Raw genomic sequence first — 72,089 nt, forward strand, 5'->3', positions numbered from 1 at the left:
CATGTACGGGGAGTTAAAACACTGTTTCCCATCTCGGGAAAACATGCTAGGTACCAACCAGGTCTTGGCCGAGGTCCCACACCTCTTGGCCGAGGTATGGTCTCGACGACCACATTCAGGGAGACGGAGTCTAGAAATTCTGGGTTTCTTTTTGAAGAACATAAATGCTAAAATCATAACTTCTTTATTCAAAATCTGAGATTTCATGAGATGAGTTTGAAAACATGGACTTGGGTACCCATACTTGAAGATCTTATGAAAACAAACATAAAAACATGGATCTTTATACAAACTTTCGGATCAAAACATGGTTTTATTTCAAGGACACAAGAACATCATTTTCTCTTTCTAAAACAAGTTTTAAATCAATGCATGGCTCATGAATCCTGCTAGATCATGCAATGCGATCATATGAACATAAAGAATAATAAGAGTAGATCAAGAATCTAACCTCACAACACGAATCTAACGGTTCAAGGTGTGAAGATCAAGCTTGAAAATCTATTCTCACTCTAAGAACTCTCTTCCTCTTCCTAGAGCTTCTCTCCCTTCTAAGACAAAGATATAACAAATGATATGTTTTCTCACTTTACCGGTTGACTTAACCCTCTGCTGGCGCACGTGGCAACGACTGGTTGGTTCTCCACAAAAAGGTGACTGACTGACAAGACAAGAGCATGACAGAGTGTATATAACAAGCAAGGTGACAAGGGTACCCTAACAAGGTAAGGACCTCGGGTCAAAACATAGGCTTCGGCAAGAAAGGTCTCAATGATCTCGGCTAGGAAGGATAACACTTGGCCTAGCTGTTCCACACCTCGGTCTAGGTCATTCTAGTCCCGGAACAAGATCACTAAGTGCAAGGTTCAAGGATGTCGGACGCCTAGATGACAATATCTCGGCCAAGACACCAGGGTGAAGATGGAGGTCAACCAAAGTGGTTCCAAGATGGTCCTAGGTGTAAGAAGTTCAAAGGTGACCTCGGCTTAAAACAAACTAAGCAAGGAACAGAGCATGCAAGCAACACTTAGATAAAACAAATCAAGGTTTGCAGATGCAAGTTTAAGCAAGACAAAGATCATGCAAATGCATGCAAGCATGACTAAGACAAGGTGAGGGTTGTTACAATGAATGCCATGTTGATTAGTTCAGGGTTATCTTAGAACTTGTGAGGGGAGGCAATTTTGTCTGCTAATTTTATCCTTAACAGGGTACCCCACAAGAAACTTAATCAAACACTTTATGAATTATGGAAAGGTCGACGACCTATCTACAATTACCTCAAAGTGTGGGGATGTTTGGTGAAGGTGGCAGTCCCTAGTCTCAAAATGACTAAGATAGGACCAAAAACTGTTGATTGTGTATTCATTGGTTATGCAAATAATAGCAGTGCATATAGATTTTTAGTTCATAGATCTGAAAATCCTGATATGCATGTAAACACTATTATTGAGTCAAGGAATGTATCACTTTTTGAACACATTTTTCTATGCAAGGAAACTGAAGAGAAAAGTTCAAATAAAAGAACTTTTGATACTACTATAGGTAGTAGTGAAGACCACAATGATAATGAAGCAGATAAGCCTAGGCGTAGTAAGAGGGCTAGGATCTCTAAATTATTTGGTCCAGATTTTCTGACATACCTATTAGAAAATGAGCCTCAAAACTTCAAGGATACAATGTCAAGTCCTGAAACTCCATTGTGAAGAGAGGCTGTGAATAATAAAATTAAATCAATTTTACAAAATCATACTTGGGAACTGTTCCACCAAGATGTAAACTTCTTGGATATAAGTGGATATTCAAGAGAAAAATGAAAACAAATGGTTCAATTGATAAATACAAGGTTAGGCTTGTTGTTAAGGGATACAAGCAGAAGGAAGGCCTTGATTATTTTGACACATATTCACTAGTGACAAGAATAACATCTATTCGCATGTTAATTGCGATTGTTGCTTTGTATAATCTAGAAATACATCAAATGGATGTTAAAGCATCTTTTTTGAATGGCGAGTTAGATGAGAAAATCTATATGGAACAACCGGAAGGGTTTCAAATTCCCGACCAAGAGAAAAAGGTTTGTAAACTTGTCAAATCTCTTTATGGATTAAAACAAGCTCTGAAACAATGGCATGAAAAATTTGATTATGCTATGCTTTCGGATGGTTTTAAGATAAACGAATGTGACAAATGCGTCTATGTTAAAAGCATAGACAAAGGCTATGTCATAATTTGTTTTTATGTGGATGACATGCTCATTATTGAAAGCAATAATGACATGATTAAATCCACAAAGAAAATGTTAAATAGAAAGTTTAACATGAATGATCTGGGAGTAGCAGATGTAATTCTAGGAATAAAAATTACTAGAACATCTGAAGGATATGCTTTATCTCAGTCTCACTATGTTGAGAAGATTCTGGAGAAATTTGTAAAGCAGGACAACCATCCTGTTAAAACACCTGTTGACATTAGTCTTCATTTATCAAAAAATACAGGTGCAAGCATATAACTGTAGACACCCCATTTTTGACCGACCTTAAGACTCAGACGTCATCGATTGAGTGCTCGGTGATTGCGCATGTTATGCTCGTTTCGAGATTTCGGAGTTTTCGGCTGAGTGCCTTGCCTCCGGGCCTCTGAACTTTTTGTGCTTTGGCTCGATTTGTGGACCAAGCCTTGTTTCTCTTCTCTGGAGAGAGGGGGTGGTTTGTAGACCACTCTTTTGTGGTTGTAGACCACTTTTTCCGTTTGGAGACTAGTTTTCGGTTTTCGGAGCGTTCGGTTGCGCGCCTTGTCTTGGGACCGCTTAACGTTCTCCGTTTGGCGTGGTTTTTGACCACACCTTGTTGCCTCTGTCTAGAGGGACACTGTGGTTTGGGAGACCACTTTTGTGGTCAGAGACCACTTTTGATGCCCGTAGACTAGTTTTCGAGTCTCCCGGCCGCGCGCCTTGACTCCCAAACTTTCGTCTCGCATCCTGTTTAGTTTGTTTTTGGTACAAACCTTGTTTTCCTTGTTTGGAAGGTGGTACAAGGGTGGGAGACCAGTTCTTCCCCTTAGAGACCACTTTTCTTCCTGCCAGCCAGTTTTTTGGTCGACCAACTGGTCTCTTTGGTCTTTGGGCCACCTTTTCTGGCCGACCACCACACCACCACCTTAATTTCAGTGTGTAGACTTCTCCTACCCTTGGCCGACCACTTTTTGTCTTGGAAGACCACTTGTGGTGGTCGGCCGACCACTTCAAGTAGCTAGGCGACCACTTCAAGTAGTCGACTGCTTTTCATCACCTTTTTGAAGATATTTTTTAGCCAGCTGTGCCAGCTAGAAGGCACAGACGCCATCCTCCATACACGTATGGAGGGATGGCTTTAAGCCTAAAGCTTGCTCAACAAGCTTGTTGTTTGTTCTCTATAAAGGAGAACCTCCTCCTCCCTCCTCTAGGTTCAGATTTTTGTGCCTAAGAGTTATACATACACCTTTGTATCTATCTTGCACCTTCTCTTCATATTTGTGTTCAAAAGTGCATTTTTATCACACTTTTTCATACAAACACACACTCAAAACACCTTACTCTTGTTGTTGAGGCTTCTTGAAGTTGTTTTTGAAGTTTTTGGACTGGTTTTGGTCAGAAAAAGTTACTGGAGTTGTCGTTTCAAAAGTGTTCTTCAAGGGTGAGAAACTAACCCTTAAAACCCTTATTTTTGCTTAAGCTTTTGGACGTATTTGCATGCTGATTTAAGCTTAACTTTCTACTGAAAAAAGTTCTGATTTTTTGTCATTAAAATGATTGTTTAAGGTCACTTTTGTGTTAGACGTAGTCTACCCCCTCTTAGGCCTTATTTGGCCTTGTTTTGAACCTTCCTTTTAAGCTATTGGGACCACCTTGTTTTGGCCTTCTCACCACTGAAACTCAGAGGAATTTCAGGGGTGGAAATGGTGTTTTGAGGTCCCAAACAGGAGAGGGTCATCCCCTCTCCTTGTGTCTTGCATGCTTGCTTCATTTGCCTCATGTTTGAGCATGTTTGTTAAGCTTGTGTTGGCCACATCTCAGCCTATTTTAGGCCTTATTTCAGCATGGCATACCACTATTTTGACTTGGTTTTGTCACCTCATGCATGCTTAGTACACTTGTAGTGTAATCCTCATAAACTAGCTTTGTATGCCTCATGTGTGAGCATGTCTTTCTAGTTTGTTTTGAGTCCATCTCAGCATGTTCTTGGTATTGTTTTGCCATGATATACCTCTGTTAAGGTTTGGTTTGATGGCCCCTTTCATGCTCTATACACTTGTAGTGTAATTTCACGAACTAGCCTAATGTGTATCATGATTTTGATTGTCATTCTAGCATACTTTTGGCTTAACTCTAAGAAGCTTTTGTCTATGTTTTAGCATGCTTAAGCTCTGATTTGTGTTGTTTTGGTCATGCATGCCATGCTTTGTATAGCTATAGTGCATTCTAGCTTGTTAGCTTTGTATATCAAGTCCACTAACATGCATTGCTTGGCCTATTTGAATGATTTGGCATCATTTGAAATGTGATTTCAGTCCATATAGTGTGGTCATACACTTGCATCTTTCACTCATTCAATGCATTGGAAAGTTTCTCATTTATGCCTTAAACATGAGTCATTGTGTATGCCTTCATGCCTAAGCTTGCGAGCTAACATTTCAATGTGTTTTTGGGGTTATTTTTCCATGATATAACTCTAATTTTTGTTGGTGAAGCCATCTCATGCTTGGTCTTGATAGATGTAGTGCAATTCACCTTATTTACCTTGTATGCATCATGCCTTATGCCCTTCATGCTAGCTTATTTTGGCTTCCTTCTATACATGTTTTAGTATCATTTTGACATGTTCTAAGACTTATTTAGGTTGCCTTGGCCATATGCTTCATGTTTGGTATAGCTATAGTGCAAATGCCTATGCTAGTTTCAAGCTTTGAGCACCATAGCATGCTTTATTTGTGTTGTGCACATGATTTGGCATCACTTAACATGACATTTCAAAGCATGTAGCATCACCATGTTCCCACTTCATTCACCCTTTGAGTGCCTCTAAGGGTTATGCATTATTACCTTGTTTGTGGCCTAGCATGTATGTCATCTTGCCTAGGTCCTTGAACCCTCATCTTAGCATGTTTTGGTCTTTGTTAAGACCTAATTAAGCTCTGTCCATGATTGGTTCATGCCTTTGTGCCATGTATTGCATGTCCCTTTGTATAGTCCCCTTTGCTAGCCTTATGCTTAAGGACCTTTGCATGTTATACTTGTATTGTTTGGGTGATTTGGCATCATTTCATACCTTATTTCAGTGCGCGTAGTGTTGTTATACTTCCACATTTGTCACTCTTTGAGCACTCTTGAGGGTTGTGCTCTTAGGCCTAGTTGATGGGCCATTGCATTGAGCATGCTTGTCTTGATCTCCATGCCTTAGTTTCGTCATTATGGCCACTGATTTGGGCATGACTAAGGTCTCTCCATTTTGGTTTAAGTCCGTCAAGCATGTTATGTGCATGTTGTTACATTGCATCATGTTGTTGCATGATTATGTTTCCTTGCATTGTGTATGCATGCATTAGCATTGTTTACATGTCATTACCTTTGTTAAGTTGATCATGTTGTTTACATTGTGTATGCCATGTTGTTCTTTGCATTGTGTATGCCACGTAGTTGCATTGTGTTTTGCATGCCTCGCATTGCAGGTTTGCATATCTTAGTTGCATTGCATGTTGTTGTTGCATTTGTTTGGATTAGGTGTTAGTCCAAACACGAGAAACGAGGGACGTTTCATACTTGAGGTGATGAAACGTGCCTTAATTCTCGGTCGCCGACGCTATTGATCATACATGATAGAGTTAAGGCATTTATGTGTTTATGTGTGCATTCATTTCATATTGAATTGTGCAATTTGGCTTCTCGACCATCATGCATCGAGATGCGTGATTGGTGGCCCGAGGGTCGAGAACCACACTCCCTTGAGCTTATGAAATGATAGGGAGGGTGGTTGTGCACACATATCTTGCAAATACATTGTCATGCATTTTCTTGCTCTCTGTTGCAGCAAACTAAAGAAGTGCAGCAACAAGTGGTCAACCGACCAAAAAAACTAGCTGGCCGACCACTTTTCTGGTCTGCGACAAAGAAAAGTGGTCACCAGAAAAAGTGGTCGGCAGGTGGTCTCCCCCATCAACAACTGGTTGGCCATGTTCCTACAAGTTCCCATGGTGGAGTTGAAGTTTTGTGGAGCTTAGTGCAATGTTCTGAGAACAGTTGCAAACAAAGGCAAATCGGGGCATCGCGATGAATTTCCAAATGAGGTGACCAAGCATGCGTGCATTCTTCTCCCTCTGAGGACATTGCTTTACTACTTTACTTAGCTCCTTTCCTTAGCTAGTTTATGCTTTGGTTCTGTACCTAATTAGTTAAATGCGTTTAGCTATTCAATTTAGGTTGTAATAACTAGTTAGTTAACTTGATAGTTAATTAGCATTGTTTTGTAATAATTAGTTTAATTAGCTTAGATTAGCTAGTTCGCTTCTTATTCGGACCCTCCGTCGAGAGGGCCAACTGTTGTAATAAGCGTTCATGTGTGTGATGCATGTCTTCCAACCCCCATTTCTTTCTCCCTTTTACTTAACCGCTTACGATGGTTAGTTTTAGGACATGTTTCGATTAGCATACCTTATGCTTGCATGCCTGCATCCATTCATCTGTCTTGCATGCACCGGGCTCGGCGCATCACACTAACTGCATTGTATTTCAATTCCAAGTTGAATACATGTATCAAATTGCATTTCATATGCCATTCTAAAATAGTCGAGCCTATTTTAACTGCATTTTTACATGTGTCACATTAGCCATCTTAACATGAACTAGGATCATGCATGATTTCTAACTAGTTCTCTATTTTGGCTCGGAGTACACTATGAGTGTTTACGCTTTAGCATACTGCATGTGTGCTATTGATTGCCATGAAAGCATGCTTGTCATAAGGCTAACTGCTTATTTGATATAACTGCCTGAATGCCTGTGGGTGAAGGTTGGATTGCTTGAATTGGAACAATTCATTAAAATCCGCATTTTTAGCCTACTTGCGAGTAGCAAACTTCAAACCATTTTCAAACAAACGAACATGCAATGTTTTGTTCCAACTTAGGCGATCTAGTCTATACTTGTATGTTGTGCGCATCACATAGTAATTCTAGGTTAATAACCGGAATAAGAACACATGTGTTTTCAAAAACAAAATATCATGCTTAGTACAAGCGAACTTTGATCGGGCGAGCGGGGGTGCTCATTACATGACCTTCCCCTCTCGTACCCAAGTTCCCGAGCCGAGGCAACTTTGGTGATGACGGACACGTGGCCTTAGGCACGAGTCAGGGTTTCCTAAATTCCTCCCAAAATAAAATATTTAGGTGGCGACTCTGTATCTAGCAAACAGTCCATGTTTGGCACTTCTTTATAAAAATCAGTTTTCCAAAACGATTTGTCGGATTTGGACTCTTTGGTGATTTATCGGTTTCACATTGCACTTTGTGAGATTAAATTCAGAACCGTGACACGAGTCTGAACTGTAGTAGCCTCAGAACAAAACGAATTCGCACCCTCGCGGCGCGAAGAGCGGGAGTTCTTGGGGCACGTCTACAATAACAATTTGGGTACTCTTCGATAATCAGAAACTTGATGTACTTAATGAATTGCACTAGGCCAGATATAGCCTATGCTATGAGCAAATTGAGTAGGTACACAAGTAATCTAGGGTCCAATCATTGGAAAGCAATAATTAGGGTACTTAGGTATCTAAGACATACCCATAATTATGGCTTACATTATACCAAATATCCAGTAGTAGTTGAAACGTATAGCGATGCTAATTGGATATCAGATACTAAAGACTCAAAATCCATTAGTGGATACGTCTTTATTTTGGGAGGTGCTGCAGTCTTTTGGAAATCCTCCAAGCAGACATGCATAGCAAGGTCGACAATAGAATATGAGTTTATCACATTAGATAAAAAAAAAAAAAAGAAGCATAATGGCTTCGTATCTTAGAAGATATTCCAATGTGGCCTAAACTTGTGCCAGCTATATGCATTCACTGTGATAGTGAAGCACCAATAGGACGAGGCACAAAATCATATGTATAACGGTAAGTCTCGACACATTCGTCGAAAACATAATACCGTTAGGCGTTTGCTCTTGCATGGAATAATTTCCATAGAATATGTAAAGTCAAAGGAGAATATTGCGGATCCATTGACTAAAGGGTTAGTCAGAGAGTAAGTGTACCGTTTATCAAGGGGAATGGGATTAAAGCCTATTACTTAAAAGTCGCCATAATGGCAACACAACCTAGTTGACTGGAGATCCCAATATCTAATTTCAAAGGGACAATCGAATTATGGATGACTTCACGTATCACTAAGAAGGTTTACTCTTACCCATTTCTATGTTAAGAAGAGTGATACCTATAGAATTAGTAAGATAAGCTTTGCTTTTAATGATTCTTATAGCTTGGACATCCAAGTGGGGTATAGTAGGATACTCTTAATAAGAAATCACCTATATGAGTGTAAACGGGGCCGGTTTTGTGAGAATTAAGAAGACTAAATTCTCTAGAGCACTCATGAATTACCAGGTGTTGTTTAGGGCCAAAATGAACACAACCGTAAGAACCAAACTGTGTCTGTGGATACACTATGTGTAGTCTATTGTCTTGGCTTACACAAACAGTTGAACAGTTCAAGGCATCGCGTCCACTGGTTAGCTAGTAAGTCCGATAGGCTTTCACTAGAGGAGGTTCAAAGCCAAAAACTACCTATCTCGATGTAGTGTATCTTCTTAATGTATTCTTTCTTTGTCTACATCTTGTTGTATGTCTGTTATCGTGAATCCCATTCATGTGAGGGATTGTTGAAAAATGGCTATGGAGGCTTTGGAAAAACCTCTTATTTTTTGCTAACTTTGAGCATTAATTAATGTGGGACCCAAGCATTGTTTTTAGCATTTTTCATTGGGTTCATGTTTAATGTCGCGTAGTGAATAAAATCGTGTATTTGGTTGCTCAAAACTATTTCCGGATGAATGTGAATTCAATGCGCATTTTCGGGTTCGTGGAATAGATTTAGGTGGGTTTCTTATACATTTGTGAAAGGTGATTGTCCCACATTGGAAAAGCTTAAGGTTTTGAATGGGTTTATATACCTTAGCTTGGGATACTTGGGATGGGCCCCAAGGGGTACCCAAGTTTGTGGAAGGGTGTAGACACCCCATTTTTTACTGCCCTGAAGACTTGTTTTGAACACCCGATGATGAAAGTTACACTATGCTATCTTTTGAATTCTCAGCAAAGAAATTTGGATTCAAGCTCTAATCCCAACGTTACACCTCATTTTGGCCAAACTATTTTAGACCTTAAAACTCTCTTTTTCAAAATATTTTTCCAAATGCTTCTACGATGTTCCGAGGCTTGCATTTCGTTTAAAACATTGCACCTTTCAGGTAAATCGAGTAAGGACCGTGTGGAAATACATGGAAGGGAGGTGAACTCTTTGAAAAATCTTTAAAACCTCTTATTTATAGGTTTGGAGTTGGAGAAAATAGGAGGGGAGGGAAGAAAACTAGTTCGGAGAAGTTAGGCATCAATCCGATTAAGATAAAAATGAGCAATCTTTACTAAAGTAGGCATATCTCTTTGCACACTTAGAATTTAGATGTGAGGTCACCACCATTGGAAATTAGACTTCTGGAGCTTCAATCTAGACTCAAGAATCACCTAAAATCGAGTCCGGATGAATGAGATATGCCCGTTTAAAGTCGGACCTGAAGTGCAGTCTTTTAGACCCGGCCGGGTCCATTTAGAACTGGCCGTGCTTCATTGAGGCCCGGCTGGGCCTCAATGAAAACTTTTCCTGGGTTACTTTTTAGACTCGGTCGTGTCTCGATGGTGCCAGACAGACAACTGGCGAGAATTGAACAAATATCTTTGTTTGAAGATATTTATGATCTTTTTGGCTCAAACTCTATAAATAGGACCTCTCACTTCAGATTTTAAAGTTAGAAAAACCTTCCAAGAGGCTTAGGCATTGATAGCACATCCATCTTCCTTCCACAGGCTTCCTTGACTTCACACTACCTTTAGCTATACATACACAATACATACACCATTACAGCTTGTTCTCGGAGCTTTTTGTTGAGATTTCAACCTAAGTTTCACAAACTTGAAGGTGATTAGGATCAAGTTTGTTTAACTACAAGCATCCTCTCTTTCAAGAGGTATAACTTTTACATTTTCTTCTTTACTTCTCTCTCACTCTTTTCCTCTCTTTTCCTTGATTTATACATTGTTTTGGAGGTGTTTTGGGGGCTGAAACTTGTGATTTAAAAGCTACCAAGGGTGGAGGGGTTAACCATTCTTCCTTGAACCTTATTTCAAGCTTATATCCTTGTGTTGCCCACTTATTTTTTTGATTTTAGTCACTATTTTTGGGCTGTTTTTGGACTATTTTCAGGTGCTAAAATATGCGATTTGAAGTTGTAAAAAGTGGAGGGGTTAGCCACCCTTTTTTAGGCTTGCTTACTAACTTTGTTCTCTTTAATCTTTGCTTAATTTTTCTAGCTTTTCAAACTATTTTTGACTTGTTTTGGGGGCTGTTTTGTCATTGCTTTTATTGGTTTTAGGGGTTGTTTGACTCATTTAATTAATTTATGCTTTGAATATCATGCTTGAAGCGCAAGCTTGCTTGTCTAACTAGTCCTTCCCTATTTGTGTTCACTTTCTTCCCCTTTTTGAAATAGTTTTGTCACTGTTTTTTGTATATTAGGGTTGTTTTAGTGTTGTTCTAATTTATTTAATTAGTTCATGCTTTGATTAGTTTGCTTGTTATATCATAAGTTCTCACATATAGCTTGTTGTATGTCGTTCTTGGCCTTTTGTTGTTTAAACTTCCATGTCAAGAGCCTCATTTTAATAATCAACTTACCATTCATTTCTTTAATTTGAGAGTTGTTTTAATCGATTGACGGTTATTCGAAACATAAGCTAAAGATTTATGCTTAATGGCTTAATCTCTACAGAGGTTCATCGCCAACGACATAGTCTCTCTTTCATGTTGAGAATTACTTCCTGTTTGACACTCTTCTCATTTAGTGGACGTAATCATCACCTTGGACTTAATGGACTAAAGAATAGAAAAGACTAAGAAAATTGGCTTAAAATGAATCAACCAACATAAAGAAAATGAGTCATATTGCTTGGGTTCAGCCGGACGTTATGCCGAGTCCATCGTGTCAAGGGTCATTATACGTCAATTCATGATGTTTTGATGAACCTTGAAACGTCTCTACCTCCCTCTTTGAGTTTGCTCTATGATAGAAAGAAGGGGTGGTTGTTCATTACATTCATTAATTCTTGTCCAAATTGTACCCGAAATCATCAAGCAATCAACTTGCTCATTAATGATTTTGGAAACAATTCTAACCTTCTTTCGAGGTTTTCCCATGACAAAGGAGTGTGGAGGGACAAACAGAGTCCAGATCACTCTGTTTGCATTGTTTTCATTTAAATACACAAAACAGAGTTTTGCACAAAATTGAGGCACAGGCGGCCTTCTCTTGGCCCAGCCAGGCTTCATTGAGGGTCAGTCGGCACTCAATGTTTGGTCAGCAATGTATTTTTGCAGAAAACAGAGGGCAGTGGTTGGGGTGAAACAAAGCAAGCCTGGGGCAGACAGAGTTGTTCTTGAACATTGTGCATGTGCATGCATGCAACCCTCGTGCATCCTCGCTTACATCATGATCATCATTGTAATTAATTTAGTCAGTATTGTTTATTGTAATTAGTCTCATTAATCATTAATGTTGTAATAATTATTATTGTCCCGTTGTAATTATTGTAGTTAATTAGTTTAAATAGCGAGTTTATTTATCGTGGTTATCCTTGTTGTAATAGCATAGTTAGCTAGTTAATTAGTCTCGCTTGTATATTTATTCAGTCTCTGTAATAATTAGTTAAATTCGGACTTTTGGACTTTGATTCGCACCCTCTTGCACGAGGGCAATGTTGTAATAAGTTGTATATCTTCCAACCTCACGTCTTTCTCCCTTTTACTTACTTGCCTATGATGGTTAGTATAGGACATCACGTTTCATTAGCATTTTTATGCTTTGCATCCATTGTCTTACATGCATCCAAGGTTCGGCTCATCATGCTAACCCAATATCAAATGTTCAAATTCATTTACTTGAATATGTGCTCTCTCGCATGTCTTGAATGAAATCATATCACATGCTCATAGCCAAGCCTATAAAATACATAATGTGTGCGTTGCATTAGTCATATTGCATTAGTTAGAAGCATGCACATTTCTTTAATTAATTTGCTTTGTTTTGGCTTGAAGTACTAGGTGAGCACTTATTGCTTTGGCATAACCACATACGTGTGATTGTTGCCATGATAAGAATGAATACCATGAGGCTAATTGTTTAAGTGATATAACTCTTTTAATGCCAGTGGATGAAGGCCTTTTTACATAAGTTGGGATAAATTGATTAATGTACATGCAAACTTGCATTTTCAAATGACGAGTATCAAAAACAATTTTCAAACAAACATGAAATTAAATGTTCCAACTTTTGCAAATTGATCTATACTTGCGTGTATCGCATAGTAATATTAGTCTAATAATCAGAACAAGAGCATATAATGTAAATAAAAATCACATCATGATTAGTAGAGGCCGATCTTTGATCGAGCGAGTGCTGTGCTCAATTCATGACCTTTCCTTCTCGTACCTAAGTTCCCGAGCTGAGACACTTTGGTGATGAAATGGCCTTTGGCATGAGTCTCGGGTTTCCTAAGTTTCTCAAAAATATTTAGGTAGCAACTCTGTAATCTGGAAAAGCAGTCTATTTTTAGCATTTGATTCAAACATTGATTTTTCAAAACGAATTGACGGATTTGGACTCTTTTTGTATTTTCATTATTCCACATTGCACTTGTGAAATCAGATTCAGAACCACAAGTAGAGTCCGAACTGTAGGGCTATTGGCTTTCCGAAAGGAGCTCGGAAAGTCTAGCTACAAAGGATGAGGTTATGGGTAAAGTAGGCTAGACCCATTGGACCCAAAACAAAAACCACACGCACGCACCGCCATCGCCGGCCGTCCGGGAGAGCTGGGCCTGGGCTTGGGGGCAGGTGCGTGGTATGAGGTTGGGTTGGGCTTGTCCGACCCAATTCTTATCTTTTTGGGCCAAAAACATTTGTAATTTATTTATTTATTTATTATTTTGGTTTCAAAATTCAAAATAAATTGGTTCAGATTTTTCCTTCACCCAAACAGATCCTAACCTACCCGAGCAGGTTCATACCTGTTGAATTCTTTCCCGGACAAATCTATATCTGTCCAAATTGGTCTTCGGTTATTGAATCTGTCCGAACAGGTGCATATCTATTGGCACCTGTTCGGAAAAGCTACCATTTCTCCTATAAAAGGCCAAGCCTTCCAGCAATTCAAAACATTGAAATTTCACTCAGATTTTCGTCTCTTTTCTTCCTTTTCTGTCTTCCTATTTTCTGCATTTATTCTGCATTTAATTTTAGAAAAAAGAAAGAGAGAGTTGCAGAGAAGTTTTGGTTCGCAAGACTTGATTTTGTAGTACTGCAAATACAAGTGTTAGTCGTTGCACGCCGGTTAAAACTCAAAGCACCGGAACGATGGCGAAATCTACTTTAAAAAGATTATGTTCAACACAAGTCTCGACTTTAATTTCTGTAAGCATTTCATTCGGAATTTAATTTATATAATTATTTTCTAAATTACTTTATTTTGTTGTTTATTTAATTTACACACACACAATTGTGGGTATAACAATGTAGGGTGGGTGGTGATACAATACAATGACATTTCTCTTGTTTTAAAGATTTTGAACACAAAATAATTCATTCTGTGACTGGGTGCATCTGTAACACAAACTTGTGCTGGAACAAGTATACACACATACACACAGAAGCACACAAACATGTAGAAAAATGCAAAACCAAAATCCAAAATAGGAACAATTGCCTAGCACAAGTAGTTTTATCAACAAACAAAAAAAACTAGTTTCATCAACAAAAAAAAAACTGTTGATAATCCAACTCACATCAAGAGAGCATCACACCAAATTACAAACCATCCATCTTTTCCTTTCCAGCCAAATCTTCCAGTGTTAAATTTAGAGTATCAGCAGAACCTTTTTTCACTTCCTCCCCACGAGCAGCCAGGAGGTCCTCAACGCTCCCTGGTTGTCCAAACCACCCTAGATGATCTGCAATCAAGTGCAGCTTATTGCACCCGCCACACCGTGCCACCACCACACCTTTCTCATATGATTGACGACACATTGTCTTGACGGATCTTGTTTCACAGACTTTGCAAGTAAAGATCATGGCAAGATCATGGTTGGGGGATATCTTCAAGTTGGAGGCGGCATTGAATTTCACAGCAGAATCGTCATTATCAGTCAGGTTGGAGAGAGAAGCTTCATGGCTTTCCACGTCTTTGACAGCCTGCTCACTTGGTTCAGTCTCTGTCTGAATTCTTCTTTTACTAAATTCGTATCTACTGAAGAAATGATTTGCAGAAGGACGAAATTGCCACAAGGGTTCTGTAAGTAGTAGATCCAAAACAAACTATGATAAGAAGAACAGCAGCAGCATAATATGCCTTCTTCATGCAGAAACGGGTTCATCATGCAGGAAACCATGATTCTCTAAGACACTACTCACTTAAAAAATGAACAACAAAAAAATGAGTGATATTGGAAAATCAAATTTGCCACAATTAGAACAAATAGCACACATTCTCACTTGGCATGTAAAATCACCTTGGTTAGGGAACAATCCACACTCCCATTCCCTCTCCCTTTTTTCAACCTAATTCACAAGTATAAAATTTCATAGCAATTAACTGTGTCAACTAACAGAAATAAATCCAACCCCAAGAAGAACAAGAAAAGGTCGAATCCAAATCTTTAGTTAGAGTACGTCGAAAATTTGAAAACTAGAATATTGTAATTTAAAGAAGATTCTAACTGGCATCACATTCATTGGTGCTATGCTTTTACAAAAAAAAAAAAAAAAAAAAAAAAAAAAAAAAAAAAAAAAAAAAAAATTCTATACATTTTGATGCTTTGTTGAGAACAAATTATGTCCTGCAAAATAACCTAAATTTTGTCCAGTAAATTCTTTCTTACGAAACTCAGCGTTTCAGCCTATATGTCCCTCATGTATCTCAGTCATTAATCTATCAAGACTAATCGTACACCATCATAGTCACCACAAATTGAAAACAACATAATATAGGTTCTTTAATTTAATTGGATTATGAAGTTTATGCAAATATTATGTCAACATGATCACATTGACCAGATTCCATTCAGAGGAATACCATCGACACAAGTTCAAACATATTTGTCAGCTGTCATATGATCAAAACCTATTACTACACTACACAAATTCACTAGAACCTCATATGAATTTTGTCTGGGCTTAGTGAGGATTACTGGGATTGTTACTCAATATTTGATAAATTTGTCAAGATGAGGCATCTCACCCATTGAAGTAAAATTTCTAATGGTTCCATGTTGCTCAATATTTTAAAATTTTGTGCACTTTGTTTGGGGATTTTGAGAATATGTTTTCTGCAAATAAATAAATAAAGAAGTAACATAGTGAAAAAATAATGCAAATTTCAAAAACACACATGCTCCATATTGTTTTCTTTTTTGTTTTGTGCAAAAATAGTACTTGAAAATTCAAAAACACTCACGATTTTCATGTTGTTTTCTTTTTTTGGGGCAAAAATTGCATTTAAAAATTCCAAAACATCTTTTTGGTGTTCATCTTCACCAAATTAGTTTTTAGTATTTTTCATAAAATAGATTCTGAAAACAAAGCCGTGATTTCTTCTATTTTCAAGAAGTTATGATCCGTAGAGTCTAGGCTTCATATCACAAAGTTCACACAAGGTAACTCTATGCCGGCCTCATTTGGAAATAGACTTTTTTTGGTAACTTTTTGATTTTTTGACTAAAATATAAGATAAAAAAACTAGTATATTTGAATCCACTTTTTAACTTTTTACAAAAAATAACGTATAAAAAATAGACAAAAAAGATTATACTTTTTTTTTTGTACAGCTTGTTGGCTTTTAACTTTTTAGTTTAAAAGCTAAAAAGTAGAGTTGCAAAACTAGGCCGCATCTCCAACCCTACCCAAATCTCGACTCAAAGTTAAATTTGAGTAAAAAGCCACTAAAATCCTATCCACTCCTTTACTCAAACCTCAGGCTATACCAAATTGAGTTTTACTCAAATCAAAATGAGACCCAATTCCTTTACTCAAATTTCTATCCAATAAAAACTTGACACATAAGTGCTTTCACTCAAATTTTCCAAATTCTCCTTTACTCCAACTCCTAGCATTCACTCAAAACTTCACACTTGCAATTTCACTCAAATTTGAGTTTGTCCTTTGGAGTGACTCATATCAAATGAAGCTTTTTACTCAAAATTTCTACTTTGAGCATAAGTATTAGGTATCTCAATCCCTTACAACAGTTTGCTAATTAGCTAATATCAGGAAAAATTATCAACAACAACAACAACAACAACAACAACAATAATAATAATAATAATAGCTTCGGTATCTCCATCACTCCATTAAAGAGTTCATCAGAATCAATAACTATGAACTGCTCTGTAAATGATTCATTCAGTTCACAAGCTAAAAAGCAAAGTTCAAAACCGAACCTTACTTCTATAGTTCCCAATTTATGCTGTACTTGCCATAAATTTAGTCCTGCGTATGCGTGTATTTAGAGAGAGAGAGAGAGAGAGAGAGAGAGAGTACCGTTGGGAAGAGAGGTATGAATGTTTGTAGAGGCAAAGAGAGAGAGTAATCGCTTCTGAATCTGCCGAATCGCCATTGAAGGTTTTGGCGGTGCCCAACTTCGCAAGTTAACGAGTCTTCGCTGACGGGAGCCAAATATATACATACATATTACGGTGTAATTTGGGTTTTGAGGGAGAAAAAGGAAAAAATAAGATGTTATTGTTTGTTTTATAAAATCATATAAATATTCCCATAATTTTCTTTTCCTTTCTTGTTCTTTTCATTTATTCTCTTTTTTGGTCAACAATTCTTGATCGTATTACACTAACAAATTCTATAGTTTAACATTTGTATCACTATGATTCGAAACTTTTTAATTATAATAGATTTGACCTTAAATTTTAAATTTTATTCTAAATAAAGACAATTGAAAACGTTTCCTTTGTAAATAAAAAATGTTTCATTTCAATGACAAAATTGTTAGTTTGCCCGCTTTCCTACCCAAACAGAGACGGATTTAGAATTATATCTTTGAGGGGCTACTCTATACTTTAAAAAATTGGAGGGGCTACTCTATATAATTTTGAAATTATCTACAAAAAATTTGGGAGTGCGAACTCCTATAATTTTAAGTTATTTTAAAAATTTTAATATAATATATGATATTTTTTAAATTTTTTTGGGATCCCCTCCTAGATCCATCATTGTACCCAAATAAGCCTGCCCCTCTTTATTCAAGAATTAGGGCACCATTAATTGAGATTGCGAGCAAAAAAAACAAAGAGGGTAGAAATAGTTTTTTTTTAGGGGTACTTACGTGTAGGTCCTAATAAGTGAATTTATTGTCTAATAAGTCCTATGAGAAAAATTTGTTATCAAAAAACGTCACTAATTATAAGTTTTAGCGACAATTTATAAAAATTATGACAAAAAAAGTCACTAATTGTTAATTTTTAGTGACATATATAAAAAATTGTCACAAAAAAATTATTTTTAGCGACAATTTTACTAAGACTTATTTTCAATAGGATTTGATAAGAATTAAGTCCAACTATTATGACCTATTGGTAGTTTACCCCCTTTTTTTTGGATATTTTTTTTATTAAATTAGTTTTTATTTTTCTAAAAAAAACTAAATATTGTCTCAGAAACTCAAGTCAAAACAAAGGTCGTATGTCACAAAAAAAATCAACCAAAATAATAAAAAAAATGAATACCACATTGAGACGGGAGTCCGGATTGTCTGCTGTGATTACCTGCGACGCCTCCTGCGGCGACGGTCCAAAACGACGTCGTTTTGGACCCTTTTTTCTTCTTCTTCTTTTTCCTCTTTTGCTTTCTCTCTCATTTGCTATGTTTGGATTGAGCGATTTGGAGAGAAGAAAAGAAATGAAGAGATATGTATTTCTTTTACTTGTTTGGATAACCTAAATGGAGAGAAATGGAAAGAAATGAAGAGAAAGGGAGAGAGACTCATTTCTCTTATAAGCCTCATTTTCAATCTTCTCAAAAGTAGAGAGATTGAGAGAGAAAAGAAACCACTATTTTCATAATACTAATTTTGTCCCTATAAAAATAAAAGAAATAAAATGATTAAAAATATAAAAAGGTTATTTTTGTAATATAACATAAAATAAATTTTTTTTTTCTTAATGAAACCTAACCAAACAAGAATGAGAGAAATCACAATCATTTCTTTTCTTTTATTTCTTCTTTATCCAAACAAAAAGGAGAGAAATCATAATCATTTCATTTTTTTTCTTTTCTTTTCTTTTCTTTTATAACTTAAGTAATCCTTTCTTTTCTTTTCTCTCCTAGATTCCCAAACATAGTGTTATCCTCAAAACAGAGAAGAGACTGACAAAGAGAGGCAGAGGCGAAGGCGAAGGCGAAGGAAGTTGAGGGCGACGAGGCAACGTCACGGCGAGAACCTAACTCATACACCACGGCGACGGCGATGAAGCGACAACTGGTGAAGGACGAACGACGACTTGAAGATATTCTGTTTCTTTCTATTTTATGTGTATATAAATATTACATGTATGTATATATTTCTGATTTTTTTGAGTTTTACATAATTTTTGATGATTTGTGTGATGGGTTTATGAAATTTTGGGTGTTTAAAGTGTTGAAATTGAAATTATACAACCAAGGAGAGAGTGGCAGGAAGAGAATAAAACCATAGCCATTGAAGCAATGATATGTACTCTGTAATTTTTTGCAAGGAATGCACTCCCAATGAAGTAAGCACCACAAAACAACGAAGTAGTAATGAAGACAGTGAAGAGACAAGATTTACTCTTTGGATCCGATAGTAGAGAAACCTGCAAAGATAATAAAAATTACCTTTGTGTTTGATTTCATCTTGGGTTTGATTTCTCATGTGTTTGATTTCTTGGGTTTTCTCAAAAAAAAAAGATTTCTTGGGTTTTCTAAGCTCCAAATATGAACAAGAAGATTGAAAGAAAATCAACTTCTTTAAAACACAAGAAAGCCTCTGACTCTCTCTGTTCGTATCTTCTCTATTTTGAGGATTAGGGCTCTCAGCAAATGAGAGAGAAAGCAAAAAAAAAAAAAAAATTAAAAAAAAAGGTCCAAAACGACCGCAGGAGGCACCGCAAGAAATCCCTGCAGACGATCCAGACTCATTGAGGCGGGATGACGTCATTCGCAATCCATGGAGTACCCATTTGCAATACCAACTTTTGCTTGTAATTGTGTGAATATGTTAAAAGTTTCCACTTTGATACACTTGTAACTTTTTGTTCAATGGTGAAAATCCTATTTTTTTGCTCGCAAATCTGAACTCTAATGGTGCCCTAATTCATGAGGTAAAGAGTAGGTTTATTTGGGTGGGAAATAGGGCGAATTTATGATTTTGCCTTTAAAATTGAGCATTTATCGTTTGAAAATGAAATAGCATATTCAATTGTTCTTATTTGAAATAAGATTCAAAATTCAAAATCAAATGTATCAAAATTAAAAGGTCAGAGATCAAAGTGATACAAGTCTCAAACTACATAGATTGCTAGTGTAATTTTCCATTATATTTTTCGTATTTTTTGATATTTGTTACAATGAAAAACGAATGCCAACATTAAATATTTTATATGGTCAATAAAAAAACAAGTTTATTTAAAGAGATGATGTTTCCCACTTTTAAAAAATGAAAAACGTCTTTCGAACTAATTATTTACTAATGTCACCACACCGCCACCATTACTCTCACCTCCACCACCACACCACCCTCACCGCCACTGTCATTGTTGCTATGGCCATCGCCATCACCATTGTCGTCGCCCGACCGCTATACCCCCACCTTCACCTTCACATTCGTTTCACCATCATTACCAAACATAAAAAAATATTTTCTCCACAAAACATTTTCTAAAAATGTTTTCTGTAAAAAATATTTTTCATTAAAACATTTTGTTTCATTTATTTTCTTTCTTGATCAACACACTTTAAAAGTTTGACTAGCTGAAAGAAATAAAAATAATTTTTTTATCATTCATCATGGAAATTTTATAACATATGCTAGCACTAATGGGTGAAGACATTATTTTCATTTTTCATATTTTTAAGGTTTAATTTTCATTTCTTGTATTTTTTTAAAAAATAATAAAAATGATATCCTTTAATTAATTCATGCCAAATTAATTTTTAAACATTCAAAACACAATTTAAAAATATTCCTTAAAATTGGATATTTTGAAGAAATTTTTTTCAAAAGTAATTACTGAAAACAGTTTGCCAAACAAGTCCTTCATGTGAGTTCCCTTTTTTTGTCTTTGGCAACAAAAATACAAAAATGATACCATGATTCAAATGCATCAATTATCAATTAGACTGGATACACAATTTCTCTTTTGATAATGCATGTTAAATAGAAATTCCTTAGGAAAAAATTTATAATTTCACATTACTGTTGAGCACATTCAAGGCTCACTCTCAGATCAATTGTACTACTACTGTACAGTTAGAATGATCATAAGAAAAAAAACAAATTTGGGCACTAGTCCCATTTCCATTCCATGCAAAGCACATCGCATCACAGATTCTAATCTCCCATTCTTGAATCATTTCAAACAAAGGATATTTGGAATCATTTATCTGCTTTGTCACCTCAAAATAAAGATATCGCTCCAACTAGTGCACAAAACAATTAGATGATGATATAGTAGGTCACTTCTGTCTTTGTGTTGAGAGAGCCACTCATTTTTGAGGTAACCTCGTGGAGTTTGTTGCTTTAACACTTACATTAATCAATAGACCTGACATTTGCCTGTACCAGCACAAACTGAACACTCATCTGCATCTCCAGCAACATGACTTAAGCAATACTTGATTCTATCATTCATAACATCCTACAAAACAATACCAATAAAGAGAGAATGAAATAATGCAAAAAAAATTCCAAAAAAAGAAAATATCTTGAAATTGTGAAGTTTTGAAATGATTTTTATCAAGGGAAGGGTAAACCAAGTCAAAACAATGAGAGAGGGAATGGGAAGAAGGCATAAGCTATTAATAGATGTAAATTTAGGAAGTAAATCTGATACATATTGTCAAATTTTCAGGGGATTTTTATCAAGATATTTTGCACTGATGAAATAACGAAAATTAATAAATTTCATACCACAAGTAGTTCATGAAGGCCAAGAGGTGCAGTTATGATATATGACACGCCTGGGTGCCCTTTCGCAGCTTCAGCTGTTAAGGAAGGAATATCCTGCAAAAAACAGGTTATTATACATCTCACTGCTTTTTAGTTCTTAGAGTTCATCAATCATCCTAGATTCATGTGTTATGTTCACAAATATTATCACGGTCTAGTCATCATTGAATATCATGCTCACTTACCTGGTGCCAATGCCGTCCAGGGAACAAGAAAAATGGGCTTACAATCACACGATTTGCCCCTTGTTGAACACACAAACCAAATGCATCTCTTATTGATGGTTCTGCCAACTCCTACTCAAATAAAAAGATATCAACAGTGAAAATTCAACAGCATGAAAGAGAACATTTTTATAAATTTTTTATTATTATTATTATTTTATTTTACCGGCATGAAAGAGAACATCTTGAAAATCAAGAATGCATAATTTTGCTCAAAAGCTAAAGATGATCCTAATGCAAAGTTACTTGGACTAAACCAATTATTGAAAAAAGAGATCAGATTCTCATCTCTCTGCTTTGCTTAAACTCATTTTGCTTAAAAACTAAAGATGATCAAAATGCAAAGTTAACTTGGGCACACCATTACTAAGAAAAAGGTGTCCCAAGGCTTTTGCCTGCCCGATAGGGTCAAAGACATCAAAACGTGGACAAAGATCTAAGTAAATATAAGAGAGGTGAAATTTTGGATTGATGTCAACTGTCCATCTGCCACTATACAGGCTTATAGTTCAACTTTAGACCAGCAAACAGCTTTCTACCAAGATTTAACAATTTTTTTTTTTGTTTTTCCAGTAGTTTGCACATAGTATCAAAAGAAACATTACCATATGAGCAGGCTCTACAATGGGGTAGCCAGTTCTATCTCTAAACATTGCCACAAACTCATCTGAAATGATAAGTTCTGATTTCATCAGCTTCTTACAACATTTATGGAAGCGTAGTTCAACAATTATCAGATTATCAGCATACCAGCATAATAACAAAAAAGATAGTACAAACAGACTCAAATAAAGGGAACTAGTTTAGCTTACCTAGCATAAGATTAGATTCTTTTCGGCGTGAACCATGGTCAACAATAACCACACCGTCTCTGTCACCAATCCCGTGAGGCTGCTGCCTAATCCCACCATTTCTAGTAGCCAAGCATAATCTTGTTGATGAATATCTGCTGTTCATGGGATATTTCTTTATTTCCACGAGTCTGGGCAGTACCCATTTAGGGCTTCTTCCAGTTTCACTTAATATAGTCCTTTGATCATCCAAAGGAGAAAGCAAGAAAATATCAATCTCTCAAACTAATACATACATACAAAAAAAAAACAAATAAATTCACATCATACAACAATATTTAACGGTATATGTTTTCAAATTGTTTGGGTTTAGCTGTGGTTTTTTGAGTTTTCCCTAGCAACCATTTCAGACCCAACACTAAACAAAAGCTAAACTCAAATCGAGATTCAAGAAACAATCTAAAAAGGGACAAGGAAAGTACCTTTTACTACTGAATTGAGAAGTAAGAGATGACATTGCCATCTTTGCTTGTGCCATGAAATTTTATCAGCTTCACTGGGGAACTTCTTCCAGCGAGAAGGCAATAATTTAATAACCTGCAGTTTACAATTTGGGGGTCCATCATCACTTCATCATTTACAGTCCATAGACATTTTCTCGTAAGTGTTTCACACACTAGATTGTAGACCTTAACTAGTAGTTTTTTTTTTAAGTACAATTATTTTCAATTTGATCTCTGTTTGTAATTATGCTTTACATCTTCAATTTTGATGACTCAACACTGTTATAATCTTAGAGTAGCAGCAAAGTTCTACTGGTATTACCCTCCCCTTCCCTCTCCCTTTTTTCAACCTAATTCACAAGTATAAAATTTCACAGAATACCAATTAACTGTGTCAACTAATAGAAATAAATCCAACCACAAGTAGAACGAGAAAAGTTTGAATCCAAATCTTTAGTTAGAGTAGGTCTAAAATTTGAAAACTATAATATTGTAATTTAAAGAAGATTCTAACTGGCTTCACATTCATTGGTGCTATGCTTTAAAAAAAAATTAAACATTTTGCTGCTTTGTTGAGAAAAAATTATGTCCTGCAACATAACCTAAATTTTGTCCAGTAAATTCTTTCTTACGAAACTAAGTGTTTCAGCCTATATGTGCCTCCTGCATCTCAGTCATTAATCTATCGAGACTAATGGTACACCATCATAATCACCACAAATTAAAAACAACATAAAATAGTTCTTTAATTTAATTGGATTACAAAGTTTATGCAAATATTATGTCAACATGATCACATTGACCAGATTCCATTCAGAGGAATACCATCAACACAAGTTCAAACATATTTGTCTACTGTCATATGATCAAAACCCATCACGGCACTTCACAAATTCACTAAAACCTCAAATGAATTTTGTCTGGGTTTAGTGAGTATTATTGGGATTGTTACCCACTTTTTGTGATTGCCAATAAATTTGTCAAAGCTGAGGCATCTCACTTTTCTACTTACAATTTAGGGCAAACAAAATTTTTAGAATTTCTGGGGAGGCTGTTGTATAGGATTACCTAATACTACAACAAAAAGATGAAATAGGCTTTTACTATTGATGAGGATTAAAATTTGATTAATTTGAAATTGAGTTCTATTCAATTCAAGCTTGCTTTAATGCTATAGTGGTTTTAATTGTTAGGTTTGCCTCTAAGCCCTCTATTTTATTTATGTTATTCGAATTTGAATTGTAGTTTGAACCTTAGTTGCAGGAATCGTGCAACCAAGTGACGAATCTTCGTAAGAAATGCGATTCCACGTTTCTTAGAAAGAAACGTGTAAGAATCGCGTTTCTGTAGAGAGAGAAACGCGATCCTGTCCAAGATGGGATTGTTGGTGGAAATAAAACAACTCAGAAACCCAAAAAGAGAGAAGCCCTAACCCATTGAAGACAGAGAAAGAGAAAACAGACAGAAACCCTAACCCATTGAAGACAGAGAAAGAAAAAGGAAAAGGGGAAAAAACCAGTTGAAGCCCTAATCGAGACTAGATCATGGTATGTTTTTCCAATCTATGTGTGTTCAACTATCTCTCTCCCTCTGTTAATCGTCGAAGTCGAACCTGTTTATCTTCTTTGACTCTCTCTCTCTCTCTATTCGATGCTCTTCGCCGTCGTCTCCTTCGACCTTCGTATCTCTCTCTCTGTGTTCATCTTCGTCTTTGTCTCCTCTCTCTCTGTTCGTCTCTCTTGTTCCTCCCCTCTATTCGACTCCTCTCTCTTCCCTCTTCCCTCTTCCCTCTTCGTTGTTGTCTCTCTCTCCCTCTTTTATTCTTTATTTTATTTTTTTTACCTTTTTTTGTTTTTAGTAATAAAAAAACCATTTTACATCTTTTATTTATTTTTTTATATTTTTAATATTCTCAATATCCTAAATATTAACATATAGAATAAAAAAATTATAAAATAAAATATCTAATTTTTCTTTTTGTTTATTTTAACATAATTTACTATTCCTTATTTATTATAATTTTTTATTTATAATATATATCAATTAAAAATAAATAAATAAATTAACAATAATACATTATTTAAAATATATAATAAATAAATAAAATATTTAATGTGTATTAAAATAAAAATATTTATAAAAAAACTTCTAATGTGTATTAAAATATATATATATATATATATTACCGCTCCCGAGCCGCTCCCAACCTAAGAAACTTCTATCGGCTCACGCTTCCTCACTCCCGGCCCCGCTCCCGCCCCCGCCCCCGCTCCCGTTTCGTGCAACTAAGGTTTGAACTTCAATAGACTGTTATTAGATGTTATTTTGTTTGTGTTTTTTTTTTTTTTTAATAAATGTGATAATCAAAGAGTTTAGATTTATATTAATTTTTTTTGAAAGTTTTATAATTATAAATTCGAAATTGATCCCAACAAAATACTGGTTTGTTCAAGGACTAGAATTAACTCTTACGTTTTTAAAAGAAAAGATTGTTTTTGTGGAAGTTTGAATGATTGTGAGGTTGCATCTCAAGTCATTCTTTGTTTGGGAATATAATTTTCTGATTTCCTACTTTTCTTTCTTTACTTCATATATACTTTCCCCTACTGACTGTTTTGTTTAATTTCTATGCAGTAGACCTGCGTTTAATTTCTTCTCATACAATTCCTTTGGCTGCTTTTTTATTTTTTAGTCATTGGACTTAAGTTTATGTTCTCTATATTAATTTCCGGTGCATGATGGATCCACAAAGGATTTGTAGTGTAAGCAAAATTGTAGTGACTCAATTAGCATTTCATATAACATATTCATTGAAGTTGTCTTGACTTAATTTTCCATGTATGTTTCATTCAGTATTCAGATAAATCGAACTAGACAGCAAAGGAAGGATGTAAAAGAAATGGTATAGTACTCTCTCTCTCTCTCTCTCTCTCTCTCTCTCTCTCCATTTGAGTGATTTTAGGTTGATTCTAGCAATTTCTGCTAGTTTTAAGTTGATTTGGAAAATTTTTCTCACAAAGGATTTATGTTTAAGAGACGGTGGAGCTCTTGCTATTTTGGGAAATTTTTTAATTCTGAATTTTCTTATTGCTAGATGGTTTGAAAATTGCTATTGAATTAGCACTTGTTGAAGTATTAGTCTATTTGTTTTGCTGTGGTACTGTTAGGAATACTTCTCTTTTTCTTTTATTATTCCAGTATGTGACTTAGAAAAGTAATACGTATATGTCTTTATATTAATTTCATTTTCATTTGTTTCTTTTCAGTTGGCCGTTCAAATTGCACGCACTGCAACCATTTTCCGAATTGACAAGGTATTTACCTAAGTTTCTTAAAATTTGAGTAATTATAAACTACAAGTGTAATCTAAAATAGTTCTATGTATTATTGGTGGGCTGTTTTTTACTGAATTAATGGTATTCTTACTATTAATGAGTTTTATATTCTATCAAAATGGTATTTTGTTATGGGTTTGACCCTAAATTAGAGTAATGGATTTTATTGAATTTGTTTGTTTTATTGGTGAAAAGAGGAGCTGAGGTTCTTAATATTTAGCTGTTAACATTAGCTATTTTGTTCATCGAAAAGCGGGGTTCTAACTATTCCTATATAAACAGGTGGTGGTAGTTGACAACAATAGTAGTTCAGTGAATGATTCAAGTGTTACCACAGTGCATGACAATATTTAGATGATAATAAAAGTGGCGCAACTTTTCTTATAAGGATCTTGCAATATCTCGAGACAGCACATTATTTGAGAAAAGGCCTATTTCCAAAGCATAACAGCTTGCGTTTTGTGGTGTGAACTTAATATCTATTTTGCTTGGATTTGATCAGTATTCCTTTTCTTTTGTTTCTTGTTAGTTCATGAAAACCTACAAGTTGCTCACATCCTAAACTTTTGTAGGGTCTTTTGCCGCCACTTTGATGCTCCACATCATTTGCGCAAGCATGAATGGGCTCCATATCGTGAAGGTAAGTTTTCTCCTTACATTCTCCATTCATGTGTGTTGTAGTAGTCACTGTGCTATTATATGTAGCAATGACTTTGCTTATTACATACTACACAACCATTGAAATTTCAAGGTCTAAATTTTTGTCTCTTGAGAGTAACTATTAACACCCTATTCATTGTTTAAAGGGAATTATACTTGTTTCCTATTTTGTTGGATGTGAGAGTGCTCCATTTTGTTTCTCTTTGATTATTGATTTTATGGGGAATTTGTATATGCTTGTAGGTATATAGGCTTAGATGCTTTGGTTGTACAAGGTTTATGCCTCCACCTTTCTTTTATGGAATAAATATGTTTGTTCTATAGTTCATTTTGAAGTATAAGAAGGTTATAATTTTGTCCAAATATAGTGGATACTAACACAATTATAAAATGTCTCCATTGTTACTTGAAGAAAGCATAATATGGCAGTTCGGATTATAAGCTTAATTTAGGTAATTACTGATTGGATGTCATGTTGTGCAGAATGTTTTGATTGACACAGTACTTGAACTTGGAATAAGAGTGACTGTAGCAATGGGAACCAATCGCAATTTAGACGCTAGTAATAAATAATTTTTTGTTCTTTTTGTTGTTTCTTCTTTTTGTTTTGTTTTGTTTTGTGTGTGTGTGTGTGTGTGTGTGTGTGAGAGAGAGAGAGAGAGAGAGGGGGAGAGAGAGAGAGAGAGGGAGAGTCAAACTGTCTTATGTTACCCATAGTATGGAGGGGATTAAGAGTACGGTGAGATTGAGTGAAGAGATTGTTAGTATGGTGGTATTAAGTTGGAAATGTAAGATAAAGAATGTTTGTTTGTACATCACCAAATTAGTAATACTATAGATAATATAATATATAAAATAAATCAGTGTGTTTGGTTTGAGTTTTCTGGATTAAATTTTTTGAAAACTGACTTTTTTGGTTTTCGTGTTTTTTTGTTTTTAGTGAATATTTTTTAAATTTTAAACATTTTTTTTTACTTTTTTAGATGCACCTTACTTAGATGTATCTAAAAAGTAAAAAATTTGTGAAAAAATATTTTAAAAAATTAATAAATACATAAAAATACAAAAAATGTTCTAAATTCTTGTATTTTTGGTATTTAGTAAATTTTTAAAAGATTTTTTTTTACAATTTTTTACTTTTTAGGTGTATTTATGTTAGGTGTGTCTAAAAAGTAAAAAAACTTGCTTAAAATATTTTAAAAATTCAGTAAAAACAAAAAAAATACGGAAAATAAGAAAGTAGAATTTTCTGAAAAGTGTTTTTTGAAAAGTGGAAACAAGCAAGGTGAATATTTTTTTAAATTTTAATATTCATTACCCTGCTGATGTGTGTTTCCTAGCAGAGTTATTTGTGATTAGTCATTTTCCTAGTGCATTGGTTTACTTGGTTTAGATTATTTTTAATAGAGCCAATTGGAGGCCCCAAGTAATTGGAACATAGAGTTGACTTTTGTGATGATGGTGGGTAATGGAAGAATGAATGTACTTCATCAAGTTCTTATTGTGTAAATTTTTCTATAGAGCAAGTTGAGAGGAAATTTAATTGAGATTTATAGACAAAATGATGGACAAGAAGATAGAGAAAAAAAAATAACTATTGCCAAAAATTAGTCTTAATGTTAAGTTAATAAAATTGATTTAACTCATTCTGTTCAATTTGGCCCTTTTTCAAATGTGTGGCTAGGTCGTGATCTTTGTGTTTACTATAAACTCTTAATAGATCAATGTCTTTTGTGTATTTTACTGGTTGAGAGCTCTGTTTCTGCTCCTACGGATGGACAAAACACCCGTGGTCTAACAATGGCATCCAAGCACCCTCCGATATAGTCTGGCATCTATCCAATTTTCACACCAAACTATGAGATAACTATCGTCTATCATTTTGTGTATCTCACAGATTACTGAGTCACCAATATTTCTACCTTCTAAAACCGCAGAGAAATGCAATCTTTCTAATATAACATCAAAATCTATAGGATAAAGCACAGTAAGCAAGCATTCCATAGCAAAAGTCAGAGTCCTTATTTTAACAAAATGATAAATAATAGATGAACAACTCAAATCATATGTTAGCCTTCTAAGAAACCTTCTGATTGATTAGAACTTCAGTTTATGCTTGTCCCTAGACCTTTTCATTTGGATTTCCAAGAAAATGGTGTTAATCATTATCTTTGGTTTGCCAGGAAAGAGCATTAGGGAAGGGCACTGAAGCCCTTCCTTTGCCAGCATTCTCAAACAGGGCATGGCAAATGCAAAGCCATAGCATGGTGTTGAAGTCGACTGTGGTTGATATCTTCATAGAGCTTTAATTCATATAATGAACTATGTTGAACTATTAAGTGAAAGGACTATATTAAGTGAAACTGGAAGAAGCCCTAAATGGCTACTGCCCAGACTCCTGAAAATAAAGAAATATCCCGTGAACAACAGATATTCATCAACAGGATTATGCTTGGCTACTAGAAATGGTGGGATTAGGCAGCAGCTTCACGGGATTGGTGACAAAGACAGTGTGGTTATTGTTGACCATGGTTCACGCATAAAAGAATCTAATCTTATGCTAGGTAAGCTAAACTAGTTCCCTTTATTTGAGTCCTTTTTTACTATCTTTTTTGTTATTATGCTGGTATGCTGATAATCTGATAATTGTTGAACTACGCGTTGGTAAATGTTGTAAGAAGCTGACGAAATCAAAACATATAATTTCAGATGAGTTTGCAGCAATGTTTAGAGATAAAACTGGCTACCCCATTGTAGAGCCTGCTCATATAGCAATGTTTCTTTTGATACTATGTGCAAACTACTGGGAAAAAAAAAAAAAAAAAAAAATTGTTAAATCTTGGTAAAAAGCTGTTTGCTGGTCTAAAGTTGAACTATAAGCGTATATAGTGGCAGATGGACAGTTGACATCAATCCAGAATTTCACCTCTCTTATATTTACTTAGATCTTCGTCCACGTTTTGATGTCTTTGACCCTATCGAGCAGGCAAAGGCCATGGGCACCTTTTTCTTAGTAATGGTGTGCCCAAGTTAACTTTGCATTATGATCATCTTTAGTTTTTAAGCAAAATTAGTTTAAGCAGAGAGATGAGAATCTGATCTCTTTTTTCAATAATTGGTTTAGTCCAAGTAACTTTGCATTAGGATCATCTTTAGCTTTTGAGCAAAATTATGCATTCTTGATTTTCAAGATGTTCTCTTTCATGCCGGTAAAATAAAATAATAATAATAATAAAAAATTTATAAAAATGTTCTCTTTCATGCTGTTGAATTTTCACTGTTGATATCTTTATTTGAGTAGGAGTTGGCAGAACCATCAATAAGAGATGCATTTGGTTTGTGCGTTCAACAAGGGGCAAATCGTGTGATTGTAAGCCCATTTTTATTGTTCCCTGGACGGCATTGGCACCAGGTAAGTGAGCATGATATTCATTGATAACTAGACCGTGATAATATTTGTGAACATAACACATGAATCTAGGATGGTTGATGAACTCTAAGAACTAAAAAGCACAGTGAGATGTATAATAACCTGTTTTTTGCAGGATATTCCTTCCTTAACAGCTGAAGCTGCGAAAGGGCACCCAGGCGTGTCATATATCGTAACTGCACCTCTTGGCTTTCATGAACTACTTGTGGTATGAAATTTATTAATTTTCATTATTTCATCAGTGCAAAATATCTTGATAAAAATCCCCTGGAAATTTGACAATATGTATCAGATTTTACTTCCTAAATTTACATCTATTAATAGCTTATGCCTTCTCCCCATTCCCTCTCTCTCATTGTTTTGACTTGGTTTACCCTTCCCTTGATAAAAATCATTTCAAAACTTCACAATTTCAAGATATTTTCTTTTTTTGGGAATTTTTTTGCATTAATTCATTCTCTCTCTCTCTCTCTCTCTCTCTCTCTCTTTGGTATTGTTTTGTAAGATGTTATGAATGATAGAATCAAGTATTGCTTAAGTCATGTCGCTAGAGATGTAGATGAGTGTTCAGTTTGTGCTGGTACAGGCAAATGTCGGGTCTATTGATTAATGGAAGCGTTAAAGCAACAAACTCTACAAGGTTTCCTCAAAAATGAGTGGCTCTCTCGACACAAAGACAAAAGTGACCGACTATATCACCATCTAATTGTTGACAAACTCTACAGGATTGGTGACAGATCAGAGACGGTGTGGTTATTGTTGACCATGGTTAATGCCGAAAAGAATCTAATCTTATGCTAGGTAAGCTAAACTAGTTCCCTTTATTTGAGTCCTTTTTTACAATATTTTTTGTTATTATGCTGGTATGCTAATAATCTGATCATTGTTGAACTACGCTTTTGAATCAAACTTAGGTAAATACCTCGTCAATTAGGAAAATGGTTGCAGTGCGTGCAATTTGACCGGCCAACTGAAAAGAAACAAATGAAAATGAAATCAATATAAACACATGTACATATTACATCTCCAAGTCACATACTGGAATTCATCTAGCAACAAGAAAATTAAGAAATAAAAAATTTCCCAAAATAGCAAGAGTCCCACTGACTCTTAAACATAAATCCTCTGTGAGAAAAATTTCCCAAATCAACTTAAAACTAGCAAAAATTGCTAGAATCAACCTAAAATCACTCAAATGGAGAGAGAGAGTACTATACCAATTCTTTCACATCCTTCCTTTGCTATCTAGTTCGATTTATCTGAATACTGAATTAAACATACGCACATGGAAAATTAAGTCAGACACAACTTCAATGAATATGTTATATGAAATGCTAATTGAGTCACTACAATTTTGCTTACACCACAAATCCTCTGTGGATCCATCCTGCACCGGAAATTAATATTGAGAACATAAACTTGTCCAATGACTACAAAATAAAAAAGCAGCCAAAGGAATTGTATGAGAAGAAATTAAACTCAAGTTTACTGCATAGAAATTAAACGAAACAATCAGTAGGGGAAAGTATATATGAAGTAAAGAAAGAAAAGTAGGAAATCAGAAAATTATATTCCCAAACAAAGAACGGCTGGGGATGCAACCTCACAATCATTCAAACTTCCATAAAGTGATAAAACAATCTTTTCTTTTAAAAACGTAAGAGTTAATTCTAGTCCTTGAACAAATCAGTATTCTGTTGGGATCAATTTCAAATTTATAATTATAGAACTTTCAAAAAAAAAATTTAATATAAATCTAAACTCTTTGATTACCACATTTATTTAAAAAAATAAAAATAAAAATAAAAAATAAACACATAAACACAAACACAAACACAAGCAAACAAACAACTAATACAGTCTATTAAAGTTCAAACTACAATTCAAATTGCAATAACATAAGTAAAATAAAGGGCTTAGAGGCAAACCTAACAATTAAAACCACAATAGCATTAAAGCAAGCTTGAATTGAACGGAACTAAATTTCAAATTAATCAAATTTTAATCCTCATTAATAGTAAAAGCCTATTTCATCTTTTTGTTGTAGTATTAGGTAATCCTATACAACAGCCTCCCCAGAAATTCAAAAAATTTTGTTTGCCCTAAATTGTTAGTAGAAAATAACATCAGAGAACTGAACACAATTCCAAAATTATACAAACAATAAACCAATAAAATTTCTTCAATCGGGCAAAAATTTGAACTAATCACTATGTTCTTCATAGATACATGTATATATGTATGTATAGGCGGAGAGAGAGAGAGAGAGAGAGAGAGAGAGAGATTGAAATCGCACCAAATCGCTATTGAATCAAAATTTGCTACAATCTCTGTTAGAAACCAAATCAATCTTGTATATATTTGCAAAAAAATTGAAGAAATGATAGAAGATCTCATAATCTGTTTATATATATATGTATGTGTGCGTGTGTGTGTGAAGCTCAGCAAAAAATGATAGAAGCTCTCATAAAATTGTGCGTGAAGATGAAAATCTCAACTGCCATGAAAATCATTGATTTACTTCGGATTAAAGCCAAGGAATTCAGATCTGCGTTGGAGCCATGAAAATGAGATCGATCATGGCAAGTTAGGGCAAGAAGAGTCCTAGACAGAGATTGGAAACCTAGAAGGAGAGATCGAATTTGGCAAATTAGGGCTGAAGAGAGAGTCCCGACTTTTTTGTATGGTGGTCCTTTTTCAGCCCCGACTTTTTAATTGTGAAAATATAAAAAAAAAGGAAAATGTTTGAGGGCCATAATTTTTGTGACCACAATGGCTCAAAACTGTCAAAACGACGTCGTTTTGGGTGCAAAACATGCCAAAACGACGTCGTTTTGACAGTTTTGAGCCATTGTAGCCACAAAAATTGTGGCCCTCTAGCATTGTTGAAAAAAAAAAACGACAATGCAGGTAGCTCAAATTTTTGTGGCTCAAATGGCTCAAATCTGTCAAAACGACGTCGTTTTGACAGCATATATATGAAGGAGATAGATTATGAAATCAAAACACATCAGATAAGAACTACGCACTGGACATACAATTGGAATTAAAATATTCACACTAATTATCAATCAAAACATTTTAAATAACAAAAAATAACTTACAATTACAATTGTAGCAACTGCAAGGATCTTAAATAGGTACAACGAAGCAACTGGTAAGGCTCTCAAAACACTCTGGTTTTTCTTACAACAGAAATGGAGAAGAAAATTGAAGAATGCCTGAATGCTTACAATTGATTACAATATAAAGAAATAAAAAGCAAAACAGTAAACATGTGACTTCTGAAAGCAGCTGGCTGAGTATGTGAAAAGCAGATGCTGTCGGTTGCTTTCGGTTGATTGATTGAATAGTTGGGCAGCTTTAAACAAAAGTTGACTGGGTGAATAGCGATGGTGAATAGTAAAAGTGAACAGTAACTTTTACTATTCATCACTTTCGGTGGAACATGTGAATTATGGAATCAATATAAATACAAATTGGCAACTTTTCTCAAAAGAGTATTGATTGAAGCTAATTTGTATCTATATGGAATCCAATGTTGATCAGATAAATGGATCTTGAGCATCTTGAAACTCTGGTCCGGAATATTGATTGGTTGATTCTTCAGAGGAATAGACCTGAGCCGAATCATCTGAATTGTCTGAATCGGTGGATTGGGCTTTAGCTTGATTCAACAGTTGATGGGCTAACTGGATCATGTCTGCTTTGGATGATTGGGCTTTACTTTTGGATTTACCTTTGGGCTGAACAGGAGGTGGAATGGGCTTTGCCTTGACTTTGGACTGTGCTTTGGGCTTGGATTGGGCTGGTTGAGCAGCAACAGCTTTGGACTTTGATTTTGTTGATTTGGGCTTGGAACCACTAGATGAGGGGCTGCCAAGGTTGACTGGAGGAAGACTGGGCTGGCTTCCTTGAGTGATTGCAGCAGTTGGGTTCTGCTGGGCTTGAGCAAGAGCAGGAGTTGGAGCATATTGATCAGGTGGAAATTCTGCTGGAACAATTTCAAGAATTCTGGGAACATTGAATTTATCCCACCATTTAACTGTGTGTTGGCGGATGATAATATTATCATCAATCCCATAATGCCATTTGAATATCCATGGAATCTTGTATTTGGCAATGAATATGAGTAATAAGGGAAATTGCTTCTGGTGAGCAGAAAATGGGTAAACAGAGTTGAAATAATGAATTATATTTTTGAGATCATCAGGAAGGATAGCTGAAATGGCGCCATAGTGAGACCACCATCTCAGAAACCAAGTTGGTAACTCAGATTTGAATTTTTGATCAAATGAGATGAACCAGGAATGACTAAAAGTTTCATTTTGGTACAAGAAAATCTTGAACCAAGCATCAACATAATCATGATAATTGTATGGAATAGAATGGCCAGGTAGATCACGAAGCTAATTAGGATTACCCCATTCAGCCATGGAAACAATGTTGTGGATATAAAGTGAATGGTATAGGACCTTATAGGCATAGGTGCGGTCTTGAATGGGTTTAATCAAAATGGAATGGTGATTGATTAAAATATCTTTGTAGTAGGCTAAGGTCTTCTCTGGATGAGAAAGGGTGAAATGGCATCCAGAGCCAAAATGGAATTTAGCAATGTCATTGATGGTTTGATTTCTTGGGTGACTGGGTTCTTTATAGAACAGGTTGGTAACATGTGAATTGGTATATTCAGACCGAGATGATTTAATAGGGTTAACTAGGAATGAAGTAACTGAAACCGATTGGCTAGATACAAAAGGATCAGAGGCCAATGCAGATGAATAGTCAGGGCGTTGAATAGTACCAAGGGTTTGGTAACGATTAATGAGGTCAAGTGAATAAGAGGGGGTAACTGACTCCAAAGGAGGAGGGACAATGAGTTGATTTGGTTTAGTGGAAGAGGAGGCCAAAGCCTTGGAAGGAGGCCTTGGACGAGACATCTGTGAAATAAGAAACAGTAATTAGCAACCAGAAAGGAGATCAAGATAATCTTGATGACGATGTAAACAATTGTAGTTGTGAGCAAGTAAATTGCGGCGAGCTAGAATTTGGTGGTAATTGATGTATTGGGCTCGTTTGGTAGTGGGTCTGGCTGATTTGAGGCGGTGAATGCGATGGGTAAGCTGTTTAATAAGGGTTTTGAAATAGGTAATTCGGGATTTATGGTAAGCAGTAAATGGTGTAGTCATCCCTTACCCCCCTGTAAAAATTCCCGGGTAAGAAAATCAGGTAGGGAGTTTTGACAACCAGGAATATAAGTAATATCAAAATCAAAAATACTTAAAATAGCTTGCCAACGAGCAAAAATTTGTTTACTAGCAAGATTTTGAACATCTTTTTCTAAAATAAATTTGGCAGATTTGCAATCAACACGAAGTAAGAATTTTTGATTTAAAACATCATCTTGAAATTTTTGAATACATAAAACAGTAGATAAAATTTCTTTTTTAATAGTACTATAATTAAATTGTGCTTTATTCCAGACACCAGAATGATAGCGAACAATTTGTTCAGATGATTGAGGAGTAAGTTGCTGAAGGAGAATGCCACCATAACCAATATCGGAGGCATCAGTTTGAATAATTTTGAATGAATTTTCAGTGGGAATACCAAGACAAGGAAGAGACTTAACATATTGTTTGACATGTTTAATAATAGAAGTATGAACAGAAGACCAAGGAGGAGGATTATCTTTTAACCTATCAAATAGAGGTTGACAAGTTTTCCTGAGGTCTTTATAAAACTCAGCAATGTAATTGAGGGAACCTAAGAACCTTTGTAATTGAGTTTTATCAAGGATTTCATCAGGGAATTTAGAAGCAAATTCAATGGATCTACTAATGGGTAGGATAGTATTATGATGAATATCATAGCCTAAAAACCTGACTTTGGTTTGAAATAATTTAATTTTAGGAGCAGAAATGACAAGACCATGACTTTTGATAGTGTAATAGAATGCATTTAAATGCTTCCAATGTTCACTAAGTGATTTGGAAAAAATTAAGATGTCATCAATGTAAACAATGGAAAAATGACTAAATGGGTTAAATATGTCATTCATGATATGTTGAAATTCACTAGGAGCATTCTTTAAACCAAATGGCATGACATTCCATTCATATTGACCAAAGGGTGTATTAAATGCAGTTTTATATCGATCTTTGGGATGAATTTGAATTTGCCAAAACCCACTTTTTAAGTCGAATTTACTGAAAATAACGGCTTGACTAAGTCGTTTAATTAAATCTTTTTTATTAGGAATAGGATACCGAATCCATTCTAAAACAGAATTTAATGGTTTGTAATTAATAACAAGTCGAGGGACACCGCGTTCTAATTCAGCATTTTTATTAACATAAAAAGCAGGACAGGACCAAGGTGACTTACTTGGACTAATGATTCGATTTCTTAATAATTCCTTAATTTCTTTTTTACACATTTCAAGTAATTCATAGTTCATTTGAATAGGTCGAGATTTAGTAGGAATTTGGGATTCATTAAAGTTTTTAATATAGGGTAAGGTAACGACATGTTTTTTCCTATGCCAAAATGCAGTAGGTAAAGTGGAGCAAACAGTTGATTCAAGTTTTAATTTGAAATCATTAATTTGGGAAACAAGAACGGGATTAGTTAATTGTTGATCAATGCGTTTGTGATTGATTTCTTCTTTGAGAAATTTTAAATGCCGAGTGAGGCGGTTAATTTGATGAGAAATAGAACAGTCTTTTAATTGGTTTAAGTGTAATAGTTCAGGAGGAGATAAAAATTTGAATGTAACAGGTTGTCCTAAAACATGTGTAGTGATGCCGGTACTAGATGTAGTAAAGGGATATAATAAATAAATAAATGGGGAACCTAAAATGATTTTATCAGTCATGTTAGTGACTAAAACAAAAGAGGTTTTGAAACATACATTATCTTGGCAAACATGTACTTTGGGTAATTTATATTTGATATGCATTTTAGTACCATTAGCAGAAGTTAATTTTTCTTGACATTTTTCATAATATGTAGTAGGAAGTAAGCCTTCTTGTATGCAGTTTAAGTCAGCACCAGTATCAATTAAAGCGATTAATTCTAATTCAAAATCATTAACAATTATTTTAATTTTAGAATACCATTTTTGAATGTAAAGCTTATTAATTAAATTGAGTCTGTTTTCGTCAGGATTGTTGGATTGAGAGTGGTGTGATCGGTTATCAAATATCAAATTATCAGGATTAGTAGGATCAGAGTCATGTTCAGATTCATGTGGGGATTCATGTTCATTGGTTTGGAAATTGTCTAAACTTTTATCAAGTTTTAAAGTAATAATTTCATCTTCCAATTTTTTATCTTTATGTTGTAATTCTTTGATTGTTTGTTTAATCTGATTAATTTCTTGTTGTAAATCTTGTAATGTGACTTCTTTGTGTTTATTTTTAAATCTTTCTAAAGTTTTGGATAGGCTGATTATAGGTTTATCAAACTTAGGTTTGGAATCTGAATGAATTAATAGGGATTTCAATTTATCAGTATATTTTTGTTTTAACTTGGGATCATCTAATTTACTAATTAGGTCAATTAAAGCAGATTCTTCTTGAGTAGTTTTGGTAAGGACAGTAATTTGTTTAACTGGTTTGCAACAAACATCATTACAACCTATTGTAATATCATTATCAGAACCATCACTAGGTGATGGGAAGTCAGATGAAGTATTAGGATGATCAGAAGAGGAAGTACTACTGTTAGTTTGATTTAATTGAAAGATTTCATATAATTGATTTTTGGAGGTATCATCAATTTGAAGTTGATTAACTTTGTCTTTTAGTTTTTGTTTTTCTTTACATTTGTTTGAATAATGACCTTTTTGACCACAGTTATAACAAGTAACATCTTTGGTAGATTTAGATTTTGGATGTGATTTAGATTTATAATATTTCTTTTTAGGTTTGGTATAAAATTTATCATTGGATTTGGAAGGGGAATAATTCTTCTTAGATCTATATTTATTGGAATGTTTGTATGAGGATTTATGTTTGGAGTATTTGTGTGATTTCCTACGAGAGGGTGCAACAGGAGGTAGACCATATTGTTCACAGAAATTGCCTAATTCGTATTTAGCTTTATGTTTGTCTTTATTAGCTTTTTGAGTAAGTTTAAGATCAATACACATCTTTAAACCTTCTTTTTGAATAGTGCTAATTATATCACCATAAGTTAAATTATCATATTCAATTACACCAGTGGGTTGACTAAGAACATCTCTAATTTTATGGGCAAATAAGCTAGGCAACCCATTAATAAATTTTTCTTTCCAAAATGATTTAGTACAATCTTCGCGTAACATGACACGAGAGGTAAATACATCTTTATACCATCTAAAATCACTTAAGGTTGGACAGTTAAGATTACTTAATTGATCATGGATTCGAGAATAAATATTTGTTGGGGTACCAATAAAATGTCGAACTATTGTATATATTAGTTGATTAATGCCATCAGGGTGACAACATCCAATAGATTCATCAAAAAGAGGGAGACCATTTTCATCAGTTTGATTGGCATAAATAACAGAGTCACGGTCTGTTTCAGTGAGATATTTTTCCCACCAAGATTTGAGCATACCAGTAAAACCAGAGGTAAGTAAGGAAACAATTTCAGGTTGAGAATATTGGGGATAATTACTGAGATAACTATTGGCGACCATAGATAAATGATTTAATTTTTGAAGGATTTGATCTTCACTGAGACCATCAATATTCCATTCGTATAATTTTTTAGCAGAAACAGAAAATTGATTACTAGTATTTGTGTCTTCAAATTGGAGGTCGACTGGAGTTGGTTTAGAATACCAGTTTTTGGTATTGTGAGGATTAACTTTGGGATAGTGAATTTTATTAAGAGTAGTAGGTTGAAACTGTTGGGTTAATTGATTGATTTCATTATCAGTAGTATCAGTTTCAGATTGGTCAGATATAGTATGAGTAATAGGTTGTTGATTTAAAACAGTAAGACCTTTATCTTTAGATGTAGAAGTATCATTAGGAGTTAACTTAGTAAATAATTGTTCAATAGCTTTGACAGTAGATTGATCATTAGTAACTAGACTAGTTCGTTTAGAGCGATGACTAGGTAGATTGAGTAACGGTTGATCTAGAGATTTAGTTGATTTGGCAGATTGGTCATCTAAATTAGTTTCTAATTTATCTAATTGTTTACCAATTGTTTTTAGACATTGATTAGTATAATTATTTTGTTCAATAACTTTTTTAATTTCAGGGTCAGTACCAGGTAACTTAAAAGGAGAGGCTGGAACTTCAGAACCTTGGTGATCAATAATTATATTTTCTAATGGAGGATGATTAGAACTAACAGAAGTATTTGGAGAAGTTTTCCATTTATGTTTTGTGATTGTATTAACCTTTTTGTAATATTGATCCATATAATCAAAGAAAGATAATTCAAAACCATATTGAACCATAAAATTATACCATTCTCTAGTTATTCTGGATTGTTGAACAGAATTATATTTGGCACTATAAGCATGTCGTTTAGTTTTATTTTCTTTGGATCGGAATTCAATAAGTAATTTATTTAAATCAGGAGTAAAATCTTTTTTGATTGTCATTAGCTGGGGATTCACAGGTTGTATAAATTCTTCGAAATCAGTTTGAGTTGGGGAATTATTTGAAGCAACGTCTTCTTCGGGTAACTTTGTTTGAGGAGTGTAAACAGGTTTACTAATTTGAGAAGTTGTAGAATTATCAATTCCTTTTAATTTATTGTTAGAAGTTGGATTAGTTGGGCCAAGATGGATTTGACTATTTTTCCTAAATAGAGGAGTGTTAAATATTTCATCTTCAGTTGATATTTCGGAAGGGACACTAGATGTACTATGTCGAGAAGATTGACTTCGATTGAATTTAATATTAACTGATCCATCATTGTTTTGCTGGATATGTTGAATGTCTTGGATTGAAGATTGTTGTTGATTATGTTTGTAATTTTCATTGACAGTGACCCATTGATCAGGTAAATTAATATCTTTCCATTCAATCATGTGAGGAATATTAATATTTGATTCATTAGTACTACTACTTTGGATTAATAAAGTTTTATCTTTAGGACTTTTATGCAGAGCATGAACATTTAAATTAGTTTGCATACATTTATAATGAACACGATAAATTAAAGCAATATTATGAGAAGAATCTAACATTTCAGTATATTCACCATGTAATTGAATGTTTAATGTTAATGCTTTGAGAATATGTGGATCTCTTAGACTTAATGTAAAATCAGGAAAACAATTAAAATGTACTAGACCTTTATTAAGACCAGTTTCCATCATTCCCATTAAACTAGCATTGTAATTAAGAAAACGAGCATCTCTTAAACAGAGTAAAACAGATGTATTTTGTCCTATCATTGTTAATGGATTGACACCAATTTGTATTAAACCAATATGCATAAAATTGTAACCATGATCTAAATGTCGTTTGATTAATTTTTTATCAAATAACTGACAGGTTTCTCTGGGTTTTTCTAAAGCATAAACTTGTTCAATAGTTTTAACATGGAGAGTAACTTTAAAAACATCCTGTATAAACGAAGTTTTATAAATTTCTTTAATAGGCAGTTTTGGAATATTCCATCCAGAATTAATTTGATCATTTTGTATTTCAACATCTTCTTCATTAATTATGATGCCTGGATTAGGTATAGAAGGCAGGGTAGTTGACCTAGAACTGACTGATGAGTTACTTCTAAATAATCGATTCATTGCACAACACAATGAATCGATTATTTAGAAGTAACTCATCAGTCAGTTCTAGGTCAACTACCCTGCCTTCTATACCTAATCCAGGCATCATAATTAATGAAGAAGATGTTGAAATACAAAATGATCAAATTAATTCTGGATGGAATATTCCAAAACTGCCTATTAAAGAAATTTATAAAACTTCGTTTATACAGGATGTTTTTAAAGTTACTCTCCATGTTACTGGTTAATTAACACAACACAATGAATCGATTATTTAGAAGTAACTCATCAGTCAGTTCTAGGTCAACTACCCTGCCTTCTATACCTAATCCAGGCATCATAATTAATGAAGAAGATGTTGAAATACAAAATGATCAAATTAATTCTGGATGGAATATTCCAAAACTGCCTATTAAAGAAATTTATAAAACTTCGTTTATACAGGATGTTTTTAAAGTTACTCTCCATGTTAAAACTATTGAACAAGTTTATGCTTTAGAAAAACCCAGAGAAACCTGTCAGTTATTTGATAAAAAATTAATCAAACGACATTTAGATCATGGTTACAATTTTATGCATATTGGTTTAATACAAATTGGTGTCAATCCATTAACAATGATAGGACAAAATACATCTGTTTTACTCTGTTTAAGAGATGCTCGTTTTCTTAATTACAATGCTAGTTTAATGGGAATGATGGAAACTGGTCTTAATAAAGGTCTAGTACATTTTAATTGTTTTCCTGATTTTACATTAAGTCTAAGAGATCCACATATTCTCAAAGCATTAACATTAAACATTCAATTACATGGTGAATATACTGAAATGTTAGATTCTTCTCATAATATTGCTTTAATTTATCGTGTTCATTATAAATGTATGCAAACTAATTTAAATGTTCATGCTCTGCATAAAAGTCCTAAAGATAAAACTTTATTAATCCAAAGTAGTAGTACTAATGAATCAAATATTAATATTCCTCACATGATTGAATGGAAAGATATTAATTTACCTGATCAATGGGTCACTGTCAATGAAAATTACAAACATAATCAACAACAATCTTCAATCCAAGACATTCAACATATCCAGCAAAACAATGATGGATCAGTTAATATTAAATTCAATCGAAGTCAATCTTCTCGACATAGTACATCTAGTGTCCCTTCCGAAATATCAACTGAAGATGAAATATTTAACACTCCTCTATTTAGGAAAAATAGTCAAATCCATCTTGGCCCAACTAATCCAACTTCTAACAATAAATTAAAAGGAATTGATAATTCTACAACTTCTCAAATTAGTAAACCTGTTTACACTCCTCAAACAAAGTTACCCGAAGAAGACGTTGCTTCAAATAATTCCCCAACTCAAACTGATTTCGAAGAATTTATACAACCTGTGAATCCCCAGCTAATGACAATCAAAAAAGATTTTACTCCTGATTTAAATAAATTACTTATTGAATTCCGATCCAAAGAAAATAAAACTAAACGACATGCTTATAGTGCCAAATATAATTCTGTTCAACAATCCAGAATAACTAGAGAATGGTATAATTTTATGGTTCAATATGGTTTTGAATTATCTTTCTTTGATTATATGGATCAATATTACAAAAAGGTTAATACAATCACAAAACATAAATGGAAAACTTCTCCAAATACTTCTGTTAGTTCTAATCATCCTCCATTAGAAAATATAATTATTGATCACCAAGGTTCTGAAGTTCCAGCCTCTCCTTTTAAGTTACCTGGTACTGACCCTGAAATTAAAAAAGTTATTGAACAAAATAATTATACTAATCAATGTCTAAAAACAATTGGTAAACAATTAGATAAATTAGAAACTAATTTAGATGACCAATCTGCCAAATCAACTAAATCTCTAGATCAACCGTTACTCAATCTACCTAGTCATCGCTCTAAACGAACTAGTCTAGTTACTAATGATCAATCTACTGTCAAAGCTATTGAACAATTATTTACTAAGTTAACTCCTAATGATACTTCTACATCTAAAGATAAAGGTCTTACTGTTTTAAATCAACAACCTATTACTCATACTATATCTGACCAATCTGAAACTGATACTACTGATAATGAAATCAATCAATTAACCCAACAGTTTCAACCTACTACTCTTAATAAAATTCACTATCCCAAAGTTAATCCTCACAATACCAAAAACTGGTATTCTAAACCAACTCCAGTCGACCTCCAATTTGAAGACACAAATACTAGTAATCAATTTTCTGTTTCTGCTAAAAAATTATACGAATGGAATATTGATGGTCTCAGTGAAGATCAAATCCTTCAAAAATTAAATCATTTATCTATGGTCGCCAATAGTTATCTCAGTAATTATCCCCAATATTCTCAACCTGAAATTGTTTCCTTACTTACCTCTGGTTTTACTGGTATGCTCAAATCTTGGTGGGAAAAATATCTCACTGAAACAGACCGTGACTCTGTTATTTATGCCAATCAAACTGATGAAAATGGTCTCCCTCTTTTTGATGAATCTATTGGATGTTGTCACCCTGATGGCATTAATCAACTAATATATACAATAGTTCGACATTTTATTGGTACCCCAACAAATATTTATTCTCGAATCCATGATCAATTAAGTAATCTTAACTGTCCAACCTTAAGTGATTTTAGATGGTATAAAGATGTATTTACCTCTCGTGTCATGTTACGCGAAGATTGTACTAAATCATTTTGGAAAGAAAAATTTATTAATGGGTTGCCTAGCTTATTTGCCCATAAAATTAGAGATGTTCTTAGTCAACCCACTGGTGTAATTGAATATGATAATTTAACTTATGGTGATATAATTAGCACTATTCAAAAAGAAGGTTTAAAGATGTGTATTGATCTTAAACTTACTCAAAAAGCTAATAAAGACAAACATAAAGCTAAATACGAATTAGGCAATTTCTGTGAACAATATGGTCTACCTCCTGTTGCACCCTCTCGTAGGAAATCACACAAATACTCCAAACATAAATCCTCATACAAACATTCCAATAAATATAGATCTAAGAAGAATTATTCCCCTTCCAAATCCAATGATAAATTTTATACCAAACCTAAAAAGAAATATTATAAATCTAAATCACATCCAAAATCTAAATCTACCAAAGATGTTACTTGTTATAACTGTGGTCAAAAAGGTCATTATTCAAACAAATGTAAAGAAAAACAAAAACTAAAAGACAAAGTTAATCAACTTCAAATTGATGATACCTCCAAAAATCAATTATATGAAATCTTTCAATTAAATCAAACTAACAGTAGTACTTCCTCTTCTGATCATCCTAATACTTCATCTGACTTCCCATCACCTAGTGATGGTTCTGATAATGATATTACAATAGGTTGTAATGATGTTTGTTGCAAACCAGTTAAACAAATTACTGTCCTTACCAAAACTACTCAAGAAGAATCTGCTTTAATTGACCTAATTAGTAAATTAGATGATCCCAAGTTAAAACAAAAATATACTGATAAATTGAAATCCCTATTAATTCATTCAGATTCCAAACCTAAGTTTGATAAACCTATAATCAGCCTATCCAAAACTTTAGAAAGATTTAAAAATAAACACAAAGAAGTCACATTACAAGATTTACAACAAGAAATTAATCAGATTAAACAAACAATCAAAGAATTACAACATAAAGATAAAAAATTGGAAGATGAAATTATTACTTTAAAACTTGATAAAAGTTTAGACAATTTCCAAACCAATGAACATGAATCCCCACATGAATCTGAACATGACTCTGATCCTACTAATCCTGATAATTTGATATTTGATAACCGATCACACCACTCTCAATCCAACAATCCTGACGAAAACAGACTCAATTTAATTAATAAGCTTTACATTCAAAAATGGTATTCTAAAATTAAAATAATTGTTAATGATTTTGAATTAGAATTAATCGCTTTAATTGATACTGGTGCTGACTTAAACTGCATACAAGAAGGCTTACTTCCTACTACATATTATGAAAAATGTCAAGAAAAATTAACTTCTGCTAATGGTACTAAAATGCATATCAAATATAAATTACCCAAAGTACATGTTTGCCAAGATAATGTATGTTTCAAAACCTCTTTTGTTTTAGTCACTAACATGACTGATAAAATCATTTTAGGTTCCCCATTTATTTATTTATTATATCCCTTTACTACATCTAGTACCGGCATCACTACACATGTTTTAGGACAACCTGTTACATTCAAATTTTTATCTCCTCCTGAACTATTACACTTAAACCAATTAAAAGACTGTTCTATTTCTCATCAAATTAACCGCCTCACTCGGCATTTAAAATTTCTCAAAGAAGAAATCAATCACAAACGCATTGATCAACAATTAACTAATCCCGTTCTTGTTTCCCAAATTAATGATTTCAAATTAAAACTTGAATCAACTGTTTGCTCCACTTTACCTACTGCATTTTGGCATAGGAAAAAACATGTCGTTACCTTACCCTATATTAAAAACTTTAATGAATCCCAAATTCCTACTAAATCTCGACCTATTCAAATGAACTATGAATTACTTGAAATGTGTAAAAAAGAAATTAAGGAATTATTAAGAAATCGAATCATTAGTCCAAGTAAGTCACCTTGGTCCTGTCCTGCTTTTTATGTTAATAAAAATGCTGAATTAGAACGCGGTGTCCCTCGACTTGTTATTAATTACAAACCATTAAATTCTGTTTTAGAATGGATTCGGTATCCTATTCCTAATAAAAAAGATTTAATTAAACGACTTAGTCAAGCCGTTATTTTCAGTAAATTCGACTTAAAAAGTGGGTTTTGGCAAATTCAAATTCATCCCAAAGATCGATATAAAACTGCATTTAATACACCCTTTGGTCAATATGAATGGAATGTCATGCCATTTGGTTTAAAGAATGCTCCTAGTGAATTTCAACATATCATGAATGACATATTTAACCCATTTAGTCATTTTTCCATTGTTTACATTGATGACATCTTAATTTTTTCCAAATCACTTAGTGAACATTGGAAGCATTTAAATGCATTCTATTACACTATCAAAAGTCATGGTCTTGTCATTTCTGCTCCTAAAATTAAATTATTTCAAACCAAAGTCAGGTTTTTAGGCTATGATATTCATCATAATACTATCCTACCCATTAGTAGATCCATTGAATTTGCTTCTAAATTCCCTGATGAAATCCTTGATAAAACTCAATTACAAAGGTTCTTAGGTTCCCTCAATTACATTGCTGAGTTTTATAAAGACCTCAGGAAAACTTGTCAACCTCTATTTGATAGGTTAAAAGATAATCCTCCTCCTTGGTCTTCTGTTCATACTTCTATTATTAAACATGTCAAACAATATGTTAAGTCTCTTCCTTGTCTTGGTATTCCCACTGAAAATTCATTCAAAATTATTCAAACTGATGCCTCCGATATTGGTTATGGTGGCATTCTCCTTCAGCAACTTACTCCTCAATCATCTGAACAAATTGTTCGCTATCATTCTGGTGTCTGGAATAAAGCACAATTTAATTATAGTACTATTAAAAAAGAAATTTTATCTACTGTTTTATGTATTCAAAAATTTCAAGATGATGTTTTAAATCAAAAATTCTTACTTCGTGTTGATTGCAAATCTGCCAAATTTATTTTAGAAAAAGATGTTCAAAATCTTGCTAGTAAACAAATTTTTGCTCGTTGGCAAGCTATTTTAAGTATTTTTGATTTTGATATTACTTATATTCCTGGTTGTCAAAACTCCCTACCTGATTTTCTTACCCGGGAATTTTTACAGGGGGGTAAGGGATGACTACACCATTTACTGCTTACCATAAATCCCGAATTACCTATTTCAAAACCCTTATTAAACAGCTTACCCATCGCATTCACCGCCTCAAATCAGCCAGACCCACTACCAAACGAGCCCAATACATCAATTACCACCAAATTCTAGCTCGCCGCAATTTACTTGCTCACAACTACAATTGTTTACATCGTCATCAAGATTATCTTGATCTCCTTTCTGGTTGCTAATTACTGTTTCTTATTTCACAGATGTCTCGTCCAAGGCCTCCTTCCAAGGCTTTGGCCTCCTCTTCCACTAAACCAAATCAACTCATTGTCCCTCCTCCTTTGGAGTCAGTTACCCCCTCTTATTCACTTGACCTCATTAATCGTTACCAAACCCTTGGTACTATTCAACGCCCTGACTATTCATCTGCATTGGCCTCTGATCCTTTTGTATCTAGCCAATCGGTTTCAGTTACTCCATTCCTAGTTAACCCTATTAAATCATCTCGGTCTGAATATACCAATTCACATGTTACCAACCTGTTCTATAAAGAACCCAGTCACCCAAGAAATCAAACCATCAATGACATTGCTAAATTCCATTTTGGCTCTGGATGCCATTTCACCCTTTCTCATCCAGAGAAGACCTTAGCCTACTACAAAGATATTTTAATCAATCACCATTCCATTTTGATTAAACCCATTCAAGACCGCACCTATGCCTATAAGGTCCTATACCATTCACTTTATATCCACAACATTGTTTCCATGGCTGAATGGGGTAATCCTAATCAGCTTCGTGATCTACCTGGCCATTCTATTCCATACAATTATCATGATTATGTTGATGCTTGGTTCAAGATTTTCTTGTACCAAAATGAAACTTTTAGTCATTCCTGGTTCATCTCATTTGATCAAAAATTCAAATCTGAGTTACCAACTTGGTTTCTGAGATGGTGGTCTCACTATGGCGCCATTTCAGCTATCCTTCCTGATGATCTCAAAAATATAATTCATTATTTCAACTCTGTTTACCCATTTTCTGCTCACCAGAAGCAATTTCCCTTATTACTCATATTCATTGCCAAATACAAGATTCCATGGATATTCAAATGGCATTATGGGATTGATGATAATATTATCATCCGCCAACACACAGTTAAATGGTGGGATAAATTCAATGTTCCCAGAATTCTTGAAATTGTTCCAGCAGAATTTCCACCTGATCAATATGCTCCAACTCCTACTCTTGCTCAAGCCCAGCAGAACCCAACTGCTGCAATCACTCAAGGAAGCCAGCCCAGTCTTCCTCCAGTCAACCTTGGCAGCCCCTCATCTAGTGGTTCCAAGCCCAAATCAACAAAATCAAAGTCCAAAGCTATTGCTGCTCAACCAGCCCAATCCAAGCCCAAAGCACAGTCCAAAGTCAAGGCAAAGCCCATTCCACCTCCTGTTCAGCCCAAAGGTAAATCCAAAAGTAAAGCCCAATCATCCAAAGCAGACATGATCCAGTTAGCCCATCAACTGTTGAATCAAGCTAAAGCCCAATCCACCGATTCAGACAATTCAGATGATTCGGCTCAGGTCTATTCCTCTGAAGAATCAACCAATCAATATTCCGGACCAGAGTTTCAAGATGCTCAAGATCCATTTATCTGATCAACATTGGATTCCATATCGATACAAATTAGCTTCAATCAATACTCTTTTGAGAAAAGCTGCCAATTTGTATTTATATTGATTCCATAATTCACATGTTCCACCGAAAGTGATGAATAGTAAAAGTTACTGTTCACTTTTACTATTCACCATCACTATTCACCCAGTCAACTTTTGTTTAAAGCTGCCCAACTATTCAATCAATCAACCGAAAGCAACCGACAGCATCTGCTTTTCACATACTCAGCCAGCTGCTTTCAGAAGTCACATGTTTACTGTTTTGCTTTTTATTTCTTTATATTGTAATCAATTGTAAGCATTCAGGCATTCTTCAATTTTCTTCTCCATTTCTGTTGTAAGAAAAACCAGAGTGTTTTGAGAGCCTTACCAGTTGCTTCGTTGTACCTATTTAAGATCCTTGCAGTTGCTACAATTGTAATTGTAAGTTATTTTTTGTTATTTAAAATGTTTTGATTGATAATTAGTGTGAATATTTTAATTCCAATTGTATGTCCAGTGCGTAGTTCTTATCTGATGTGTTTTGATTTCGTAATCCATCTCCTTCATATATATGCTGCTTCCGCCTTTTTTGAGTTCAAAACGACGTCGTTTTGACAGATTTGAGCCATTTGAGCCACAAAAATTTGAGCTACCAAACATTTTCCAAAAAAAAAATAATGCTTGGATCCCCTTTTGGGGGGTCACCCCTCACCCCCTTTGTCACGTGGCGGGTGGTGATTGGAGGAGCAGAAAAAAAAAAGAAAAAGAAAAATAAAATGTAACCAATGGGAGAGAGAGGGGGTCAAAGGGGGTGGGAGAAAAGGGGGGATGAATCATTGTTGAAAAAAAAAATTGGTGGCTAAATGTTTTTAATCGGTAATGACAAAAATATGCTTGGTTATCATTTTTTAACATATTTTTCAAAAAAATTTATTTTTCTATTTTTCATATTTTTTTATTTTTATTGAATTTTTTTAATATTTTGAACAATTTTTTTTTTTATTTTTAAACATACCAAACATACATATACCTAAAAAGTAATGACAAAAATATGGCTAAATGTTAGGAGTGCTTTAGGAATATTGGTAAAACATTTTTTCTTAATTTTTTTTTAAACTTTTAATCAAGTTTTTTCTTACTTTCATAAAAATTCATTTGAAAAGTGGGTTTAGTTAATATTTATTTATGTTGCGGTATCAACATGGCTAAATGTAAATTGACCAAATATCCCTACCCAATCTACAAAATATACATTTTCACCCATGTCCAAACATATATCATCCTCATCGTTCCCTAGGTCCAAACATGTGAAGATAGAAATATATATGTAAATAATGTATAGTTGACATCAAACATGATGGCCATGACAATTTGGAAGTGCCACTGCAGCACAATGCAATAACGGAGACCTGGTGTATCATCATTCTGCTGCTTCTTCTTCTTGGTCGGCAACAACTTAACTCACTTTTGTTATAAATTCTACAGGACAACCGACACAGGGAGCATCGACATATACAAAAGAGGGACAGACCGAAATCTGTGCACCATAACACTCCCCAAACATGAAACACATACACGATCAACAAATCGAAGGCAAAAACGCAAAAATAAACGACTCAGCAAAGACGCATGAAGAATAGGTTGGTGTGTTTGCTACAAATTCGACAGGAAAATGAAAATTTTGGGTGCCGAAAAGAGTATGAAGGCATACCTAATTCTGCAAAGACACCGAAGAAGCCGACCTGGAATAATGGCGTTTGATGCGTTATTGACGGCCGACGGTTGCGACATTGCTTTGGCAAGGCGAACCCACAGCGGTGCGGGGAGAAACAGTGAGTCAAGCAGCGGGACAATGAAAATGTGAAGCCCTATTGAAATGGAACCCCATACAACATGGAGGGTTGTTCCGTAATTTTACCTTTGGCTTATACCCACAATCTCGGGAGCTTCTATTTGCATACACTCATTTCACTCTGTAGACACCCCATTTTTGACCGCCTTTAAGACTTGGATGCGATTGATGGTTTTAGAAGTTGTGCAGTGCAAAGGGTCGATTTCTTCGGTAAGAGGAGAGTCAAATCTCAACTTTATACCCCTTTTTGGACCAAAACAATCTTGATCAAAATATTTTAGACCTTAAAACCCTCTCTTTCAAAACGTTTTTGAAATAAAGTTTTTACGATATTCTGAGGCTCGCATTTTGTCAAATGTTGCGCTTTTCGGTAAACCGAGCAAGGACAAAGTGGAAATGAGCGAAAGAGAGATGAAATCTTTGAAAAATCTTTCAAAACACCTTGTCTAGGGGTTTGAAGTTGAAGAAAAGGGGAGAAGAGAGAGGAAAACTAGTTTGGGAGAAGTTCGGCATGAATCCGGATAGGACCAAATCTGCGCGGCTTCACCGAAACGGGCATAACTCTTTGCACAGGAGGAATTTTGATGCGAGGTTGGTGCCATTGGAAAGCGACCTTCTGGGGCTTCAATGTGGCCACATGGAAAACTAGAAAATCAGATGGCCGACCAGCTTTTTTGGTCAAAAGTGGTTCAGCATGAATCCGGGAAGGAGAGAAAACATCTGCGCGGCTTCACCAAAACGGGCATAACTCTTTGCACAAAAGGAATTAAGATATGAGGCCACCACCGTTGGAAAGCTTACTTTCGGGGCTTCATTTTTCACTCAAGAATCTCCTAAGGACAAGTCCGGGTGGGGGAGATATAGTTGGTTGAAGTCCGTTTGGACTGAATCTGCGCGGCTTCACCAAAACTGGCATAACTTTTTGCACTGGAAGAATTTTAATGCAAGATTTGCAGCATTGGAAAGCTAACATCAAGGGCTTCATGGAAAACCAGCTTTAGGGCTTGAACCTTTTGACCCCTGGTCGGCCGACCAGGGGGAGTGGCCGGCCGGCCACTTGAACTGGCCGACCTACTTCTTGCTTTTTGCCCTCTCTGAGTACTTTACAGTTGTGCCAGCTGCGGGGCATTTGGTGCATGGAGGATCTTTGAAGCTTCCAAGAGAAGCTTTGGCCCCTCTTCTCTATAAGAGAGGCCCTCCTCTTGTTTTTTAAGGGTTAGACATTTTTGGCCAAGGCACATAACCTCCCACCTCCATTGCTACTATTCCAAGCTCCAAAACCCTAACTTTCTTTGTCCATTTACACTAAAACCCTTAGCACCACATCTCCATCATCCATTCCAGCACCTTGGAAGTCATTTGCAGAGGTTGGAAGCTCATCAACTTGGTCCAAAAGCTACTGGAGGTCGGCTCTTCAAGGGTAAGTCCTCATTTCCCCCATTTTTGCATTATTTTGCCCTATATCTTAGCTCCATTTGAAAGCATTTTCAAGCCTTGGTGTAAACTAAAAATAGTATTATTTTGAGCTACTCTTTATGTTTGTTTAAGAGCACTTTTCTGTTTGAGGCCTTCTACACCCTTGCATGCTTTACCCCTCTTTGTAGCCCTTTTTTGCATTATACTTTAGCCTTACTTGTGAACACTTTCGAGATTTTTCATAAACTAGAAAGTGCCTTATTTTGAGCTCTTCTTCAACTTTGTTTAAGGGCACTTTGCTGTTTGAGGTCATCTACTTCCTCTTACCCTCTATCTCTCTTTTAGGGCTATTTTTGCATCATACTTTAGCCTTACTTGTGAGCATTTTCGAGATTTTCTATAAACTGGAAAAAGTCTTGTTTTAACCTCCTCTTTAAGTTTACTTGAGGTCACTTTTCTGTTTAGAGTCATCTCCTTCCTTGCATGCTTCATCCCTTCATGATTAAGGCTATGCATTAAAGCATTTGCATTGGCCATGGTTTGGCCTCTTAGCCACTGAAATCCAGTGGATTTTCAGTGGCTTTGATGCATTTTTTAGGGCCAAAATTAGAGGGGGGGTGACCCCCTCTCTCCTTGTCTTGTTTGGGGGTCTTTTGGGCCTTCCAAAGAGACCCTATTTTTCATGCATCGAAGTCTTGTTTCAGGCCTCATTTTGTGAGTTTTGGGGTCTGCCTTAGGTCTGTCCAGGGCCCTTTTGATCATATTTTATGTTTACAATGCATGTGTAGAACAATTCCATTCAAGGCCTTTTGAGGGGGCCTTTCTTTTCATGTTTCCTACACTGATTTCAGGGCCAATTTTGTGAGTTTTAGGGCTGTCATAACTTATTTCCAGAGTTAGTTTGGTCATGCTAAGTGTCTATTTCATATGTCCTTAACAACCCCTTGAATGGCCTTCCAAAGAAGCCCCTCATTTTTACATGCATTGGCTGCATTTCAGTGATTATTTGGGCATGTTTTGACATATTTTATTCACTGTTTTTGGTTGGTTTGGTGAGTTCTCATTTGCTTCATATACATGCCATATAAACCATCCTTGCTAGTCAATGTTGCATGCTATTTTAGTCTATCATTTTAGCATCTTTTGGCCATGCTCTAAACTAGAAATGTGCATGTTTTGGGGCTGCCTTGGTTCTGTCTTTAGACTTCATGATCAAATAATGCTTGCTTTGTATACTTGTGGTTCAAATGCATGTGCCTAGTATTGAGTTGTGGGGCTTATTTCATGCATCGGGTGCCATATTTCCATGTTTCGGGACCATTTAGCATTATGTTTCAATGCTGAAAATTACATGTTTGAATGCCATGCTTCATCCTTGCCATGTTTTGGTAGAGTGGCATTCAATGCCTTAGGTTCGGTCCTCGATTTACGTGCATATGTGCACGCATTTCGGTTGTCTCATTTTTGTCTAATGGCTACTGATGTGAGTGTGGCTGAGGTCCACTCGTGTTGGTGTAAGTCCATCATGCATTGTGTATGCCATTTTAGTCCTTAGCATTGCGTATGCTAGGTTGCGTGTTAGTGCATTGTGTATGTCATATTACATCGAGCATTGTGTATGCCATCTCATTTGCATTATGTTTGGGATAGGAGTTACCCCAAGCACGGGAAACGAGGGACGTTTCGTACTCCGAGTGACGGAACGTGTCTCAATTCCCTGTCGCCGACAGTCCGGATTACCCATGATGGAGTTTAGGTCTTGTTGTGTTTTCATGTGCATTCATTTCATATTGAGTCGTGCAATTCGATCCCTCGGCCATCATGCATCGATATGCGCGATTGGTGGCACGAGGATCGAGGACTACGCTCCCTGAAGAGTAGTCATGCATACATATGTGAAAATACTTTGTCATGCCCCTTTGTTGCTTTTTGTTGCAGTAAATCAGAAATCAGCGGCCTTCTGGAGCGTTGCACAATATTTCAAGAACAATTGCAAACAGAGACAAACCGGGGCATCGCAATGGTTTGCCGCGCAAGGCAACTCAAGCATACATCATTCATCATTCGGAACAGAGCTGAGGCGGTCCATGGATTTACGTGCCAATTTACCTGCTTTCTTAGATTAATTTGTTAATTAATTAGGATTTTGTATTCATTCGGACTGTACTATTCATTCGGACTGTATTATTTTTTCGGACCCTCCAAGCGAGGGCACAATTGTAACAAGTGTGCGTGCATGTGATGTATGTCTTCCAACCCCACGTCTTTCTCCCTTTTATTTACCAGCTTATGATGGTTAGATTAAGGCATGTTTCAATTAGCATACAGTATGATAACATGTTTGCATTCATTCATCTGTCTTGCATGCACCGGGCTCGGCGCATCATACTAACTGCATTTGTATTTCAATTCCGAGTTGAATACTTGTTAGTTGTAGCATTTCACATGCCATGTTTAGAATAGCCGAGCCTATCTTAGTTGCATTTTGCATGTGTTGCATTAGGCATTTCTGTATAGTTAGGATCATGCATGGATTTCTAACATAGCTTTTTGTTTTGGCTTGGAGTACTTAGTAAGTTTTATGCTTTAGCATCCTTGCATGCGTGTGAGTGACTGCCATGATAGCATGCTTACCATGAGGCTATGTGCCTATATGATATAACTGTCTGAATGCCTGTGGGTGAAGGTTGGGTTATTTGAATTAGAACAATTCATTAATTGTGAGTTTTAAGCCCACTAGATAGTGGCAAAATCATGTTTTTCTAAGCCCACCCGAGGGTGGCAAATCTACGTCTTAGCCTACTTGCGAGTAGTATCATCAAACCATTTTCAAATAAACAAACATGAAATGTTTTGTTCCAATTCAGGCGATCCAATCTATACTTGTATGCTGTGCGCATCACATAGTAAATCTAGGCTAATAACCAGAATAAGAACGCATAATGTTTTCAAAACTAGATATCATGGTTAGTAGAGGCCGATCTTTGATTGGTCGAGCGGGGGTGCTCACGAAGTGACCTTCCCCAATCGTACCCAAGTTCCCGAGCTGAGGCAACTTTGGTGATGACGGACATGTGGCCTTAGGCAACGAGTCAGGGTTTCCTAAATTTCCTAAAATAAAAATATTTAGGTGGCGACTCTATATCTGGCAAAGCAGTCCATGTTTGGCACTTCTTTAAAAAAAATCTGTTTTCAAAAACGATTTGCCGGATTTGGACTCTTTGATGATTTCATCGGTCTTGCGTTGCACTTTGCGAGATTAGATACAGAATCGTGACATTGAGTCTTGAACTGTAGTGAGCCCAATAAACAAAACAGGGGGGATTTCCCTCCCGAGACGTTCGGGGACGTCAACACACTCTATATACATCCTTCTCAATACATACCTTTACAAAATTAATCTCAACTTATTTTGCTCACTGCACACACTTTTTATTCCACATCTACCCTCAAATGTAAATCATGCGCACACATACCCAGACCTCCAAACCTGTCTCTTACACACAAATCCCTCAGGTCCCAAACTCGTCTCTCACACACACACACACCCGTCTCTCACACACACACACACACACCCATCTCTCACACTTTACCTTTCGTCTCCAAAAGTTGCATCCATCCATTGAAGACATCTCATTGAAGCATTGAAGACATCTCATTGAACCATTAAAGTCAACTCATGTAAATCATTGAAGACATCTCATTAAACCATTAAAGACATCTCACGTGAATCATTGAAGGAATTCTTCACATTTGGAGAACTTAGGTTAGTTTACTTATTTCAATCCTTATTGTAATGTAGGGTTTGTTTTTACCATTTTTGAAATGAAGCCCACTGAAATGAGCAATCTGTTCATCATTCGGAACTGGTTTTCCGAAAATAAACAACTTGTTCAGAAGTAGCATTTCAAAAATTATCATTTATTTCAATAGTAGAATTCCGAAATTTTTTCATTTTTTCGACATTCAACTTCCAAATAAATTGATATATTTCGACACTAGTTTCTGGAAGACGCTGAGGGAAAAAAGAAAGAAAAAGAGATGACTTTTACATAGTAAAACTCACCTTTCCTTAGCTATCTTTCTCATAAACATTTACCTGTTTCTGAAAAGAAATCTTCCATAACAATGATGAATGAGGATGAGGTTTAGTGTGTAAACTAATTGTTGACACCATATTTACTATCGATTTTGGCCTGTCAATATGCCAAATCTAATATAATTAGTTGTGGCTGCCAATTACAACCAAATCCAATTTTATTGATTGTGGCTTATTGATCATGGCCAAATCTAATCTCATTGATTATGGCCTGTTGATTTTGGTCTGTCGATTTAGACTATAAATTATTTTTAACATAAAATTATGGTCACAAATATTTGCATTTTATATTATTATTATATTTGTGTTGGTAAATCTCATTCAAACCATCTGGTGGGTCATCGCATCACAAAAGGAGAAATAGTAACGTGCAGCAAAAATCGTGGCTATTGTAGAAACATGGATTGATGGAAGTTACACAAGAAAGTGGTGTAGAAGTTAATGGAGGTTACACTTTATCCTCTCTTTCATGTGCCACATCACATTCATGGAAGAAGAAAACTACCCAGGGCAATTGTTGAACGTAAACAGTGGATTTGACCTATAAAAGGGTCAAGGAAATACAAGCAGAATGAGGCCAAAAAATCAAACTCATCAGAGTTTTTTATTTAGAAATAGTCTACCTTAATTTAGGAGTAGATTATCTTATTTTAGGAGTAGATTAACAGTTAGTTCTTATAACCCTTTTAATACTCATAGATTGTGTAACAAAAATTGTGCTTGTTGTTTGATTAATGCAATTGAGTGACAAGTTTCAATTTTATTACCAATTTCAGTGTGTCTATGCTTTGTTTCTTTACATTATAACCTCCAAAGAAGTCCTTGAATCTCTCAAGGCATAGGATTCCAACCATAGTTGCTTGATCTGTTTGTTGTTTGTAAAATTTTGGCTTCTCTGTCGAATCTCCTCTATCAATTTGACCCAAACTAGATTTTTGCTAACATTTTTTGTCACGTCCAGTGAGACCTGTCTAATTTGAAGTGATGGCAAAGAAGGAGCAAACGAATATGCATGGAGATTCAGACTTGGGCCAAACTAGTGGCTCATTCATAAAAATAAAAAAGGCTCTTCTTTTTCAAATAGAGCAATTATTGGAAAGCATGCTTCCACATGAAAAGCAAGAATTGTTTGAAAAACTGAACGCCATATTTAATTTCAAGTTGGTTCACAAAATGCAAACCGTTATTCATGAAGAGCCAATGTATAAAAATAATATGGCTTGAGGGATGAACATACCAAGTCACGAAGATAACATGACTTTGGAGAGTTTTCATAGGCCATTAATGGCTAAAAGTAAAAAACAGTATATTCTCTCGAAAGATGTTAAAAATCTATCACAAAATGATGAAGAAGATTTACTTGGGGGGCATAATTTTAGGCCAAAGATGGCTAAAAATTGTAAACGTAGGGGGCATAATTTAAAGCCAAATATGGCTGAAACACTACAACAAACAAAGTTTTTGGAGACGAAAACTAATGATGAAAATAAATTTTGTACAAGAAAATAATATTTCGTCTCCAAATATACCATTTTTAGAGAAAAAAAATAAACTTTCATCACCAATCTACATAAATAATAAAAAAAATTAGGTGATGAAATTATTTTTCTTCATTATTTTTAATTTTTTGTCATCGAAAATTTTCCCACTAATTTTTTCGAATGGTGCCAAAATTTTGAGACTTTTGGTGGGGAAAAAATTGGTCACCAATTATAAAATTTTTAGTGACAAATATATTTTCATCACCAATAATTTTTAATATTTTGATATCATTTAGTGAGAAAAGTATTTTCGTGGTCAATAATTTTGTCTTTTGGTAAGGAAATAATTTTATCACCAATTTTGGAGGGAATATTGAGAGGCAGTGAAAAACAAAATAGGCTACTAATTTTTTCCCACTATAATGACCTAATTTTTTTTTTATAAAAAAAGTCAATGCATAAATTAATTAAGCAATGTTTGGATTGAGCTTCTGTGTAAAATTATGTATTAAAATATTTTTTAATTAAAATTAAAAATCAAACCAAATATAACTTTTAGAATGTTGTTTTTTTTAGACAAAATTTTTAATTTAATAAGAAAAATTTTTCTTCACGAAAAGAAATCAAATATTTTGGCGCCATACGAAAATTGAACGCACATAAAATTTGTGATTGGTGACAAAAATTATTTTGCCCCAAAAAAATTATGAAAAGAAAAATAAAATGAAAAGTTTTGTTGAGAGAGAAAGAGAGGAGTCCGGATCCTCTCCAGCCAAAGCCTCCGGTCGTTCCTCCTGTCAAGGGCCACGATTTGGCCACGTCGCTTAAATGAAGATCTACGGCTCAAAAATAAAAAAATAAAAAAATAAAAAATAAAAAATAAAAATGTATTTCTTTCATTCAACACAGCAACAGCTTCCAAAGCTTCATTCCGATTCTAACTTCATGAATGTTTTCCATTTCAGATTCCATCGACAAGGGACGAGAAAATTTTAATCCCAGAAAACAACCATCTCAGATTTTTTCCATTTCACTAAACATTTCAACCTAAAATGGTGGTCTCTCCATCTCAGATTTCCTTCGTCTCTGGTGAAGGACGAGAAAGGGACAATAGATTATTTGGGGGGAACAACTAATTTTTTTGCAGTAACCTTCTCTCTCAAAGTCCATTTCAAAAAAATTATTTGGCGGCTCCAATCGTGGCTCAAATTGTAGTCCAAATCTTCGGAGTAAGACAGAGGGAGAGAGAGAGAGCCCACCGATGTTCGCCATCGTCGGTGCCACGAGATGCCATCGTCGTTCGCCAAAGCTGAAGAGAGAGGGAAAAAAGTGACGCCGAATGAAGCTTTGGAAGCTGTTGCTGTGTTCAATGAAAGAATGAAAGAAATTCAATTTTTTTAATTTTTTTTTGCATCTGAGCCGTAGATCTTCATTTAAGCGACGTGGCCAAATCGTGGCCCTTGACAGGAGGAACGGCCAGAGGCTTTGGCTGGAGAGGATCCGGACTCGAAAGAGAGAGCGCTCTCTCTGAAGCAGATAGAAGAAACGACAGAGAGGGAAGAATCCAGCCCGAAGGAACAACGGAGAGAGATGAGAGAAACGAAATCACGGTAGAGGGACTCAGCGAAGAAGAAAACTCTCTCCCTTCAACCAGGTTTGGAACCTATTTGTTCTAGGGTTTAGATTTGGAGATTTGAAAAAAAAGTGTTTTTGATTTAGGAATTTCAATTGAAAAGGTAAAGTTTTGATTGAGGACCTAACAAATTAGTTTTAGGTTTTGATTGTATAAAAGAAATTATTTTATTGAATCTAAAATTTTAGTGTGTTTGTTGAATCTAAAACATGTGATTGTATAAAAATTAACTTATTGAGATGTATAAACAATTAAACTAATTAATTTAATTAGTAGACTGTAGTTCATCCTAAAATCTTAGAGTTATCTTGCCCTTCATTTTGTGATTATTTATGAAAATTGGTAGACCAGGATTTATTTTTATTTTTTTTGGTTCGTTTGTCTTGTTTTCTTTGTTTTCTAATCTTTCAATCTTTTGGTTGGTGAATCATTTATACTTTTCAAGATTAGTATTTGCTTATTCTCACTTGCCAATTATCAGAATAGCTTCTTGACTACTTGCAACCTTGCATTGGTAATTTATTTATGAAAATTGGTAGCCCTATCACAGATGTTTATCCATAAATAGTTTTGTAATTACTTCAACTTGTATACAACTTTGAGTTATTATTTGTAGAGTAAATTTTAGAGTTTGAGGGTTTTGGGCCATTTCAGTTCTAGAAGAAAAAAAAAGAAAAAAAGAAAAAAAGAAAAAAAGAAAAATAAAAAGAAAAAAAGAGAAGCTAATTCTAATTCCCAAAACCCTTTAATATCATTGGTTGAAATTGTAGATGATTTTTGCGGAGGTACGGATGATTGTATTTGTAATTGCTGGTTGTTCGGCGATTTTGCTTCTAGACAAAATGATATAGATTGATTTAGTGGTTTATGTGTTCTATTTTAATCTTTGTTGTAATTTGTTCTCAATTTTAGTATATGTAGATCTGTGGAATGGTTTAAGTTCCCTTCAGTGTCCATTCTTCTTCAGATGGCCTACTGGAATAAGGCAACAAATATAACTAAAACAAAATGAAAAGGATTGCATCTTTCTAGAATTTTTTATTTTATTTTTATTTTTTCTTCGGATGCTTTATCAATATTTTTTTTTATCTTGTTATGGACTAATTTGTGGTGCAAGATTTGGCTTCTTCATATGATTGGGGATGTGCATTTCGTGGTGAAGTTTTCTTAATCAATAGGAAGTTCAATAGCAGTGTCATATCTCCCACTATACCACTATTTAATAGGAGTTGTAAAGAAATCGAAATTAAGAGATATTTGAAGCTAATTGAATAATTTTTATGAACACTCTACATGATTCAAGACAAATAGATTAAGACAATTAAAAAAAAATCTTGATATAATTTTTTATAGGAGTTGTTATAATGCTTCGTGGTCTTAAGCTATTCAATATGACCTATTTGATTGGTTAAAGTTTCTTTTGAAATATATACATATATACATATATATATATATATATATATATACATGTGATTCATTCTAGAGACATGTGAGATTTTGTTGGACCATTATTTAATCCTATTCCCTTCATAATACATGTGAAAATTTAATCTATTATAAATTTATGAGGAAATAAAGTTAGATGTTTAACTATATACTTAAATACTAACAAGCCAATATTTATATGCATCATTAAGATATGTTTTTTGTGAGTTTTGAACTTCTTCTTCTTCTTTTTTTATTATTTTTTTTAAATCAGAGAACCATATACACAATATTCTCAATTATGTTTGATGTCACATATGGGTGCATTTCTTTCTAATGGATCGGGAATGCTATTTGATATATTGACTGAGAATTTCTAGTAAATCAATATATGTGGGAGTTCTGCAGCCTCAACTCTATTTTAATATCCTAGCAAAGATGCCTATTCCCCTCTTAGTTTTTGATTGCTTATTAAATTATATATGTATATACATTGCAGCTCTGTTTTCTTTTTTTATTTTTTAACAAACCCTTGTCACATGGTCCTTTCATCAGTTTCATAAATCTCTGTTCATAATCTATCATAATTGGATTGGATAGTGAACAGTTTTGGATTTATCTTTCATAATACGAATCCTTTCAATTTTGTTTATGGAATTAGTGAATTTATGAATTTGGGAGGTACTCAGATTGATTGTTTCATAAGAGTCTAAAGAACATCTAGATTCATGTAGTTCACTAAGCTTGCTAATAATGTTTAGAAAGACGTCTTATTTGGTTTGCTTTTAGTCTTCTTCTTTTTTCTTTTTCTTTTTTTCCTTCTGTTCATATGGTGTCACGACCCAAACCCGGCCCTATGGGTTTAGCACCGTAACCGGCCAGTAATCCGAGATTACCGAAGGCCTGCAGAACAGTAGAACAGTAAAACAGAGTACAGGGTCTGGCGGAAGCCAAAACAGTAAATAAACAATGTCCAATGAGCTGTGACAGTCTGTATGCAAAAAGACTTTCATACATATATACATAATCAGTACAGAATAGTATGCACAAAATGCACAATCATTCAGACTAGGGACTCAACCCTTTACATCACAGTACAGTAAGCATTCGGTCTATACAAAACAGTAAGACAGTACAGAAGGGGGAATTGTAAAACACCCCTAAGCCTTAACATGATAGGCTCGGAACCTCGCAGTGAGGCACATAGGCTGGCTTGACAAAACTGGAGTAACCCTGACGCTCCTAGCCGCAGTCTGGTGCCTGAACACCTACATATATATAGGAGCAGTGAGCTAAAGCCCAGTGAATAACATAATGCGTAAAGGGGTTAAGAATGAATGTCCTTACAGTATGAAAGCAGTTCATTTAAACAGTATTTCAGTCATTCAGTCAGTACAGTCATATGTGGTACATCCATTAGCATATCAGTACAGTAAACAGTAGGTCTTAAAAGACCGAGCAGTAATGATGGCCATCAGTCAGTAAACAGTAGGGGTTCCAACAAGAGAACCGACAGAGAATTCTGTCACAGTAACAGTAAATAGTAGGTGCTAAGGATGCCATAATACAGTTCAGAATATAGGACATACATTCATTCAATTAACAGTAAATCAGTTCAGAAAACAGTACGGTTCAGTTGTTCAGAAGATAATCATTTGTGAACATATCTTTACACAATCGTTACTCACAGAGTTCTGGGCTACAGTATGCTAGAGCGTGCCTCCCCAGTCGCCAACCCTACACAGTTAATAGATAAACACACTAAGCTACGCAGCTGGGAAAGATAGTAACTTAATCCCTAAATGCCTCGGTGTGTTCTACATCTACGCCCTCATGAAGATGTCTTAAACTAGGCCTAAGAGTGCCTAGAATGGGATGAGGATGCAAAGATGCACGTTTAAAAGCAGTTTCAGAAAAACAGAGTCCCGCTCGAGCGCGGTTTCCCCGCTCGAGTGGTCATGCAACAAAGGTACACGCTCGAGCGTCAACTTTCCCGCTCGAGCGTACTGTAAAAGTACTGGACGGGTGAAATCTCCGCTCGACAGACGCTCGACTCCCGCTCGATCGTGAGACACATGCCTCCGCTCGAGCGCCCAATCCTCTGCTCGAGCGGACTGTAAAACAGTGCAGAGAAAATACTGGATGCTCGGATTCCACGCTCGAGCTCCACTTTCCACGCTTGAGAGGGAATGCAAAATCTGGAAAAACCCAGATTGCACCACCAAGCTCAACTCACATTCAAATGCATCATAACCAATCCTTTTGGGCCCATTTTCTGGAAAACATTTATATACACATGGAATAACATGGTTCAAAGCTCAATTTGAGAAATCAAAGCCCAAGGGTGTTTAATTCAAACTCAATTTCAAACCATTTTTCAAGAACAAGATGAAAATGCAAACATGCATGAATTCAAATCATTTTGAAACTTCAATTTGATGCTCTAAGGAGCCAATTGATCCAAAAACAAGATGAAAACATGGACCATTACAAAATTATGGACATGCATGTACCATTTTATCATGAAATCAACTCACAACTCAATAATTCGAACATGCATGCATGAATTATGCTCTATATCAACATGTATGAACTAAAACATGACTTAGCTCTACAATTTAACGTGGACCATGCACGAATTAGCTCAAACACAAGAATGAGAAGATGAAATCCTTACCTAAGTCTTGTATTCAAGGTTTGGGAGCTCAAATAGCAATCTACACTTCAATTACCAAGCAATTCTTCAAGATGAATCCAATTTTTCTCACTCTCTCCCTCTCTTCTCTCTTGGTCGGCTATGGTAAGGAGGAAGGCTGAGCAAATGTTTTGATTTAAGTGTGTACAAGGCTCAACATGTGTGAGGTAGTGGCCACTAAGTGGTCTAATGGTAATTAAGTCAAACTTAAGCAATCTATCAATATTTAATCTAATTTAATCTTACCTACTCAGTTTTCAGATGAATACACCATAAAATCACATTAATTTTGAGGATCATAAAACATCAATCAATTCCCGGTTTGGCCGCCGATAAGGCCTTCAATTAGTAGTTTAAACATAAAACGTGAACAGATCAAGTAAACAATCAAACAGATAGAATACAGATTAACACACATACTCAATCAATTCAGTTCCAGTTTTCAGTCAGTCAGTTCAATACTTTAATCAGCTCAATTATCAGTCATAATCAGTTCAGTTTGACGGTAATCAATGTTTATCGGTAAACAGTGATGAGGGTTATTACAGTCTCCCCTCCTTATAAAGAGTTTAGTCCTCTAAACTCGAGTTACCTTCGTTCTGGAAGAAAACAGGATTCAATGGAAACAGTTCAGGATATCCTTTAGCCATGTCCTCTTCCCTTTCGCAAGTGGCATACACACCACCATGGTTTTTCCAGTCGACTTTTACCACCGGGATTTCTTTGTTTCTCAGCTTCTTGATCCTTCTGTTCACAATCTGTATAGGTCGTTCCTCGTAAGTGTAGTTATCACTCAGCACTATACGAGTAGGCTCTATTACATGGAAAGGATCTCGGAGATAGTCTCTCAACATAGAAATGTGGAAGACGTTATGCATATGCTCCATTTCAGGAGGAAGCGCAACTTGATATGCCACCGGATTGATTTTCTCACTAATCTCATATGGTCCGACGTATCTCGGTGCTAATTTGCCTTTGACTCCAAAACGAGTCTGGCCTTTCATCGGTGTCACTTTCACAAACACGTGATCACCCACTTCATACTCTCTGTCTCGTCTTCTGACATCAGCATAACTCTTCTATTTGCTCTGTGCAGTTTTCAATCTCTGTTGTATCAGTTTCACTTTCTCAGTTGTTTCATAAACAATCTCGGGCCCAAGCAAAGGCCCGTCTCCAACTTCTGCCCAGCAATCGGAGATCTACATTTTCTGCCATACAATGCCTCGAAAAGGCGCCATACCAATACTTGAATGGTAGTTGTTGTTGTAGGCGAATTCAGCCAATGGTAAATGGCTTTCCCAGTTTCCCTGAAAATCAAGGACACACATTCTCAGTAAATCCTCTAGAGTCTGAATGGTCCTTTCTGACTGGCCATCTGTCTGAGGATGATAGGCACTACTCAGTCTCAGTTCAGTACCCAGTGCAGTCTGTAGGCTTTGCCAAAATCTCGACGTAAACTTTGAATCCCTGTCAGAAACAATGGACATAGGCACTCCATGCAGTCTAACAATTTCATCAATATAGAGTATAGCCAATTTGTCCGCATTATAAATTGTCTTAACAGGTAAGAAGTGAGCAGATTTAGTCAGTCTATCAACAATAACCCAAATCGAGTCCATACCTTTACTGGAGCGAGGCAATCCCACTATAAAATCCATAGTGATATGCTCCCATTTCCACTCCGGTATCGGTAAGGGCTGCAATAAGCCTGCGGGTCGTTGATGTTCGGCTTTAACTTGTTGGCAATGAAGAAATTTCGATACAAATTCTGCGATTTCTTTCTTCATTCCCGGCCACCAGAAATTCAGTTTCAGGTCTTGGTACATTTTCGTATTCCCTAGATGGATAGACAGTTTTGAATTGTGGCCCTCTTGCAGAACTCTTCTTCTCAGTTCAGTATCATTCGGTACACACAGTCTTTCTTGAAATTTCAGTACATCATGCTCAAATTTGAATCCCGGTCTCGGTTTAGATTCTCTTTCATCGATGATCTTTTTCAAGAAGTCATCCAGTTGCTGTTTCTCTTTAATCTCTTCAATCAGTGCCGGTTGAGCAGAAATAGCAGCTAAGGTTCCACCTTGTTCTCGTAAAACAATTTCAATTTCAAATTTTTCAAGGTCACAAAGCAGTTCTTTCTGTCCAGTGAGTAAATAGGTTAAGTTTCCAATTGATTTCCGACTCAATGCATCGGCAACGGTATTGGCTTTTCCCGGGTGGTACAAGATCTGTAGGTCATAATCTTTAATCAGTTCTAGCCATCTCCGCTGTCTCATGTTCAGTTCTTTCTGTGTGAAGAAATATTTTAAACTCTTATGGTCGGTATATACTTCACATGTCACCCCATACAGATAGTGATGCCAAATTTTCAAGGCAAATACCACTGCAGCAAGTTCCAGATCATGGGTCGGGTAGTTCTTTTCGTGCGGTCTCAGTTGTCGGGAAGCATAGGCGATTACTCTCCCATTCTGCATTAAAACACACCCCAAACCCTTATGAGAAGCATCACTAAACACAGTATAACCATCCGTACCTGAAGGTAAGGTCAAAACAGGTGCAGTCACTAATCGAGTTTTCAACTCCTGGAAAGCAGATTCTCTTTGGTCAGTCCAGTCAAATGATATCCCCTTCTGAGTTAGTTGAGTCAATGGTAAAGCAATTTTGGAGAAATCTCTGACAAATCTTCTGTAATATCCAGCCAAACCCAAAAAGCTTCGGACTTCAGTCACGTTGGTTGGTCTAAGCCAGTTCACTACAGCTTCAATTTTCTGCGGATCAACGGAAATTCCATCTTTGCTAACAACATGCCCCAAAAACATAACGTGGTCAAGCCAAAATTCACATTTAGACAGTTTAGCATACAGTTTCTGTTCTCTTAGAGTTTGTAGGGCAAGTCTCAGATGATGTTCATGTTCTTCTATACTCTTGGAGTAAATCAATATGTCATCAATAAATACAACAATAAAATTGTCAAGGTACGGTTTAAAAATTCTGTTCATGAGGTCCATGAATGCAGCAGGTACATTGGTAACTCCGAAAGGCATAACTAAAAATTCGTAATGTCCATACCTCGTTCTAAAAGCAGTTTTATCAATGTCATCTGATTTAACTTTCAACTGATGGTATCCGGATCTGAGATCGATCTTCGAAAATACTTTAGCACCCTGTAACTAATCAAACAGGTCATCAATACACGGTAATGGGTATTTATTCTTTACAGTTACCTTATTCAGTCCACGGTAGTCAATGCACAGTCTCAGTGAGCCGTCTTTCTTCTTTGCAAACAAAACAGGCGCACCCCATGGTGAGGTACTGGGTCTGATGAACTTTTTGTCTAACAGTTCTTGCAGTTGCACTTTCAGTTCTTTCAATTCAGTTGGAGCCATTCGGTAAGGAGCTTTAGAAACTGGTTGTGTTCCGGGAACCACATCAACAGTAAACTCAATCTCCCTGTCAATCAAATCCCTTGGCAAATTGTCTGGAAAAACATCTGGGAATTCTCTGACTATAAGAATACAGTTCACATTAGCATTATCGTCAGTAGATACAGTCAGTACAGAACACAGATACCCTTTACATCCCTTCCTAATCAATTTAACAGCTTTCACAGATGAAATCAGATATGGGGGAGGTACTACTCCAACCCCATTAAACACAAATTCAGGCAAACCAGGTGGACGAAAAGCTACTTGTTTCGTTACACAGTCTATGGTGGCATGATATTTCGTTAACCAATCCATCCCCAATATTACATCAAAATGATCAATGTTCAATGGCAGTAAATCAATAAACAGATGTGCATCTCCAACAATGATTTCACAAGCAGGATACGTATATGCACAAGTCATAGATCCCCCAACGGGTGATGATACAGCTAACAGATAGTTCATGGGTTCTAAGGGTCTATTCAATTTTCGAGAAAAAGCATGCGATACATAAGAATGCGTAGACCCCGAATCAATCAGTACATAAGCATTCTGAGTACAAATAGAGAGAATACCTGACACAACGGTCTCGGTATTCTGGACGTCTCCCGGTACTAGGGCGAACACTCGGCCCTGCCTCATATGCTCTTTCCCGGTAGTTTTGGGATTTGGTTTTGGTGTAACAATTGATGCCGCTACGCTTGGTGTAGCTTTACTACTAGCTTGTGGAGCAGAGGGACAGTCTTTAACCATGTGGCCCACCTTGCCACACCTGTAACAGGCTCCTGATATCTTGTAACAGACTCCCTTGTGATTTTTACCACATTCAGAATAGGGCGGTATTGTACGGTTTCCTTGACTAGACGTAGTCGTTGACCCCGTATTCTGTTTCTTGTTCAATGGACTATGCTTGCCTTTCTTGAACTTGAAACCCTGCCTTTTACCTCGCCATTCAGGCGCTGGCGTTTCAGTCTTTAGTGCTTCAATGTTCGATTCAGCCATCAAGGCTCGGTCAAGGACATTCACGTAGTTCGGTAACTTCAGTACATTTATTCTGTCAAGAATTGCAACATTCAGGTCGCCTTCAAATTTTCTGGCCTTCTTATAATCAGTATCCACCATATGCGGTGCATATCTAGCAAGCTCGGTGAACTTCGTTTCATATTCAGCCACAGACATTGCCCCTTGTCTTAGCTGTTCAAACTCAGTTACTTTTCTGTCCCTTACACACTAAGGGAAGTACTTTTCAAAGAAGGCTCCTTTGAATTGAGCCCAAGTCAGAACGGTATTTTCATCACGGATGAGCATCCACCACCTTCTAGCTTCTTCTTGCAATGTAAAGGTGGCTAACAGTACTTTGTGTGCTTCAGAGCATGGGAAAACTTCAAACAATTTTTCAGTCTCCAGAACCCAAGCTTCAGCTTTTAACGGTTCAAGGCCTCCCTGAAAGGATGGCGGTTTCATTTTGCTGAACTTCTGGGTGAGAGCAATTATGTCCCCATTATTTACATTCACATTCTGTTCCGGTACGACCGGAGGAGGAGGAGGTAGGGGCTGTTGATTCAGTTGTTGGTCCAGTCTTGCAGTTATCAGTTCCATCATTTGTTCCAGTCTGACCATTCTGGCCTCAGAGGATGAGGATTCAGTTTCATTTGCAGTGTTTGCGTTATCCATTTCACTATAAGCAGTTATAACCGTTTTAAACATAAGCAGTCATTTGTTTAACAGTTTAACACATTAGCATGTATTCAGTCAGTCATATCACACACTTATCATGCTCATGAGATGCCCTAATTACTTTTCTAGGACACCTTATAGCTTATTTGGACACGTGTGTGCGGTATAACTCATGGTAAGTATCGCTCTGATACCACTTTGTCACGACCCAAACCCGGCCCTATGGGTTTAGCACCGTAACCGGCCAGTAATCCGAGATTACCGAAGGCCTGCAAAACAGTAGAACAGTAAAACAGAGTACAGGGCCTGGCGGAAGCCAAAACAGTAAATAAACAATGTCCAATGAGCTGTGACAGTCTGTATGCAAAAAGACTTTCATACATATATACATAATCAGTACAGAACAGTATGCACAAAATGCACAATCATTCAGACTAGGGACTCAACTCTTTACATCACAGTACAGTAAGCATTCGGTCTATACAAAACAGTAAGACAGTACAGAAGGGGGAATTGTAAAACACCCCTAAGCCTTAACATGATAGGCTCGGAACCTCGCAGTGAGGCACATAGGCTGGCTTGACAAAACTGGAGTAACCCTGACGCTCCTAGCCGCGGTCTGGTGCCTGAACACCTACATATATATAGGAGCAGTGAGCTAAAGCCCAGTGAATAACATAATGCGTAAAGGGGTTAAGAATGAATGTCCTTACAGTATGAAAACAGTTCATTTAAACAGTATTTCAGTCATTCAGTCAGTACAGTCATATGTGGTACATCCATTAGCATATCAGTACAGTAAACAGTAGGTCTTAAAAGACCGAGCAGTAATGATGGCCATCAGTCAGTAAACAGTAGGGGTTCCAACAAGGGAACCGACAGAGAATTCTGTCATAGTAACAGTAAACAGTAGGTGCTAAGGATGCCACAATACAGTTCAGAATATAGGACATACATTTATTCAATTAACAGTAAATCAGTTCAGAAAACAGTACGGTTCAGTTGTTCAGAAGATAATCATTTGTGAACATATCTTTACACAATTGTTACTCACAGAGTTCTGGGCTACAGTATGCTAGAACGTGCCTCCCCAGTCGCCAACCCTACACAGTTAACAGATGAACACACTAAGCTACGCAGCTAGGAAAGATAGTAACTTAATCCCTAAATGCCTCGGTGTGTTCTACATCTACGCCCTCATGAAGATGTCTTAAACTAGGCCTAAGAGTGCCTAGAATGGGATGAGGATGCAAAGATGCACGTTTAAAAGCAGTTTCAGAAAAACAGAGTCCCGCTCGAGCGCGGTTTCCCCACTCGAGCGGTCATGCAACAAAGGTACACGCTCGAGCGTCAACTTTCCCGCTCGAGCGTACTGTAAAAGTACTGGATGGGTGAAATCTCCGCTCGACGGACGCTCGACTCCCGCTCGATCGTGAGACACATGCCTCCGCTCGAGCGCCCAATCCTTCGCTCGAGCGGACTGTAAAACAGTGCAGAGAAAATACTGGATGCTCGGATTCCACGCTCGAGCTCCACTTTCCACGCTCGAGTGGGAGTGCAAAATCTGGAAAAACCCAGATTGCACCACCAAGCTCAACTCACATTCAAATGCATCAAAACCAATCCTCTTGGGTCCATTTTCTGGAAAACATTTATATACACATGGAATAACATGGTTCAAAGCTCAATTTGAGAAATCAAAGCCCAAGGGTGTTTAATTCAAACTCAATTTCAAACCATTTTTCAAGAACAAGATGAAAATGCAAACATGCATGAATTCAAATCATTTTGAAGCTTCAATTTGATGCTCTAAGGAGCCAATTGATCCAAAAACAAGATGAAAACATGGACCATTACAAAATTATGGACATGCATGTACCATTTTATCATGAAATCAACTCACAACTCAACAATTCGAACATGCATGCATGAATTATGCTCTATATCAACATGTATGAACTAAAACATGACTTAGCTCTACAATTTAACATGGACCATGCACGAATTAGCTCAAACACAAGAATGAGAAGATGAAATCCTTACCTAAGTCTTGTATTCAAGGTTTGGGAGCTCAAATAGCAATCTACACTTCAATTACCAAGCAATTCTTCAAGATGAATCCAATTTCTCTCACTCTCTCCCTCTCTTCTCTCTTGGTCGGCTATGGCAAGGAGGAAGGCTGAGCAAATGCTTTGATTTAAGTGTGTACAAGGCTCAACATGTGTGAGGTAGTGGCCATTAAGTGGTCTAATGGTAATTAAGTCAAACTTAAGCAATCTATCAATATTTAATCTAATTTAATCTTACCTACTCAGTTTTCAGATGAATACACCATAAAATCACATTAATTTTGAGGATCATAAAACATCAATCAATTCCCGGTTTGGCCGCCGATAAGGCCTTCAATTAGCAGTTTAAACATAAAACGTGAACAGATCAAGTAAACAATCAAACAGATAGAATACAGATTAACACACATACTCAGTCAATTCAGTTCCAGTTTTCAGTCAGTCAGTTCAGTACTTTAATCAGTTCAATTATCAGTCATAATCAGTTCAGTTTGACGGTAATCAATGTTTATCGGTAAGTAGTGATGAGGGTTATTACATATGGTTAATGTGCATTATGTGATGCAGGTTCCATCTTACATTGGTTATTATTGCAACAGTATGTTGCAGGATGATGTAAGTTTGATTTTTAGTTGAACTTTCTTCTTTTAGCAGCAACATCAAAACATGAATTATTACTTATCAAAAAATAAATAAAAAAATCCAAACATGAATGTCATGTTTAAGACAATAAATTCATGTTTCATGTAGCTAATTATGGAGGATTGAAGTACATATGCATTTAGGCTCCAATTGCATGAGACATCAAAATCTTAGAACTTGAAATTAATGTGATGTACATGGCGGAGCCACAGGGGTGACGATTACAAGCTAACAATCCATAATTCTATTTAGGAAATTTAACTGACTAAGATTTTGAATCACAAAAAAGAAAAGGAAACCTCCACATCATTGAGGCACAAAGACTCAAGATCAATAACCTTTTCATTATGGAATCCTATTTTTTTATGATGAATACATACGTATCAACACAGATACTAGAATCATAAAATACTTAGTATAGCTCATTTTCATCAAAGTGCATCAGAAAATCAAATTTCATAATTCATAAATATCTCAACTTTCTCTTTCTCTCCTCTTTCACTTGATTTTTTCCTTTTTTGTTTTATTTTATTTATACATTGAATCGGATTTTTGAAATGGGAAATAAGTTTGAATTTTTGAAATAGGTATTTACAATCCATTATATTTTTATAGGTTTGTAGTGACTCTTCTTCATATCAATTTGTCAAAATGAGTTAGGGTTTTGATCATCCTCTGCATCTTCAGCTTCGCCATCGAGACCCTTTTCACCAACAGGTTGCTTCTCTCTCTCTCTCTCTCTCTCTCTCTCGATTCTTTTGGACTGTTTTTGTTTTCCCAATTGAAATTTCACCTCATTCAAAACGGAGAAAAAAAAAAGGATTAGTTTTTATTTTTTTTAGGTTGGGTTGAGTTGAGCTAAGATATTAAAGAAAATTTGGTTGTTAATGTCGTAGATTGTGGGCTCCTCTTCCTAAATCCAACAGTCAAGCCATCTCACGGTCGCGA

At 35.6% G+C, this 72,089-nt stretch overlaps 1 protein-coding gene and 1 long non-coding RNA gene across 11 annotated transcripts; one reads left to right on the forward strand and one right to left on the reverse strand.

Annotated features, from left to right (window-relative positions):
• Nucleotides 1-14,030: 14,030 nt before the first annotated feature.
• LOC114309520 (sirohydrochlorin ferrochelatase, chloroplastic) lies at nucleotides 14,031-33,245 on the reverse strand. 10 transcript variants are annotated; one of them, XM_028255261.2, is made up of 11 exons: nucleotides 33,024-33,226; nucleotides 31,865-31,932; nucleotides 31,720-31,768; nucleotides 31,425-31,472; nucleotides 30,605-30,642; nucleotides 23,057-23,171; nucleotides 22,596-22,813; nucleotides 22,389-22,450; nucleotides 21,745-21,855; nucleotides 21,521-21,613; nucleotides 20,749-21,248 (listed from the first exon to the last, which is right to left on the reverse strand). In XM_028255261.2, exons 6-11 carry the CDS (start codon nucleotides 23,110-23,112, stop codon nucleotides 21,147-21,149), a joined length of 642 nt encoding a protein of 213 aa, XP_028111062.1. In that variant the 5' UTR covers nucleotides 23,113-23,171; nucleotides 30,605-30,642; nucleotides 31,425-31,472; nucleotides 31,720-31,768; nucleotides 31,865-31,932; nucleotides 33,024-33,226; the 3' UTR covers nucleotides 20,749-21,146. The 10 variants fall into 10 exon arrangements, with proteins under 10 accessions (XP_028111064.1, XP_082729487.1, XP_028111062.1 ...); XM_082873328.1 differs by having other exon boundaries at nucleotides 30,605-30,769; XM_082873353.1 differs by having other exon boundaries at nucleotides 33,001-33,226.
• LOC114309521 (uncharacterized) lies at nucleotides 29,558-30,710 on the forward strand. The gene is made up of 3 exons (XR_014331996.1): nucleotides 29,558-29,636; nucleotides 30,374-30,484; nucleotides 30,618-30,710. It is a non-coding gene; the product is annotated as an uncharacterized LOC114309521 (long non-coding RNA).
• Nucleotides 33,246-72,089: the final 38,844 nt, after the last annotated feature.

The sequence above is a fragment of the Camellia sinensis genome, chromosome 1 (genome assembly GCF_055761805.1).
Source record: "Camellia sinensis isolate YWXY chromosome 1, ASM5576180v1, whole genome shotgun sequence".
NCBI classification, from domain to species: Eukaryota; Viridiplantae; Streptophyta; class Magnoliopsida; order Ericales; family Theaceae; genus Camellia; species Camellia sinensis.

Bases quoted from the DNA above. Each gene is read 5' to 3' on its own strand.
- LOC114309520 (XM_028255259.2), bottom strand. From the start codon at position 23,112: ATGGCACAAGCAAAGATGGCAATGTCATCTCTTACTTCTCAATTCAGT. The intron at 22,814-23,056 runs GTACTTTCCTTG...GGATGATCAAAG, and splicing joins TCTCAATTCAGTAGTAAAAG to GACTATATTAAGTGAAACTG. The intron at 21,249-21,520 runs GTATGAAATTTA...ATTGTTTTGTAG, and splicing joins GCCTTCATGAACTACTTGTG to GATGTTATGAATGATAGAAT.